The 72,089-nt window shown below is 40.8% G+C and overlaps 3 protein-coding genes across 3 annotated transcripts in view; all 3 read left to right on the forward strand.

The window, feature by feature from the left end:
• The window catches only part of LOC138979066 (uncharacterized), a 3,078-nt gene extending 2,289 nt beyond the window's left edge, over window positions 1-789 (forward strand). Inside the window, exon 1 of the mRNA XM_070351878.1 lies at window positions 1-789. This exon is cut by the window's left edge and continues 2,289 nt beyond it. Within this exon, the coding sequence (XP_070207979.1) occupies window positions 1-789 (789 nt within the window).
• LOC138977837 (uncharacterized) overlaps window positions 1-2,871 on the forward strand; it is a 7,121-nt gene extending 4,250 nt beyond the window's left edge. Inside the window, exon 7 of the mRNA XM_070350446.1 lies at window positions 2,473-2,871. Within this exon, the coding sequence (XP_070206547.1) occupies window positions 2,473-2,574 (102 nt within the window). The 3' untranslated portion in view covers window positions 2,575-2,871. The remainder of the gene's footprint in view (window positions 1-2,472) is intronic.
• A 25,833-nt stretch (window positions 2,872-28,704) lies between these two features.
• Window positions 28,705-59,801, forward strand: LOC138978582 (uncharacterized). Its single transcript, XM_070351325.1, has 6 exons — window positions 28,705-28,830; window positions 37,785-37,878; window positions 38,639-38,764; window positions 50,170-50,340; window positions 55,874-56,157; window positions 59,479-59,801. Exons 1-6 carry the CDS (start codon window positions 28,828-28,830, stop codon window positions 59,677-59,679), a joined length of 879 nt encoding a protein of 292 aa, XP_070207426.1. The 5' UTR covers window positions 28,705-28,827; the 3' UTR covers window positions 59,680-59,801.
• Window positions 59,802-72,089: the final 12,288 nt, after the last annotated feature.

Below are 72,089 nucleotides of genomic sequence, written 5' to 3' on the forward strand. Positions count from 1 at the left end.
TTCTCTTTGAACAAAACGGCTTCCTGGATGGCCTCCCTGACTGAGCAACAGCTGAAAGAATACATGGACATCTCCAGGAAGGAAGGCAGAGCCATCAGGGAGCAGTATCAGAGACGGATAAAAGAAATAGAGCAGGCAAGGAGAGCGACGATCAGAAGGAAACGCGAAGAAAGAGCTTCAAAAGAACAGAAAGCTCTCACAGAACGCCTCTCTGTCGTGAACAACATGCTGTATTATGGCCTTTGGCAAAGACCTAGTGAAGTGGACAAGAGGCTTGCCACCATCCACACAGCAGGGGAAAAAAAGAAGGCTCTGAAGACCCAGCTTTCATTCCGAAAGCTCATTTTGGGACAAGCAGGGGACAAGAAACTGTTCCAATTCAGTGACCAAGGAAAAGAGCACACCTGGGAAAAACTGGCAGAAAATGTCAAGACACTAGTTGCAATGTCCCTCTCAGCTTTACCACCTGAACAACCCTCTCCGTTTGTTGGACGTAACATCATCCACTACCAGATACAGGATGGAGAAAGGACGCCATTCCCTGGAACGGTCATCTCTTCTGTACCTGGTTATCCACTATGGCATAACGTTGTTTATGCCGGGGACTCTGCGGTTTACGTGTACAAACTCCAAGAAGACATGGATGCTGGAGATTTGGAGTTCCAAGATGGTAGCAATCTACACCAGTTCAGTCATAACCCCAAATCATTGATTTGCATGTCTGATTCAACCAACACACTATCTGCGGAGGATCTGCTGATAGTACAAATCATTGATTTGCATGTCTGATTCAACCAACACTTTATCTGCGGAGGATCTGCTGATAGTACAAATCATTGATTTGCATGTCTGATTCAACCAACACTTTATCTGCGGAGGATCTGCTGATAGTACAAATCATTGATTTGCATGTCTGATTCAACCAACACTTTATCTGCGGAGGATCTGCTGATAGTACAAATCATTGATTTGCATGTCTGATTCAACCAACACTTTATCTGCGGAGGATCTGCTGATAGTACAAATCATTGATTTGCATGTCTGATTCAACCAACACTTTATCTGCGGAGGATCTGCTGATAGTACAAATCATTGATTTGCATGTCTGATTCAACCAACACTTTATCTGCGGAGGATCTGCTGATAGTACAAATCATTGATTTGCATGTCTGATTCAACCAACATAGGATCTGCTGATAGTACAAATCATTGATTTGCATGTCTGATTCAACCAACACTTTATCTGCGGAGGATCTGCTGATAGTACAAATCATTGATTTGCATGTCTGATTCAACCAACACTTTATCTGCGGAGGATCTGCTGATAGTACAAATCATTGATTTGCATGTCTGATTCAACCAACACTTTATCTGCGGAGGATCTGCTGATAGTACAAATCATTGATTTGCATGTCTGATTCAACCAACATAGGATCTGCTGATAGTACAAATCATTGATTTGCATGTCTGATTCAACCAACATACTATCTGTGGAGGATCTGCTGATAGTACAAATCATTGATTTGCATGTCTGATTCAACCAACATACTATCTGTGGAGGATCCATTGAGAGTATGAATTGCGTTTTATTTTATTTTTTGGTTCAGATCTGATTATATGGTTTTTTTTGTGTGTGTGTGTGTTTTTTTATTATTTACCCAATTTTTTTTTCGTTTTAAGAAATATAACGTGAGGAAAATACTCACCAAAACGTTGCTTCAGTTGAACAAAATGTTTACTTGATTTTACATATCATTTGGCATAGAATAATCTGGTATCAATTACATTTTTGCAAAAGTTCTAGAAGATTTAGAACTAAACAAAAATGTTAACCAGTCACAGCTATTATAGTTTTGATTTTGCAATTATTAATTATTTTGCAAGTCCGAAAAAGCATTAATCTTTATAAAAGCGACGTAGAGAGTTGATCTTGATTATTCTATGCTGAATAACAGTCACATATTTTTTTAACTTTTATAATTTTTTATTTATTTATAATTTTTTATCAATATCTGAATGCGATTCTTGTGAATTTTCATGATGTATTCTAAATACCTGTGTTTTTATTATAATTATCAATATAGAAGTAGTGCAAGCAGTTGTATTATGTGTAACATTTCAAATTCAATCTTCATCAGTTTGTATTATGAAAAAGCAATTTTTTTTTGAGGGGTTCCACTTAGGTACATGTGCTAACAGTGATATGTAGGGCCTAGTTATTACCTACCATTATTTGAAAGACAAGATGTTGTAACAATTAATGATTAAGCTACTTCTTATTCAAATACATGTAAAAAAAAAAATAATTAAAAATAAAAACCAACACACAAAATGTTTATCATTTTTTGTGTGAGGGAAGTGATGGTAGGGGCTCAAGGGACATAACTGCTTGCTGATGGTCTTTTTACCCAAATCAGATTATCCCCCTTCTTGAATCCTGGTAATTTACTTTGTTTTTTTGTTTCTTTGCAGATTCTGGAGAGCAGAGTGGTGCAAGTGAAACAGTGGAACCCCCCCAGAAGATTGCTAGAAGAAAATAAGGTAGAAATTATTTCTGGAGGAAGAGCTCAGTGAAACAGTGCAAAACGGATGAAGGACCACTCTGCCACCAAACATAAATTGCTGTTTATTTTAATTGTATCATTTGTAATGATGTTTATAGTAAAACCTTGAAAAGAAAACACTTAACTCAACATTGTTGTTTGGTTTTGAATTTGCTTGTCATGTCAGTGTGGTGGTGCCAGCGGAGGGACGCCCAAAATGGGAAAATTTCCAAAAATAGAATTTCTCACTTTTAGAAAAAATGCCCCTGCTGCTTTTCTCTTCAACAGAAATTGTTCAATGTTGTATATTATGATTTCTAACAGTGCACTGGATTTTTTGGTCAATTAAAATAATTTTTTTTTTAACATCTACAAAATCCTTGGGTGATGCTAACATCGTGTCTATTCGTCTTCCTCTTTCCCCCTTCGTCGATACTGCTCAACGCCTGCAGTAAAGGGGTAGAAGGAGGGGGAGATGTTTCATCGTCTGTTCGTCTGTCTAACTCCTTTCAACGTTACTGCTCAACACTTGCAGTAAGGGGGTAGGCAGGGGAGATCATCATCTTCGCACTCACTCCGTGTCATCAGCGCAAGCATCTAGTTGGCGTTCGTCACACTCGCCATTCGCATCTTGGCTGATTTAAAGGGAAGTAACTTTCACATGTCATTCTAGCTTGAACAAGCGCCAGTCATTGCTCGAGGGTTTATAACCCGAGTTCGGCGTAGATATGTTGGTGAAGAACACGTTTGCACTCACCTTTAAGGCCGTACGGGTGGCATTGTCGCACATTCAGCTACCTTAGTATTTCATTGACAAAAGTGACAGTTGTGTTGTTTATTCTTGCTTTCTCACATGTGTGCGTGGCCTTATGTATGTCGTTGCCATAACCACATGTATGTTGAGGTGCAATTGTGTTGACATGATGTTTTGCATTATCATCATTGCCGCCACCCTTCATTCCTGATCATCAATCATCATCATCATCACTAACTTTCTTTGTGCAGCAGTAGAGCAGAGCCCAGCAGTTCGTGTTCATTCCCCCATCATTTCATCAACATCCTTTCATTCTCATCCACTCATCCTTTATTTTCTAGAAGCAATAAAGTCTTCATTTTGTTGAACTTTACCACTTGAGTTCCTGACTCCTTCTGTGTGAGAAGTTAAGGTCCTACCTATTAGGTTGGTCGCGACACCGAGTAGCTGGCAACTTTGCTTCCGAAGTTCCCACTTTCAAAGTTAATTTCCAGGGTCTCTCACTTGACATCATTATACGACGATATCGCATCTTAAGGGTCCTTACCTATCTAAAAGAAACCTCCAACGCATACTACAATTGCAGGAAATTCCGGTTTTAAAGGTAGCTCATTGAGAAATGAGCTCAGACACAATATCGAAGACGTGAAATGCGTCAATCGAGCAACTGTTGTAACTTGGCTACAATGAGACGGTCGGCTACCTTGCACCATAGACACGAACTGTGACATTCTTGTTTAATTTAGGTGAAATGCTTGAAACAGTGGCTCAAAACCGACAGTTTAATCAGTTACTGACCGAAAAAAACGTGCTCGAGTCATTTGACGAAGGTGGCGAGCTTTCAAACTATCACGACTGAATAACTCATAACACATCTTTTCATCATGCTTTTTTTCAAATGAGTAGCATAGTGCAGTGGTTACGGATTCGGCATTTCGATCCGACGCTCTGGGTTCAAGTGCCGCTGGGAGCTATATATTTTTATATATATATTTTTTTATTAATCGTTTTCTTTATAGGCCTCAATTGCATTCAGGCTGCAACAACCGGTTTTTGCCTCTGTGTTCATTTTTATATTTAGTCAAGTTTTGACTAAATATTTTAACATCGAGGGGGAATCGAAACGAGGGTCGTGGTGTATGTGTGTCTGTCTGTGCGTGTGTGTGTGTGTGTGTGTGTGTGTGTGTGTGTAGAGCGATTCAGACTAAACTACTGGACCGATCTTTATGAAATTTGACATGAGAGTTCCTGGGTATGAAATCCCCGAACGTTTTTTTCATTTTTTTGATAAATGTCTTTGATGACGTCATATCCGGCTTTTCGTGAAAGTTGAGGCGGCACTGTCACGCCCTCATTTTTCAACCAAATTGGTTGAAATTTTGGTCAAGTAATCTTCGACGAAGCCCGGACTTCGGTATTGCATTTCAGCTTGGTGGCTTAAAAATTAATTAATGACTTTGGTCATTAAAAATCTGAAAATTGTAAAAAAAAATAAAAATTTATAAAACGATCCACATTTACGTTTATCTTATTCTCCATCATTTGCTGATTCCAAAAACATATACATATGTTATATTCGGATTAAAAACAAGCTCTGAAAATTAAATATATAAAAATTATTATCAAAATTAAATTGTCGAAATCAATTTAAAAACACTTTCATCTTATTCCTTGTCGGTTCCTGATTCCAAAAACATATAGATATGATATGTTTGGATTAAAAACACGCTCAGAAAGTTAAAACAAAGAGAGGTACAGAAACGCGTGCTATCCTTCTTAGCGCAACTACTACCCCGCTCTTCTTGTCAATTTCACTGCCTTTGCCATGAGCGGTGGACTGACGATGCTACGAGTATACGGTCTTGCTGAAAAATGGCATTGCGTTCAGTTTCATTCTGTGAGTTCGACAGCTACTTGACTAAATATTGTATTTTCGCCTTACGCGACTTGTTTTTAATTGCGTAAAGAAACTGTCCTATGCTTTCCAAAAAAAAATCCAATCTTGACTTTCAACTGTACATAACCATGCATCGCCATCGTCATAAAAAATTAACGAGGAAAAACTAATTAAAACACCAATGAACAGTATTGTCTTTTCTAAACTTCTTGACACACATTTTCCCAATAAATAATGAACAAGTCACTAAACTTAGTTATTTACGGTCTACTGCACCTTATATCTTCTTACCCCAACATAATGTTCTTCCTTTTGAACTTTACCAGTAACCCAAATTTTCCCTATAACCAATCTATGTTTGTCCAAAACAGTTTTATCGATATAAAATTATTAAACAAAAGTTCAACATACAGTAATTCAACCTCCAGTAATTGTTGTGAGAACGAAATTGATTATATTGAACTTTTTTTTTTCTCCCAAAAATTATGTTCATTTGGAAATGCGTTGAGGATAAAGTGAATTGTAAATATAATATGATTATCAAAATTACCTTAAAGGAAGTTTTTTGGGGCGTGTTTAAAAATTCACAAAGTTTCAAGGTAATAATAAGTTATGTGAATTATTTGATAGTGATAGCCAAGATGTGTGTCGGTATTTATAGATATGGTTCCCCTCTGGATATTGTATGCATTTTTGAGAGGGAATTGTCATATAGAAAAGTTGTTTAAAATACATTTAGAAATAGTATTGTAATAAGGTAGTAAGGTATCCCCACTTCCCACTGTTTTCCCAGCTAGTCAGCTGCCAGATGTATTCAGTGATTATTTTATCAAGAAGGTTTCAGATATTCGTTCTGAACTTGATCAGATGGGTGCACATTCTGCTTCCTCCAGTCATGTTGATGTTCCCACTGATTGTTCTTTTCCATCATTTCAGCCAATGAGTGAAAAAAGACCTTAGATCCATTATTCTGAAGTCCAAACCAACAACTTAACAACTTGTCCACTTGATGCCATACCCACACCACTGCTTTTTGAGAATCTTGATGTGTTGTTGCCAACTCTTACTCAAATTGTCAATGATAGCCTGTTATCTGGTGTTTTTTCATCATTGTTCAAAACTGCACTTGTCAAACCACTTCTCAAAAAACCTAGTCTTGATGTCAATATTTTGAAGAACTATCGTCCTGTATCTAATTTATCATTCTTGTCCAAAGTTTTTGAAAAGGTAGTTTTGAAGCAGCTGTTGTCATATTTAAACACCCATGATTTGATCTCGCACTCTCAGTACGCTTATCGCCCTTCTCACTGTACTGAAACAGCCCTACTTAAAGTAATCAGTGCCATTCTGTCTGCTCTGGATGGTGGTGATGTGTCAGTGCTTACCCTACTTGACCTTTCTGCAGCGTTCGACACGATTGACCATGTCACGCTTCTCCATAAACTTCAGACTCTGTACGGCATCTCCGGTCCACCACTAGCATGGCTTGAGTCCTATCTCATTGGCAGGACTCAGGCTGTTCTTGTCGATGGCCAGATGTCTGCTCCAGCCCCACTTTCTTTCGGCGTTCCTCAAGGTTCAGTACTCGGTCCCATCCTTTTCATCATGTACACTAAGCCCCTCTCCACACTGATTCAAAACCATTCTGTTTTAAATCAGTCTTTTGCTGCTGACACCCAGCTGTATAAACCCAGTCCCCCTGCAGAGACACATTCCGCCATCCAGACCATTCAGACATGCATCACTGATGTTAAATCTTGGATGGTCGATAACAAACTTAAGCTGAATGATGATAAGACTGAAGTCTTACTGTGCAAAAAGAAGAACACTACATTTCCCTCTCCCCAACCTGTTTCTGTTCAAATAGGCAACATCGACATTCTTTTCTCACCATCAGCTAGAAACCTTGGATTCACCCTTTCATCTGACATGACCCTTAACAAACATATATCTTTAGTCTGTAGAGCAGCTTATTTTGAGCTTCGTAAGATCAGCACCATTCGCCACACACTCTCCTCTCAAACAACTAACACTCTTGTCTGTGCCTTTGTTCTTTCTAAACTTGACTACTGCAACTCTCTTCTCTCTGGCTGTCCTCTGTACCTCCTGCATAAACTACAACAAGTCCAAAACTCGGCAGCACGCCTCATTCTGAAAGCACGAAAACGAGATCACGCAACACCACTTCTTCACACACTGCACTGGTTACCTATTCAAGCCCGCATTGACTACAAACTGTCCACCCTCTGCTTTAACTTCTTTTCTGGCTCGTCTCCTGCTTACTTCTCTGAACTCCTCACCGTCTATTCTCCAGCAAGACAACTCCGTGCCTCTTCTGACTGTCGCATCCTCACCATTCCACACACCAAAACCAAAACATACGGACAACGCACTTTTACTTTCTGCGCACCCACACAATGGAATTCTCTCCCCTTTCACATCCGCCACTCTCAGTCACCCCAAGCATTCAAACGAGCACTTAAAACGCACCTCTTCAACAAATACAACCCCTGATTTTGTTTTCTCAGTCCATCAGTAGGCTACATGTAGTGTATTTGTTGTTTTAGTGATAATGTGATAATGTATATAAACATCTAGGGCTGTTTTCAGTATTGTTGATAACATGTTCTGTTTGATTAAGGGTATTCAGCTGGTATTTCCTTGTTTTCACTACCTATTTTATTCATGTTTTTATTACTTAGTGGAAGAATCTTTTGTAATGTATGTTTGATGGTGTATGCTTTTAATTAAGCGTTGCTGACTATGAATGTAGATGTAAATGCTTGTATAACTGTGTTTTAATTTTAAATGTGTCAAGCGCAAAGAGCATAATTGTAAAGTTATGATGTTGCGCTATATAAATGCTCATTTATTATTATCATTATTATTATTTAAAGTAGAAACATTAATATAAAAAGCAGGAAAAAGGTTGAAGCTGCCTGCATGCAACTGAGGTCCCCCAAAAAAATTAATAAAAAATTTTTAAAAAGTTCAACATAATCATTTATTCTTCTACCTAACATTCAGGCCAACAAAGTCATTGTCATAGGCAGTCATTCGATTCCAAGACTGTCACGTTTCAATATATCACTTAAGGTGATTATGAAACGGTTAGTTACTACTAACTAACTAACCACACCACGATCCACTCTCGCAGTCATACAATTTAATAGAGACAACAAAAGTATAAGTTTCAGACGCCTGTTTATGTAAAAACTCGCCACCTCCCTCGAGACTTCACTCAAAATATGTTCTTTTACGTTCCACAAAACGTAAAAACCAATGGTCACTGACAAAATGCCAGTTAGAATATAGAAAATTATAGTAACACGCTGATCCCGTGTAAAGATAAAAAAATACGACTGTTCTGCTCCAAAAGTGCTAGTTCATGCAGGTGTCACACACCCCACGTCGTCACTACTCGAGTATAATCACAGATAGCAAAAATAACAACGGTGGTCAACGGGGTGCAAAGACATGGTGCACTTAGCTTTCTTTGGCCACTGGGTGGACGGCCTGTAATTAGTCTTTTTAGCCTCCACAACTGCTCCGTCGAATGAAGTGCTGGTTAGCGTGGTGACGAAGCAGGGAACTGTGGAGGCATCAGGCGCCGCACCCAGTCGCTGGTTAGCCGGTTCGCTGGTTAGCTGGTTAGCCGGTTCGCTGGTTAGCCGGTTTGCTGGTTAGCGTGGTCCCCCAAAAGGCAGCCGAACAGAAGTTAGGAAAAGCTGCAAACAGAAAGCATCGGTGCACTAAACATGTCAGCTACCCCTCACCCTCCACCTTTAAACATGTCATCTTTACATATCTCATCGAGCACGTGGGCCTGCACAAACGGACTTTCCACAACAACAAAACAGCCATTTTTCGTCCTTCTCTCCCTACCTTCAAAAACCATATACAGGTTAGTATTTTAGCGTCACAGAGAGCAAATTATGCGCTAACCTGGAAAGAACAACAGAGAGTATTTCATTCCACAAACACAGACTCGTCAACAGCGTTAAATAATGATTTATTACCTCAAACAGCCTATGAATGTAGCACTCTCATGGAAGCAAAACCCGCTTCCTCCCTGGAATGGCCTCTGTTCGTCAACAGTGACAACAACATCCAAAAAACCCCTTGCCGAATACTTATGCGAAGACCATCGCACGGCGAAGGAAAATTGACGACTCGTCCTCAGCGAACATGTGGCGGTGAGAAGGTGATATCTCGTTGAAGTTCCTCTAGAGTGCCCGAATATTCTATTCGGTGAAGACCCTCATACTCTAGAAACCGCTGTATCGATCCTTCTTCTTCTGCCGCTGAGTGTCAAGTGCCAAGTTACGGTGTCTCAGACAGACAACCTTGACAATAACACGTGACTGACCTTGTCACATATCAAGTTCAGCTATCCACAATTCTGCCTCGCAAAGCAGAATTTCCCCCGAAAAATCCGTGCGCCACAAAATCCGTGCTCTGCGCTGTCAGCAAAACTCTGCCGTATAGCCCCGACTCACGCACAGGCGCTTTCAGTCGCAATTGACCAAGAGAAGGCACCCCACTGAGTGACACTTTCTTGGTCTATGTCACCAGATCGTGACAAAGACAATCATCACAGGTTTGAACCGAGCCTTTCGTTTAACCATTCAAAAAACAACAGCAATAACGCTGTTAGTACTACAGCGCGCTCAACGTTCGCCTTTTTGAACTCGCGATGAGATTTGTTTCTTCTGGTCCCCAAGCTTACCGTTAACAAACGCATGCGTACTATAGTTGGGATTCCCACAATTGTCGCGACCTTGACCGAATACTCTCGAAGTCACCACTCCGGCGTTCATGCATAGTGAACAGTTGGATAGTTAACTTCGGGAGTTCCCACTTCCAAAAGAGCCCTCTACTTCCAGTGTTTCTGACTTCCTCCTCATGCATACTGACCCTGGAGTTTTCTTCTTCTGGCCACTGGCGCTTGTTCTCCCCACAAACGCTACTTGTGTCAGTTCGCGCGATGACGCCGAACTACAACACACCTGTCTCGGTTCAGTCGTCGTTGTCGGTCCCGTCTTCCCCGCAACGTCTATAATGTCAAGAGTCTTGAAACCAACTGTTAACAATGTAAAATATCGCCTTTTCCATTTGTCCAACAAATATAAAACATTTCTCTACGCCTTTATGGCATTAATAAGCATAGGAAAAGACACTTAATGTACCCACAAACACCAACCGAAAATGTGTGTTCTTGCTCGCACGTGTGCGTGTTTTTTATGATACATGCATTATGCCTGTTACGCCTCTGCCAATAGGTGAATCCCCTTCCCTCACTGTGATTGACATATAGCGTAGCACGCCTTTCACACTTGAGTTTTCTGGGGAATGTATGATTTGGTCCTCGCAGTGCGTCGTGCTGCCCATAAGTTGGTGTTTTGTAGGGCGTAACGCGAGCCAAACAGCGAATGATGTGTTTTTGCCGTATTGAGTGTATGGGGCTATGCGTTTTATGTACACTGTATTGATGCAAGATGTATTCCCTAATGTAAATGTGTGATGGGGTGAAGTAGAGAAGAACAAATAGGGGTGCTCAGGCAGGAAGCATTCACATAGAGACGCCAAGTCAGGGGTTGTAGTAACGTGACTTTTATTTTAATATATACCAGAAGGCAGTGTAGTTCTTTCCTCAATATACAGCCGCACACAACTCGTCGGAACTTGAAACACGACCCCGGTCGAAAGTTACTTCGCTGATGTAAAACCAACTCTAAAACGTTTCTCACACACACAAAGTCCCTTCAACAATCCTCGAATCAATCCTTCGCCAAAATACGGTTATAATGGCCCAAACTACACTCCTTGCCTTGATAATAACAGAAACACAAACATCGTTCAACTACAACTGGAACATCACAATCCAAGATACGCTCACTGACACGTCCAAGACCTAACACTTCGAAATCACACCGGGAACTCATCAAGCCCACGCTATCATTCTGCCTCTCGCGCGCGCGCACTCATTCAAACAGTCAACCAATCAAAAACCAGCCTGCATACACACCCACAATACTCCTAGCGGGAGACACAACTTGGGCCAGGGGAAGATAATTAAACAGGGACAGATAGAGGGACAAAGAAATGACAGGGAGTAACTTTAAAATAACTTTGGTGACAGAGTACACATTGTCACACATGTATGAGTGATCGAGTGGTTAACCATTATATTTTTTTTTTCTTTTTCATCTATTTTCATGTGGAAAGGAATCCAACGCTGTACATAATTATGTGTAAATACGCAGATAAATGCGTCAGATAATGTAGTCTCTGCCGTCTAAGTTCATGAATAGATTATATTTAGGCCTTCTGTTAACCGAGTTTTACATATATATATATATATATATATATATATATATATATATATATGTCAGCAAAACAAAACAAAACAAAACAAAAAATTAGTCTTACCTTCAGATAGTAATGTTCAATGTCCCGTTATAATTATGTTGCGAAACAAAGCCGTCTCATTGACCAGGCAAAGTTTCGCAGTAATAACCAAGTCTTTTTTTTCTCCAAATTGTGCTCTTTACATCTTTTAGAACTTTTAGAATGTATTTATTTTTTATTGCTAAGTTGTCTGTTGTGTTGTTTATTCTCTCTTTTTCTTCTGTCCCTTTTCTGTTACTATGCGTCTGCATACGTATTCTACAAATATAGATTAAGCTGAAAATCCTTAGAAAATCATTCATATTGCCAAATTTTAATTATGCAGACGTTGTTTGGGATAATTGCACCACCGGATTGGAAGATGAATTAGGTCTTCACTTAGAGGCAATACGAATTATTCTGGGAACAGTTTGAGGAACAAGTCACCGAAAATTATATCAAGAATCGGGTTTTACTACACTCTCTGAACGACGCAAACACCATAAATTAATATTATTTCATAACATTGTTCATAACCAAGTTCCACCATACTTTAGTGCTGAACTTCCACCTCTCGTATCTGCAGAAAGCCCGTATCACAGGAGACGCCCATTAGAACGCAAGATTCCATCGTATAAAACAAAATTGTATAAATCACCGTTTTTTCCATCAACAACACATCTATGGAATGCCTTGCCTGATGAAATCAAGCTTAGCGAATTCATAAGCCAGTTTAAAAGATATTTAATTATTAACTATCCAGTTCTTCCACCGTATTTTTCTTTTGGAGAACGACAGGTACAAGTGATTAATAGTATATTAAGGTTAGGCATGACTGATTTAAACCAGCCAGTCGACAGGCATTTGAGTAATTTTTCAGCGTGTGCCTGTAGTCACGCATCGGAAGACGTAAAACACTTTCTTTTAGATTGCCCTCAGTACGATAGAGAACGAACCAGAACAATAAGTATCCTCCCCACTGATCGTATTACGGTATCAACACTCTTATTTGGTGATGCAAGTTTATCAAAAGAATTAATGAACTTGTTTTTGATCAAGTCCAGGAATATATTAATTCAACTGGTGGACTTGGGGCAAAACTAAATTGAGTGCAATATGCCCCGTTCATTATAGAAAATTTAAGTCTAAATTTATGATTGTTAAGGGATGATGTCTTTGAGCCCCTGTCTCATTGGGCCCCCGTCTCTTTGGGCCCCTGTCTCTTTGGGCCCCCGTCTCATTGGGCCCCCAAGTCTAGATATTATGACCTTTCAGGGTCAATGTCATTTAAAAGTCAAAGGGGGATTTTAGGCATTGCCGGCCTTCTTGTGAGTATTTACCGTCCGTCGAAAGCTGACGAATTGAAATAATCTAAAGTAATGAGCTGCGTCTACATCCCATTACTGGATTGTGTAAATGTGTGTAGATGGCTGTTTGTCTTTCAGGTACCATGTAGAAACGTTTCTCAAGCTAAGAAACGTTTGTGAATTTGGCACATACACAACTGAAAACAATTCCACTGTACATGTGAAAAAAGAACACGTGCCAAAGTCCCAAGTAAATATATTCTTAGAGCGGCACAGGCTAGATCCCCGATCGGGCACGAGTACCGGCGCCCAGACTGCCTTCTTCAAACTGTCTAACCAGATCTAACTAACATCCTGTCACGTTAAATTAACGTGGAGGGGTTGTACCTTTGATTTGCATTGCTAAAATACAGAATATACCGTTCAGGCTTGTTTATCATGCTGGGGACCCAAAGAGACGGGGACCAAATGACACGTTTTGTTATTTGCGACAACAAAGTGTGGGGGCCCAATGAGATGGGGGCCCAATCAGACGGGGGCCCAAAGAGCAATCCCCCTTGTTAATAGTATATGAAATTGTGTTGTATACTTATATGCTCTCCTTCTTGTGTCGATATTGCTATCATGTGATCGTCACATGATACATATTAATAGACTGTGAACTACGTCACTATTATGTGTGTGAATGTACGCGCGAGACATGCGCAGTGTTGTACGATGTTACCGCCAAGATGGCCTAGAAGCCAAACAATAAAGTGAAGCCATTATCTCTTCAACTGTTACTGCAGTGTCCGTTTCTGTACATGGAACCCGGAGCGAATGCGTCCATAAACATTCAACTAACCCAGACACAAAACGATACATGGTGTCAGAATCATCATGGCAGAAGACGGAGTAGCAGCGCAGCCGAGGTCGGTAACCGTCAAAGTTCCGTTACCTCAGAGACTTGAGCTTTCAGCACAAGGTTTGGAGGCGACTTGGCGCAAGTTCAAGCGGTCGTGGGAGACATACGAACTAGCATCGCGTCTTGATTCTCAGGATGAGAAGTATCGAGCCGCAGTATTCAAGACTTGTCTCAGTGATGGTGCAAGGGACGTGTTCGAAGGTTTGCCTTTCGAGGCTGCAGACGACAAGGACAAAATTACGAAGATAATTCCCTTGTTCGAAGCCTACTGTGTGGGGGAGACATCAGAAGTCTACGAGACTTACAAGTTTCACCAGCGAAAGCAAGAGAAGGGGGAAACGATCGACACGTACATCGGAGCACTCCGACAACTAGCTAGCTCTTGTAACTTCAAGACATTCGAAGAAAGGATGCTACGCGATCAAGTCGTTATTGGACTGTCAGATGACACGGTTCGGGAAAAACTCTTGCAAGAGTCAGGTCTAACTTTGAAAAAGTGCATTGAGATCTGCAGAGTGAGTGAGGCAGCAGCCCAGCAGGCCAAGAGTATGGCTGGTGATGAAGCCCTACATCGTGTCGGTGTGCATGTGAGAAAAAAGACAAACAGTCAGAAGGACAAGGGTGCTACCCCGAAGTCGAAGCATGATCGTCATGATGGTAGAGGTATGGGCGAAAGAGACAGTGGTGTGAAAGCGTGTGTGTATTGTGGCAAATCGCACAAGAAAGGCAAGGAACACTGTTTCGCATATGGTAAGACTTGCAATCGTTGCAAAAAGAAAAACCATTTTGCTCGTCAGTGCAAACAAAGCTCAGATAGGCAAGTGCATGAAATGTCTGATGAAGAGAGTGATGATGATGATGGTCATTTTGTTCTGACGATGAGTGAAAATGATGATGAACATGTTTTGTCTGTTGATGATGTTGATAAATCTGTGCATGCAAAAATGCTTGTTGGACATGACAGAGTGACGACATCGTTGCAACTTGACAGTGGAGCCACTATCAACAGTTTGTCCGTAGAGACGTACAAGACTGTGACGGGAGACGTAGCGTTGACAAAGCTGACCAAAAGCAACAAACGCTTGTTGATGTATGACAAAAGACCAGTAACTCCTCTAGGTGAGCGTATTCTGCCTGTGGTCAATCCAAAGAACGGCAAAAGCTACAAAGTGCGCTTTGTGGTAGTGAACGCCAAAGTGAAGGATATCTTGGGCTGTAGAGCAAGCCAACACATGCAGTTGATCACGGTCAATGTCGAGAACATTTCAGCCATAGGCACAGGGGATAAGCATGTTCTCACAGGGTTTGATGACGTATTCAAAGGGGAGGTTGGGGCTCTGGACGGAAAGCTAACGTTTGAAACAGACCCATCGGTTCCTCCAGTGAAGCTTCCATGTCGTCAGTGGCCCATAGCTGTCAAAGAGAAGGTCAAAGCAGAAATTGATCGTCTGCTTGAGTTAGGGGTCCTCGTTCCGGTGAACACACCAACTGATTGGATTAGCAGCGTAGTTGTGACGTTGAAGCCCAATGGTCAGGCTAGGTTGTGCATAGATCCAAAACCCTTGAACAAGGCATTGAAAAGAAATGATTACCCCATGAAGAGCATTGATGACGCGTTAGAGTCGATGGTAGGCGCAAAGATTTTCTCGCATTTCGACATGCGCAATGGCTTCTGGCACGTTGTCCTGGACGACGAAAGCAGTCTCTTGACAACGTTTGAAACCCCTTTCGGAAAATTTCGCTGGACTAGAATGCCGTTCGGTGCGTCGGTATGTCCAGAGGAATTTCAGCGCCGTGTCGATGATGCGCTGAACGGACTGCCGGGCGTGTTCGCAGTCCATGATGATGTCATTGTGTGGGGGTCGGGAGACACAGAGAAAGAAGCAGCAAAAGACCATGACCAGAACGTTCGGTTGTTCTTGCAGAGATGTCGCGAGAAGAACATCAAACTGAACAAAGAGAAGGTCGAGTACAGGAAAACTGAGGTCTCGTATCTGGGTCACGTGATCTCAAAGGACGGGTTGAAGTGTGACATGAAGAAAGTCGATGCAATCAAGTCGTTTCCGCAGCCAGAAGACAAAGCGGCGGTTCAGAGACTTCTGGGGATGGTAGGGTATCTCCAGAAGTTTGCACCACGTCTGTCGGAGGTCGCAGCGCCTCTGCGTGAGCTGGTGAAAAAAGACATGCATTTCCGCTGGGATGAGAACCTGCACGGGAAAGCGTTTGATGAGATCAAGCGCATGTTGACTGAACCACCGGTTTTGCGATTTTTTGACCCTGGTGCGAAAACTACTCTTCAGTGTGATGCGTCTGAGTTCGGTCTGGGGGCGTGTTTGTTGTCAGATGGACAACCGGTACAGTTCGCGTCGCGAGCGCTGACCCAAACTGAACGCAACTATGCGCAAATAGAGAAGGAAATGCTTGCGATTCTCTTCGGGCTGGAACGTTTCGAGCGCTATGTGTATGGTAGACATGTTGAGGTGGAGTCTGATCACAAGCCGTTGATTCCCATTCACAACAAAACCTTGTTGGCAGCGCCAAAACGTCTGCAACGCATGTTGCTGAGAACGCAAAAGTTTGACTACACTGTGGTGTACAAGAAAGGTACAGAGATGTATCTCGCTGACACGCTCAGCAGAGCTGTGGTCAGGTCACACAAAGCAGGGAAAATGAAGAGCGAACAGATTTTCCAGACAGAAATAGAGCAGGAAATCGAGAGCATTGACATGGCCGCGCATGTGTCCGTGTCTGAAGGGCGACTCGAAGAGTTGAAAGAGGCAACAAAACGTGATAAAGATTTGTGTCGGCTGATGCAAATAACACAAGAAGGTTGGCCTGAGTCGAGACAAAGCTTACCGCTAGGTATTCAACCTTACTTTCCATTCAGAGAGGAAGTATCGACTCAGAACGGTCTTTGTTTCAAGGCAGAAAGGATCATTGTACCAACAGAAATGAGGGAGAAAGTCCTACACTTGCTCCATCAGGCTCATACTGGGATTCAGGGTTGCATGAGAAGGGCAAGAGAACTGGTCTATTGGCCAGGAATGAACGCAGACATAGAAAAGTTGGTGAGCAAATGTGCAACTTGTCAGACACACCAAAGCAACCAACAGAAAGAGCCCATGATTTCCCACCCAATACCTGAAAGGCCCTGGGAAACGCTAGGGTGTGATCTCTTTGACTTTCAAGAGAAGTCGTACCTGGTAGTGGTAGACTACTACTCTGATTTCTTTGAAGTCGATCGCCTTGAGAACAAAACAGCAGAAGAAGTCATCTACAAGACAAAAGCCCATTTAGCCAGACATGGAATCCCTGATAAGATCATCTCTGATAACGGTCCGCCGTATAGCTCAGACAAATACAGAGATTTCGCTGAGGCTTGGGGATTCGAACACATAACCAGTTCGCCATATTATCCGCAATCCAACGGAAAGGCAGAAAATGCGGTCAAACAAGCAAAAACTCTGATCATGAAAGCTGTAGAAAGCAAAACAGATCCGTACTTGGCTCTACTAGAGTTAAGGAACATACCATCGGAGGTGATGAAAACCTCTCCAGTGCAAAGACTGTTCAGCAGAAGAACCAAAACCAGAATTCCTACAGCCAAAACTCTGCTAAAACCGCAGACGTGCACAAACGTGACTGGCAATCTGATCAAAAGAAAAGAAAAACAGGCAAAGTGCTATAACAAAGGTACAGCAGAACTAGAAACCCTACAGCCAGGTCAAACCGTGAGGGTGAAGTTAGGCAAAACTTGGACAAAAGCAAAAGTAGAGCAACAGGTAGATGTCAGGTCTTACAAACTGCACACAGAAAATGGTAAAGCATACAGACGCAACAGGCGTCAAATCAGAACAACTGGAGAAACACTGACCAACACTGGTCCAAGGGAGACAATCACTCGAAAAACAGACCTTGATAGGCAGAGACAGCTAAATGACCAAGCAGTGAAAAACTACAGAGCAGTAGCTGATAGTCAGACTCAGGTGACCAAAGTCAGTACTCCTGTGAGTGCGACAAACACACCTGAAACTAAAACACCTGTGAAGATTCAGCCAAATGAAAAGAAAACTGAACGCATCAAAGTCAAGTTCATGAAGTCACAAACCGCAGGTAAAACAGACACAGGTCAAAGTCAAACCACTTCTCGTGGACGTCAGGTTAAACCACCAGCTTACCTGAATGACTATGTCAAAACCTAAAGACTGAAGACTGTAGGAGACAGTTCAGTAGTTGTTGTTTGTGTGTTTTGTTTGAAGAGAAAAGATAGACAGTGAAGAAAGTAAACATTTGGTGGTATTGTTTATGTCCCGCGTTGTGAGTGAATGTGATAAATTTAATTCAAGGCGTTGAATTATTGTCCAGTAAAGTTTCATTGTCCAGAGAGAGAATGTGTTGTTATTATTGGAGTTGTGAAATGATGCTCTAGTCAAGATGTCCAGTCAGTGTGAATGTGTGAAATTAATCTAGGCGTAAAAATAATCTCAGCCTATTGGACTATGGTGAGAATGAGAATTTTATGTGCAGAGAATTCATTTTCCCGTGAAGTTTGGACAGTAAAAGTCTTTGGACTTGTTTATGTAAAGAAAAGGGGATGTGTCGATATTGCTATCATGTGATCGTCACATGATACATATTAATAGACTGTGAACTACGTCACTATTATGTGTGTGAATGTACGCGCGAGACATGCGCAGTGTTGTACGATGTTACCGCCAAGATGGCCTAGAAGCCAAACAATAAAGTGAAGCCATTATCTCTTCAACTGTTACTGCAGTGTCCGTTTCTGTACATGGAACCCGGAGCGAATGCGTCCATAAACATTCAACTAACCCAGACACAAAACGATACACTTCTCTCTCACTATCTCTCTCTCTCTCACTCTCTCTCTCTCTCTCTCTCTCTCTCTCTCTCTCCTTCTCTCTCTCTTTCCTTCTCTCTCTCTCTCTCTCTTTCCTTCTCTCTCACTATCTCTCTCTCTCTCTCTCTCCTTCTCTCTCTCTCTCTCTCTCTCTCTCTCTCTCTCTCTCTCTCTCTCTCTCTCTCTCTCTCTCTCTCTCTCTCTCTCTCACACACATGTTGAAACAACTTTAAATACTCTTGGTATCAGTGGTTTTTGGCATGACCAGTTTAATTTCCGATGTTACGAAAATTGGTTTAAATTGAAAACGTTGCAATGCCTAAAAGATCACACACGCCTTTTATCGCTGTGAGTGACGTGCCAGTTAAAGTCTTCTCCGCTGGACTGGGTTTTGATGTTGGAAAACCTGGTGTTTTTTGTAATTGCTGTTTCGCGTTCACATTTCTATACCACTCAAGCGCGTTGTTGCTTTTGTACCAAAATTGATCCCCAATTGTAATATTCATTTGTGTTAAAGTGTGCAAAATGCTGAATTTTTGCAACCATACTTGTAAAAAGTTATTACAATTTAATCAAACTTTTCAGAAAATTCCAGTACGTCCAAAATACTCATTAAAACGCCATGATATTTTACACACTGTTTAGCAATTGTGTTATCAATACTCATGTCAAATTTAAAAGCAATACAATCAGACATTCTAAAACAACAGGGTTTTTACCCACAAGAAATGACGCCAAAACAGGCCTTTTACGGTTTCTAAAGTGTGTAAAACACGCGGGGACGATCTCTTGACAACCAGAAATGGTTTCAAGGCATAAAGGATCGGCAGACATCTCCGGTTCTGAGCCCTAATATCTCAGAAGAAGAGTGATTCCCACCAAATAAAGAAAAAAAATCAATAAAAAGATTTTAAAACAAATAATTGTTTTTTAAATCCAAAAAAATCAAGGATAGTCAGAATGTTATTATATAATCCAAAACTTCTCGTATGTAGACTTTAGCACCTGCAAGTTTCGAATCAATCCTTTAAAGGCATTACTAAAATAAAGCGCTTTTTGTCATGGTACCCCTCAAAATAGACGTAAAATCCTCTCGTTTTCTACTGCTCATGCGTTCTATACTAGTCATTATAAAAAAACTATACAGATGCGTTTGAGAGCAGATCTTTCTGATGAGGACGGTTATTGTAAAACCAATTATATGACTGGAAAGGCCGTTTATTCCCCTAACTTATTCAGAAAACAGATTGAGTTTACATGACGTAGTGTCGATACAACACAGAAACCCCCCAAAATCAAATTCGCGGGTAATGAGACAAACAAATGATACATTTGAGTAACTCGCTAACGCATTGCCTTCAAACTTTCGGAGATTTGTGCTAACACATGTTGTAAAGTACATACGGAATTTCAAAACATTTGAGACATTAGGTCTGCTGTTGTTTGTCATGTCAGAAAAAGTTCTTAAATTGACGGTAGGTTTTTGCTGACTCATTCAAAAAATTTCATTTGTTGAAATCTTCAAGAACAATGACAGATGCGCCACATACTCAAATTTCATGTACATATTTTATCAGACATGGGTGGTATGAGGATTTCAACGCGAAAGTAGTTTTTAAGAAGTTGACTCATTCAGAGCGCAAATGTCGGCCTAGGCCTAGCAAAGCTCACTGCCGACACGCTTAACTGACCATGCAATGGCTCTTGAAAAAGCATTTTCCAAAAATGTGTGTGTGCGTTTAAACAAGTGCGCTGTGAACAACCATTGTTGAAACTGTATTAAGGGTACATTGAAGCTTTCATTTTTCTAAATGCATTCTAATGTTTTTCTTTTTCTGTTCAATCGGACAGGGTACATCTTTATTTTTAAAACTCTTTCTGGTATGTCGCATAACAGCTGAACTAATAAAACAGCCTCAAAAACTGCCTTTTATGCCGGCAGAGAGGATTGACACCTACACCGCTTAGCACGCCATAGCGTCCATATTGTGTCGATTTTTTAATTGGTACCTGACGTTCTTGTCAGGTCGAATTGGGGGGGGGGGGGGGGGTAACCTTATGTAACCAGGTCGATTACTGATCAGTCATTTGTGACCGGGGCCCGTATTCTTGAAAGAGCTGCAACTTATATACTGGCCTGTAGAACCACTTCTGCTCGATAAGTCCGCTAAGTGTTATTTATGAAACCCCGATAAGGCCTTACCGGGGTGTCACCGAGCTGTAAAGTTAGAACCCCTCCTCTAAAGTCGCTACCTGTCAGGTAACTTTACCAAAACTGTCCATGTCACTCTAATCATACTGTTATTCTCCAATACATTATCAAACGTTCTTATATATTTTTTAATTGCTCCCACACATCCTAAATAACTAAAAAAAATCGTTCTGAATTGATACTTTTCACAAAACTCGTTAAAGGTATAGAAACGTCCATCGTCATTGACCAATGAAATAAATGTTATTATCAAACCAATTCTGAAAAAAACAAGTCTTTTTCCCAATCCTTATAATATTATTAAAAAAAAGTGGTTCTGCTAATATTTCTTTGGAGGTTTCTAAATCTATTTTATATCATAAACATTAAACACGTCCTTCCAAAAACTATTTCAATGTTGTTTACCGCTATAAAGACAAGGACCACACACATCAATGTTGTCCACATCAGGATATAAAACAGTTGTTATAACTTTCCATTTGTGGACCGTAAACCTCAACTTTTTTTTTATCCAAGTCAATTTAAGGGCTGACATAAAAGTCTTAACGTGAGGAACATCAAGGCCACCATCCTTAACACTTTTAACTACAACATTTCTACTTATCCGATCACGTTTTCGATTCCACACAAAGTCGAAAATCCTAGGCTGTAAATCATTTACAAACTTGTCTGGAGGGTTTGGCAACAACATCCACAAATATACAAGCTTGGACAATATTAAGGATTTCAAAACTACCTAAAGGGGTTATCAATCTCTTAGACCAAATCAAAAATAATCGTTTTACTGCTTGAAACTATATCAAAATTCATTTGTACACAATTCTTTAAATCACTCGAAAACCAAATACTCAATACTTTAAACTTTTGGGGGTTCCATTCAAAATCAAGGTGTGGCATATATATACCTTACATCACTATTTAAATTACAACCTGACCAAACTATGTCAATATTCATTATTAACCCTGATTTATTTCCAAAATCGTTTAATATGTTCATTGTTTTCTCAAACGTCTCCATAATCTCCTCTTTGAAATAATTCAGTATCGTCGGCGAATTGTGACAACTTAAATTCTGTTACACCGATAACAATTCCCTTAATTTTTTTTTTTTTTTTTAATCATAAGTGAAAATACTTCAGCACACAAATTAAACAAATAAGGAGATCCTGTCTACATCCTCTTCCTACACTAAACCAGGGGTTAGGCTGACCGTTTACTAATACAGTCGACTTAATATTTAAATAAAACGTCTTTATCCACCTCAAAATATCATTTTTAAATCCAAAGGCCTCAAGCGTTTTAATCATAAAACGCCAGTCCAGCGAATCAAACGCCTTATCAAAATCAATGCACATCAGCAATCCTCCTATCTTATGCTCATTACAATATTCAATCAGATCATCAATTTAAACGCACATTATTTACAATATATCTATTGGCCATAAAACCAGACTGATCTTTGCTAATTCGTTTTGGCAGGACAGTTTTCATCCTTTCTGCAATACAGGATGTTGCAATTTTATATACAACGTTTAATAGGGAGATAGGCCTCCAATTTTTCAAATATTCCCTTGGTTTATCCCCTTTGGGAATACATATTATGACACCTTTCTCTTTGAGTGGAGGACATTTCTCTTTTTCAAAACCATCGTTTATTGCTCGAACAACTAAACAACCTATGCGCTGTTTCCAAAAAAACTAAAAATCCACAGTAAATCCATCAGAACCGGGAATTTTTTCGTTTTTCATCTTTTTACATTTAGTCAAGTTTTGACTAAATGTTTTAACATAGAGGGGGAATCGAGACGAGGGTCGTGGTGTATGTGTGTGTGTGTGTGTGTGTGTGTGTGTGTGTGTGTGTGTGTGTGTGTGTGTGTGTCTGTGTGTGTGTGTAGAGCGATTCAGACTAAACTTACTAGACCGATAGTTTTGACTAAATGTTTTAACATAGAGGGGGAATCGAGACGAGGGTCGTGGTGTATGTGTGTCTGTGTGTGTGTGTGTGTGTGTGTGTGTGTGTGTCTGTGTGTGTCTGTGTGTGTCTGTGTGTGTGTGTCTGTGTCTGTGTGTGTGTGTGTGTGTGTGTAGAGCGATTCAGACTAAACTACTAGACCGATGTTTATGAAATTTGACATGAGAGTTCCTGGGAATGATATCCCCGGGCGTTTTTTTGGTTTTTTTCGATAAATACCTTTGATGACGTCATATCCGGCTTTTTGTAAAAGTTGAGGCGGCACTGTCACTCCCTCATTTTTTAATCAAATTGATTGCAATTTTGGCCAAGCAATCTTCGACGAAGGCCGGACTTTGGTATTGCATTTCAGCTTGGTGGCTTAAAAAATAATTAATGAATTTGGTCATTAAAAATCGGAAACTTGTCATTAAATGGTTTTTTTAAAAAACAATTTCAGCTTATTCTTCGTCATTTTCGGATTCCAAAAACATATACATATGTTATATTTGGATTACAAACAAGCTCTAAAAATTAAAAATATGAAAATTATTATTAAAATCCGAAATCTTATTCCTTGTCAGTCCCTGATTCCAAAAACATATAGATATGATATGTTTGGATTAAAAACAAACTCAGTACGCTAAAAAGAATAGAGATACAGAAAAGCGTGTTATCCTGCTCAGCGCGACCATTACCGCACTATTCTGGCTTGTCGATTTCACTGCCTTTTCCACGAGCGGTGGACTGACGAAACTACGAGTATGCGGTCTTGGTGAAAAAATGCAGTGCGTTCAGTTTCATTCTGTGAGTTCGACAGCTTGACTTAATGTTGTTATTTCGCCTCACGCGACTTGTTTAATGCTGCTGTAGCTTCTTCGATATTTTGCCTTCTAAGCTGACAGCTTCTTCTCTGGTTAACTTTGGACAATCAGCTACCATATCTGTTATATTACAGTCCTCATTTTTTCTTTCTGTATACAGTGTTTGTTTCTTTGATTATATCTTCAGTCTTTGTCAGGGAAAGGCCACTGTTTGTATTAATGTGTACCATTTCTTTACTTACAAAGATTCTTTTTTCTAAACCGCAAAAATATTTAGTTATCTTTTCACCCTCTCTAACCCAGCGAGCTCTAGATCTCAATAGAACTCCTTCCATTTTCTTTTGTCGTAGTTCGATCAATTGTTCATTTTTTCATTTAAACATTTCAAATCGTGTTAATTTTTTTCTAACTTTTTTTCAATCAATAATATTTCTTTCTCAATTTGACTTTCTTGCTCCTTTAATCTTTTATTTTTCATAATTCCATAAGCTACTGTTTTACTGCGAATTTCCATCAATAATACATCAAGTAAGAGCTGGTCTGATATGGTAAACTGAATGTCCTCTGTCTTCAGTTTACTTAAATTGTCTCTGTTATAGGAAAATAGTACTGCATACGGTTCAATTACTCTTTCAATCAAATCATTTATTTCTGTCACAAATTCCCGATCTTGCAAATGTGAAAAATTAAACTTTCAAAAAGAACGCTTCTTTACATGCTCTCCAAAACTTACACTGGTGACAGTTTACCCTGTCACACTTACTTCGGAGGCGGTCACGTGATACTTAAAACATAAATCTTTGATCCAAAAAGTGTGCAAGGTCGCCAAGTAAAGAGCCTTCAATTGCATATAATGTTTGAATACAATGACACGGGAATAAATGTTTTAGTTGGGGTACGAAAATGGGTGCAATTATTATTTTGCTCAGTTTAGAACAGACTAAAAATCATAACACCGACTCCACGTATTGACCTTTTCAAATCAAGCCTTCTCTATTCGGGTGCGGTCCTATGAAACTCACTGCCAATTTATCTTAAACATAAACAAACACATACAGCTTCAAAAATCATTATATGTCACACATAAGTGCTGAATGGTTCATCAATTCATTTAGAATGTATGTAGTACGTACATGTTAAACAAAATGTAATGCAATGCAGATTTAAATTATTTATCAGTTATGTTAAAATTTATACTTTTTATCATTGACAATTGTACTTAAAACCGTCGCGATATAACCTTGAATGGTTGAAAACGACGTTAAACACCAAATAAAGAAAGAAAGAATGTACTTAAAATGCAGTACGACAATTATTTTTAAATGTGTATCTGTATGTACAGTTATAATGTGTTAAGTTTGCTTTGATAGTTCTTTGATTTCATTACCGCAACACGGTGGCCTAGTGGTAAGGCGTCCGCCCAGTGAACGGGAGGTCGTGGGTTCGAACCCCGGCCGGGTCATACCTAAGACTTTAAAATTGGCAATCTAGTGGCTGCTCCGCCTTGCGTCTGGCATTATGGGGTTAGTGCTAGGACTGGTTGGTCCGGTGTCAGAATAATGTGACTGGGTGAGAAGCCTGTGCTGCGACTTCTGTCTTGGGTGTGGCGCACGTTAAATGTCAAAGCAGCACCGCCCTGATATCATCCCTTCGTGGTGGACTGGGCGTTAAGCAAACAAACAAACAAAAAAATCTTTGATTTTATTGTTTTCTGTTCCTGTTGACCCAAATCTTAGGGCGAGGCCTGCATGTAAAAAATCATATATTCTTGCTTATCTATTACCCTCGATAATAAAGATTTTGTCTTGTCTCTGTCTCTGTCTCTCTCTATCTCTCTCTCTCTCTCTCTCTCTCTCTCTCTCTCTCTCTCTCTCTCTCTCTTCAAGTGGAAAGTCTGTTCCAGTAATAGAGTCCTCCCTTCAAACAGCTCTAAACGATGTAAATAACTGGTGTAGTGCTAATGCTATGCTTGTCCATCCAATAAAAACTAAAAGTATGGTAATAGCAACCAGACAAAAACATCAGATTTCTCCACTCAAACTAAATCTTACTATTGGTACGCAATCAATTGAACAAGTTCAACAGCATCGCGTGTTAGGGGTAATTCTTGATTCTGAATTCAAGTGGCAGGCACAATTACAGCATATTTGCAAAAAAGTAGCCAAGAATGTTTTCCTCCTATCCAAGTTAAAGCAATATACCGACAGAAGGACTCTGGAAATGTTCCACCATGCTCATGTAATGCCTCACATTAATTATGTTTCGACGCTCTGGGATGGCAGCAGTGATGTCCACTTGAAAAAGTTAGACTCTCTCTATCGTCGCTCGGCCAAACTCATCGTAAAGGATAATGCCTCAACAGATATGAAATTAAAAATGCTTAACTTTCTTCCACTGGAAAAGCATCTCAAGTTAAACAAAGCCATTTTCATGCATAAATTGTATTACGGTAAAGTGCCGATTTACATTACATCATTATTCAACAAAGCTACCCACAGATATGGGTCGGTCAACTTGATCCCACCAATTCCACGAATTGACCTGTATAAGACCAGTCTCGCTTTTTCGGGTACTTCAGTTTGGAATTCACTTCCATCGTCCTTTAAGCACTTAAAGTCATTAAAAAGTTTTAAAAAATGTGTTAAAAACAACTTAATGTCTGAGTAGTTTAACGTCTTTTGACTTACCACACTTAGTATTACGTCAAGATATGCTGTGCATTGTATATTCTGAACATATTTTTGTTACACTAATGCTACATATTCGATTGCTACCAGCTTGTATTTATAATTATCTGCATAGTATGCATTTGATTTTATGAATAACCACATATGTATGCTCTTCATGCCTCATCTTCATCATCATCATCATCATTATCATCATCATCATCGTCATCATCATCATCATCATCATCGTCATCTTTATTATCACGTTTTCCGACCTCCTTTTGTTGGTTAACTTTTTAACTGTTTAATTCTTATTTTTTTTAACTATATAATTGTGTGTCTATGCGTCCCAAGGACAGATTGTAAGAAAAGGCGTAGCCTTAAATCTTTATCCTTGTTAAATAAAGTTCAATTCAATTCAATTCTCTCTGAGCCTCTGTTACTTTTCTGAAAGGGGTGTGTGTTTGTGTGTGTGTGTAGGGGAGACCGGGGCTAGTCCGCCCCCGGGGCACATCCGTCTTTGTCTGTTTATTCTTACGTTTGCCACCTTCTTAGTCATTCACACCATGTGAGAGTGGTGTCCCTTCTTCCCGCCATATCCTGCAGAAGTTCAGAGGTTGCGCGCCCATATATCGTGAGTACAGATCACAAAAAGTGTTTTTCTTCATTTTTGTAACATGAATGCATAGGAGTTGACTTAGGTTTTGATGCATTACCTCTGAGAACAAATACTTAGTCTTGGTGTCGAGTGAAAGTGCGTTAATTAAGGTCGAGTTCTGACGAAAGTTTTGCTTCTTCCTTCCCATGTTGTGCTCGCTATCTGGCACTAAAGTTGCCTGCCCGTGCGGGGGCAAGTCCGCCTATTTGTCATGGGGCATGTTCGCCGTGAGCAGTATGTACAACAATGTTCATGCGCACATAAAAACTGTCTGCACATTGATATCAGCTACACATTTGTCTTGATGTAAAATAAAAAATCAGTCATCTAGTTCATCAAACTCGCCAGTTATGCGACCAAAAAGTAGGCAGACTAGCCCCGGTCTCCTCGCCAGTTATGCTACCAAAAGCATAAAAGTAGGCGGACTAGCCCCGGTCTCCCCGAACGTAATTTTGTGTTACATTCTTTCGTATTTTGTCATTGGCATTTTTGAACCTAAATATTGAAGGGAATTAATAAAGCTTTCCCACTAAAGCTTGCCCACTACTAGTCTTGTACCTACTAAGGGATGAGAGCGGCGGACTTGCCCCACCCTGTAGGTGGACTTACCCCGACTTGGGGCAAGTTCGCCTACGTTAGGGTAGGTCTACTTAAAGCAGTATGTACAACAAATGTTCATGCGCACATAAAAACTGTCTGCACATTGATATCAGCTACACATTTGTCTTGATGTAAAATAAAAAATCAGTCTTCTAGTTCATCAAACTCGCCAGTTATGCTACCAAAAGCATAAAAGTAGGCGGACTAGCCCCGGTCTCCCCTACGTGTGTATGTGGGGGGGTGTATGTGTGTGTGTTTATGTGCGTGTTTGTGTGTGTGTGTGAGAGTGCGCGCGTGTGAGAAAGAGAGAGAGAGAGTGAATTGAATTGAACTTTATTTAACAAGGATTAAGATTTAAGGCTACGCCTTTTCTTACAATCTGTCCTTGGGACACATAGACACACAATGATAACAAAAATAAAAAATAAAAAATATATAAAAAGTTAACAATAAAAGGAGGTCGTAAAACCTAAACTCTTGATGATAAAGATGACGATGATGATGATAATGATGATGATGATGATGATGATGATGATGATGATGATGATGATGATGATGATGAAGATAAGGCATGAAGAGCATACACATGTGGTTATTCATAAAATCAAATGCATACTATGCAGTTAATTATGCATACAAGCTGGTAGCAATGGAGCATGTAGCAATAGTACAACAATACTAGAGAGAGAAAGAGAGGAGATTTGTACTTCGCTGGGGGTATGCAGTGCCTTGGCATTGCACTTCTACTTAATTGATTACCTTGACGAACTAGAAATGGAAGTGGATAACGACCTTTGGTTCCTGTTTGTCCTGTCAACAGGCTGACATTGATCTTGGACCAAGAATGATATCATTGCCGTGTATATGCTTTGTGTCAGCTGCATACCTCGTCTATTTGCACGATAGGACCGTCAAAAACAGCTTTTCACATTGTAGTGCACAACGGCATGAAGAGGTCCGTCACTCCCACACCAGTTCCCCTATCCCTCCTTCTATTTCTCTCTCCCCTTTCTACACACACACACACACACACACACACACACACACACACACACACACACACACACACATACACACACACACTTTTCTTCTACCCAAACCAGTTTTGCGTGCCTGTTGTTCTTATCTTGGGTTGGGCTTTTGAATTCAGTTTGAAACCGGTGAATTGGGGCCGTGCGGCCTGTTTATAAAGACCTCTAGCTGCTGTCGGGCCATATTGTGTTCCATAGTGAAGGGCAGTGTTTGCCACCTAACCACAGCATGGTAAGTCACCAATACGTTTTGCAGGTTTTAAAGCTGTGGTCTATTTATGACTTTCCGGGGCTACGAGGTTGAAAAATAGGGAAACAATCATGTACAGAATTCTGTACAGCAAACGCTACCCGAAACCTTGAGAGCTTCAGTCAACGCTTGAATTTTGCAGGGATAACATCCGGTTTGCTCTCTCAAGACTGATCATATTTTATCTTCAAGAGAGATCAAAGGAAAAAATAAACGCCCCGGCGAAGATTCGAACTCCCGACCTCGAGACGTCGTGTCTCATGTCCTAGCTAACCACTAGGCTACTACGCCAATCGAGAAAAAGAAGGAAAAACATTGATATGAACTCATGTTATGTTATTCTTAAAGCAGCATGATTTATATCTCTATCCGCCCATTGTTCAGAAGTGAATACATGTATAACTATTTCTTAGATGTCTGTTTTTAACTGCACAGAGCTTTGGAGAGATTCAATTACTGCCGGTTCTTGTCATTTTTCTTGCATGTTGTAAATAGAGATATCGCAGCTATTTGCATGGCGCGAATGTCGTGTATCATGACGGTGTAAACATGTACTGCGATTCCGTGAAACATGTTTGCAAATAAAGGCAAATTTTAATAGCAATTTTTACGTTTTTGCAACGCATGAATGGTAATTCAAGCGTAGAATGATATACAATTATCAATTTTTTGATCTTTCAAAACACTGGTGAAGTGGCCTAGCGGTTAAGACATCGGCCCCGACATTTCGAGGCCCCGAGGCCTTAAGTTCGAATCCCTGCCAAGTCGTTTATTTTTTCTGCTCGATCCTTCTCGACAAATATGCTCAGCTCTGAGAGAGCAAACCGGGTGTTACCACTGCAAAATTCAAGCGTTGACTGAAGCTCTCAAGGTCATACACGCCGTATAGGTGGGGTTTCGGGTAGCGTTTGCTGTACAGAATTCTGTACATGATTTTATCCCTATTTTTCAACCTCGTTGCCCCGGAAAGTCATAAATAGACCACAGCTTTAAGGCTTTTTGTTGGATATTCAGTTAGTAAAGCTACTTAACGAAACTTACTCCGCCAGCAACTCAGTTGGTAGAGCACTAGACTTGTGATCCTAAGGTCGCAGGTTAGAATTCGGGCCGGGACAGATACAGGTCAATTGTATGTGCAGACCCAGGGACGGAAGCCATGTCCCGTGTCACCACAATTACCTGATTTTCATGGAGAGGGCAGCATAATTCGTTACGAATGTGTGGAAGAAAGAAGAAGAAAAAAACACTCAAAAAAACGACAACAGCAAAACAAAAACAAGTCGCGTCAGGCGAAAATACAATATTTAGTCAAGTAGCTGTCGAACTCGCAGAATGAAACTGAACGCAATGCCATTTTTCAGCAAGACCGTATACTCGTAGCATCGTCAGTCCAGCGCTCATGGCAAAGGCAGTGAAATTGACAAGAAGAGCGGGGTAGTAGTTGCGCTAAGAAGGATAGCACGCTTTTCTGTACCTCTCTTTGTTTTAACTTTCTGAGCGTGTTTTTAATCCAAACATATCATATCTATATGTTTTTGGAATCAGGAACCGACAAGGAATAAGATGAAAGTGTTTTTAAATTGATTTGGACAATTTAATTTTGATAATAATTTTTATATATTTAATTTTCAGAGCTTATTTTTAATCCAAATATAACATATTTATATGTTTTTGGAATCAGCAAATGCTGGAAAATAAGATACACGTAAATTTGGATCGTTTTATAAATTTTTATTTTTTTTTACAATTTTCAGATTTTTAATGACCAAAGTCATTAATTAATTTTTAAGCCACCAAGCTGAAATGCAATACCGAAGTCCGGGCTTCGTCGAAGATTACTTGACCAAAATTTTAACCAATTTGGTTGAAAAATGAGGGCGTGACAGTGCCGCCTCAACTTTCACGAAAAGCCGGATATGACGTCATCAAAGACATTTATCAAAAAAATGAAAAAAACGTATGGGGATTTTATACCCAGGAACTCTCATGTCAAATTTCATAAAGATCGGTCCAGTGGTTTAGTCTGAATCGCTCTACACACACACACAGACACACACACACACGCACATACACCACGACCCTCGTTTCGATTCCCCCTCGATGTTAAAATATTTAGTCAAAACTTGACTAAATATAACAAAAACCCAAAGATAATTATTACTTATGTTATATGTAATTGCTGCAACAACACTGTGAGGCGGGTTTACGTTCTCCTGCACACAAACATACACAATACCAGTACGTGGGCTAATCCTTCAAGTTAGTCATTGTCAAATTAAAAAGCAATACAATAAGCCATTCCAAAACAACAGGGTTTTTACCCACATAGCCCACAAGAAATGACGCCAAAACAGGCCTTTTGCGGCTTCTGACAAGGCTGACACCTGTCTTCTTAAAAATGGCAAAACAACACTGCTAAGCACAACAGCTGAACCAAATCAATTTGTGTGGGTAGAAAATGAGTTGTTCTTCAATTTGCGATCAAAGTTGGGGTCACTTTTGCTTATTTTGATTTTTTTGTGTATTTTAGTGTCTGCAAATTTACTTTTGCGAATTTGATTTTGGGGGGTGTCCTAGGTCTCCGGTACACAGCATAAAAACTAGTTAATGAAAAATGAAACTCTTTGTTTCGAACGGTAGGGGGATGAATTACCTTTCTAGCAATATACTTGGTTTTACTATAACTGGCCGCATCACAAAGTTCTACAGCTAAATGTATGTGTTTAGTTTTTTTTATGGCGATTAGTGTATAACCCACCAAAATCTGACATGGATTACAGGATCTTTTCCGTGCGCACGTGGTCTTGTGCTTGCGTGTACACACGAAGGGGGTAAGTCACTAGCAGGTCTGCACATAAGTAGATATGAAAAAATCTCCACTCTTAACCCACCAGGGCTCGTATGCATATGGAGGAAGTGATAAACCCTGGAAGTAGAGGCCTCTTTTGGAAGTGGGAACTCCCGAAGTTAACTTCCAGCTGTTCAGTATGCATTAACGCCGGAGTGGTGACTTCGAGAGTATTTGGTCAAGGTCGCGAAAATTGGGGGAATCTCTAAAAAAACAAAAAGATTAATAAAAATTAAAAAAATTAAAAAATATTGTTCTCAGCGATACTTGAACCCGGAGCGTCGGAACGAAAGTCCGAATCCGTAACCACTGCACTATGGTACTCATGTGCAAAAAGGACGATAATACGATGTCTTATATTCAATCGTGATAGTTCAAATGCTTGCCAGCTTCGCCGAATGACCCGAGCACGTTATATCGGTCAGTAACTGATCGAACTGTCGATGTTTCAAGCATTTCACCTTAATTAAACAAGAATGTCACACTTCGTCTCTATGGTGCCAGGTAGGCGACCATCTCAGTCAGTGTAGCCAAGTTCAGAGTTACGACAGTTGCTCGATTGACGCATTTCACGTCTTCGATATTGTGTCTGAGCTTATTTTCCAATGAGCTGCCTTTAAAACCGGAATGTCCTGCAATTGTTGTATGCGTTGGGGGTTTCCTTTGGATGGGTAAGGACCCTTAAGATGCGACTGATGATATCGTCGTATATGTCAAGTGAGAAACCCTGGAAGTTAACCTTGAAAGTGGGAACTTCGGAAGCAAAGTTGTCCGCCGAAGTAGTGGCTTCGAGAGTCCTGAGGTCGAGGAAATTGGGGGAATCCCACTTAGTGCGCATGCGTTTGTAAACGGTAAGCTTACCGATCAGACTAAACAAATGTCATCGCGAGTCCCCGAGTTCGTAAATGCAAACGTTGAGCGCGCTGTAGCTTTTACTAGTTGTTGTTTTTGACTGGTTGAACGAAAGGGTCGGTTCAAAGCTATGATTATTGTCTTGGAATTAAATGACTGTCTATGACAATGATTGTGTTGACCAGCATGTTGGGGATTATATGTTAAAGCTCTTTTTCTTAATGATTGTGTATCGGTATTTGTGTATTTGTTTTGGACAAAAATAGTTTGCTTGGAGCAAAAGTTTGGGTTACTTGTAAAGTTGAAAAGGCAGAACATTATTTTTTGGGTATCAAGATATAAGGTGTAGTGACTCGAACAGAGAAGATAAGTTCAGCGACTTTCTTAATATTAATTGATAAAATGTGTGTCAGAAATTTTAGAAAAGACAAATTGTTGTACATAGGTGTTGTAATTTGTGTTTGTCCTTGTTCAGTAATTGTGTAGAGGATGTCAGAATAATGTGACTGGGTGAGACATGAAGCCTGTGCTGCGACTTCTGTCTTGTGTGTGGCGCACGTTAAATGTCAAAGCAGCACCGCCCTGATATCATCCCTTCGTGGTGGACTGGGCGTTAAGCAAACAAACAAACAAAAAAATCTTTGATTTTATTGTTTTCTGTTGCTGTTGACCCAAATTTTTGGGCGAGGCCTGCATGTAAAAAAGCATATATTCTTGCTTATCTATTACCCTCAATAATAAAGATTTTGTCTGCTCTCTCTCTCTCTCTCTCTCTCTCTCTCTCTCTCTCTCTCTCTCTCTCTCTGTCTCTCTCTCTGTCTCTCTCTCACTCTCTCTATCTGAGCCTCTGTTACTTTTCTGAAAGGGGTGTACGTGTGTATGTGGGGGGGTGTATGTGTGTGTGTTTATGTGCGTGCCGTGTGCGTGTTTGTGTGTGTGAGAGTGTGAGAGTGCGCGCGTGTGTGAGAGAGAGAGAGAGAGAGAGAGAGAGAGAGAGAGAGAGAGAGAGAGAGTGAATTGAATTGAACTTTATTTAACAAGGATTAAGATTTAAGGCTACGCCTTTTCTTACAATCTGTCCTTGGGACACATAGACACACAATGATAACAAAAATAAAACATAAAAAATAAAAAATATATAAAAAGTTAACAACAAAAGGAGGTCGTAAAACCTAAACTCTTGATTACAAAGATGACGATGTTGATGATAATGATGATGATGATGATGATGATGATGATGATGATGATGATGATGATGATGATAAGGCATGAAGAGCATACACATGTGGTTATTCATAAAATCAAATGCATGCTATGCAGTTGATTATGCATACAAGCTGGTAGCAATGGAGCATGTAGCAATAGTACAACAATACTAGAGAGAGAAAGAGAGGAGATTTGTACTTCGCTGCCCAGGGTATGCAGTGCCTTGGCATTGCACTTCTACTTAATTGATTACCTTGACGAACTAGAAATGTAAGTGGATAACGACCTTTGCCCAGGTGGTGGGTTCAAGTGCTAGTCTTTCGGATGAGACGAAAAACCGAGGTCCCTTCGTGTACACTACATTGGGGTGTGCACGTTAAAGATCCCACGATTGACAAAAGGGTCTTTCCTGGCAGAAATGTATAGGCATAGATAAAAAAAAAATCCACCTAATACCCGTGTGACTTGGAATAATAGGCCGTGAAAAGTAAATATTCGCCGTAATGGCTTGAGATTTACTGGCCGATGTGAATGCGTGATATATTGTGTAAAAAATTCCATCTCACACGGCAGAAATTAATATGTAAAGCGCTTAGAGAACGTCAAGCACTATATAAATCTCCCATATAAATAAATAAATAAATATTGCATGTCAGTTTGGAGGCCTAAAAATTAATTAATGAGTTTGCTCATTAAAGTTGACATTAAAATCGATTTTATGCAAGCAGGTTTAAAATTAATTGCATCGTATTCTTAATCAAATTCTGAATCTTAAAATACAAACATATGTCATGTTTACTCTAAAAATGTGATCACAATTAACGAAAATAGGTTAATTAAGTCCTACGATTACAATTTAGGAAATCGATCCATAAATGATTTCACCTTGTTCTTTATCATTTCCTGAAGTTATACTAAGTGTGTCGTATAACGTAACTTTTCCGAAAGAACTAAACAAATATTCATATTAATTCAGGGTTTTAGGCACAAAAATCGTGACTTTGCATGCTAAGCAAAACATGGTTGAGACAATAAGGTGCCAAAGTTTCAGGCAGATTTACATTTGTTGGAGATGGGAACGCGCAAGAAAAATTATCGATCACCGTCATTGGTACTGTGTACAGTAGCCGTGGAAATTTACAGTCCTTGGCCTGTGCTTACTTGGCTGTGGTTAGTTTTATCCGGAGCACTACATAACACAGTTTATGAAAAGTTTTAAAAAAAGAAAACGATTAATTAATATGCACTACTCGCGTACAGCCAGTAAAATATCCTCCGCGAATCTGTCATCCTTCCTTATGTACCTTATCTGGTTCATATTTTACGACAATTGGAAATTGACGAAAATTCACTTGCAACAGAGGACGCGAATGAGTTGCGTTTCTTTCGCCGGGTACTGTACATCCAAACATTAAAAAAAAAAAAAGCTGTCACTCTTAATATCCCGCACAATTGTTCACAAATAATACTCAAGGGAGGCAATTCATTTGATAAAAAGAAGAAAACTATTCAAATTCAACAATTGGGTGGCCGAGTGGTAACGCACTTGCGCTCAGAAGCGAGAGGTTGCGAGTTCGACCCTGGGTCAGGGCGTTAGCAATTTTCTCCCCCCTTTCCTAACCTAGGTGGTGGGTTCAAGTGCTAGTCTTTCGGATGAGACGAAAAACCGAGGTCCCTTCGTGTACACTACATTGGGGTGTGCACGTTAAAGATCCCACGATTGACAAAAGCAAAATTGTATAGGCATAGATAAAAATGTCCACCAAAATACCCGTGTGACTTGGAATAATAGGCCGTGAAAAGTAGGATATGCGCCGAAATGGCTGCGATCTGCTGGCCGATGTGAATGCGTGATGTATTGTGTAAAATAAATCCATCTCACACAGCATAAATAAATCCCTGCGCCTTGAATATGTGCGCGATATAAATTGCATAAAATAAAAATAAAAAAAATAAATCCCTGCGCTTAGAACTGTACCCACGGAATACGCGCGATATAAGTCTCATATTGATTGATTGATATATTTAAAACAAATCTTTTTTTTAATTAAAATCGAAAGTTAACATAGTGAAAGCTCATCACAACCATAGCATTAAACGCCTTGCATCCTAGTTCTTTAGTTCACTATTGTGGCTTGTAGGGTTGGTCTGTGTCAAGCATAACCACGAAAGAACACGATAAAACACACACTTGATATTCTGAAAAATCCAAAGCAAACCGACAAGTCATTGCTTAAAGTGCAGCGTTTTTTGTCAAGATACATGTACCCCTAAAATCATGACACAAAAAGTCCCGTTTTTGACCGCTCTTGCGATCGACACATGCAGCAGTAGGAATAGCATAGCACACGAATTAGGCAAGGTAACGGGGAAAAAATTGTGGTTGAGACGGACGTGTTATCAATTAACCCAAAACATTGAAGATATCGATACGCTTTAAGCCAAAATTCTGCTTCCAATGAATCGTACAAGGCGCTGTTACGGTATGAACAGAAGGTATTTTAATGAAATTAATCTTATTTATTTTCCAGATGCTCATCAATGAAATACTAATTATTTTTTCATAAAGAGAATGAAATATTCAAGAAGAACCTCTCTCTCTCTCTCTCTCTCTCTCTCTCTCTCTCTCTCTCTCTCTCTCTCTCTCTCTCTCTCTCTCTCTCTCTCTCCCCACCCCCCCTCTCTCTCTCTCTCTCCCTCTGTCTTATTATAACAAGCATTATTGATGATGGCATTAACGTTAACGTTCATATCATATGCCTCTTCAAAATCGTTGTTATGTTCTTTCTAAAGGGTATAGCTTTTATCAACATCTTGGTTCAGGTTTTCTTTGCTTGCTGATTGCTTTTATTTTTCTTGTTCTTGTGTATGTTTGTTTGTTTGCTTGTTTGTTAGTTATATGTTTGTTTGTTTGTTTTTTTGTTTTTTTGTTTGTTTTGTTTTTTGCTTGTTTGTTAGTTTGTTGTACCTGTTGATAATTGTGTAGACTGTTGTACATGTATTAGATGTAAGAAAAGGCGTGGCCTTAAAAGCTCTATCCTTGAAAAATAATGTTTTATCTTCATAATCATCTCTCTCTCTCTCTCTCTCTCTCTCTCTCTCTCTCTCTCTCTCTCTCTCTCTCTCTCTCTCTCTCTCTCTCTCTCTCTCACACACACACACCCATACCCACACTCACACACACCCATGCACTGAAACACACACACACACACACACACATACACACACATACACACTCACACACATATCCCCACACATACACACATACACACACACACACACACACATACACACACATCGTTGACAGATCTACATTTAAGACTTTGGATCAGTTACCGTCGAATTGAATCACAGCACTATCGTTTACATCAAACTAGAGTTTCACTCCTCAGCAAGTGTAAGTTACGCTGTTGATTTAATGTTTAAGGCCATACTACACTGCACTGGAATGAAACAATGTCATTCTGGCGACAGTTTAAAAGATGGTCTCAGCTAGCTCCTTTTACTCTCTGCTAAAAAAAATATTTATCTTCGCCAAAAATAACTCCTCTCGATAAACTTTTTGTTTTAAATAGCTGTTGAAATACCAACAGCTTTGCCGCAAATTCACATCTATGAAGAATGCACAATACGATGCTACAATTAAGCGTTTATCATATATTGTACTACGGTGCAAGACCCTGGAGCAATTTTTTTATTAGTGCTTTTGTGAACAAGAAACAATAACAAGTGGCTCTATCCCATCTCCCCCCTTTCCCCGTCGCGATATAACCTTGAACGGTTGAAAACGACGTTAAACACCAAATAAAGAAAGAAAGCGTTTATCGCCGCATGGAAGCATTAATAAACGAAGCAAAACTGAATCCAAGCCTCTTTGGTTGCTGAACAATTGCTTAAAAGACTATATTTATCATTTTAATCCAAGCCCTTTCTGATTCTGAACGGCTACCAAAATGCCTATAAAAACTTTGTTTTACTTACTATTTGTGGAAAATACTATTTTCTTGTATTTTTTCTCTCTGAATTTTAGATGTTGTCCTTTGTCGTGATTTTCTTGCTGATCGCCGTGAGGGCAGACTCGCTTAGCCTGCCCAACGACACCTTGCACCTTCCCAACAAGCGAGGCAAGTTGGCGGCTCACTTTGGTTTAATGTGTGTGTGTGTGTGTGTGTGTGTGTGTGTGTGTGTGTGTGTGTGTATCTGTGTGTATCTGTGTGCGTGTTTCTCTGCCGCTATTTTTGTTTCTAACCAATTTGACTTCTTTCTGAATAGTACCCTGAGAAATATTGTTGGACCTTCTCTCTCTCTCTCTCTCTCTCTCTCTCTCTCTCTCTCTCTCTCTCTCTCTCTCTCTCTCTCTCTCTCTCTCTCTCTCTCTCTCTCTCTCTCTCTCTCTCTCTGCATTATGTAGTCGTATAGGTAATGTTGTAATTAGTAATACTGTATGATTGCGATTGACAATTGTCCTTTTATTGTCTTTATTTTTATGTCTTAGTTTAGCAGGGACAGATTGTAAGACTAGGCGTGAGCCTAAAATCTCCATCCTTGAGTAATAAAGTTCGTTCGTTTGTTCGTTCTCTCTCTCTCTCTCTCTCTCTCTCTCTCTCTCTCTCTCTCTCTCTCTCTCTCTCTCTCTCTCTCTCTCTCTCTCTCTCTCTCTCAAACCAAAATCATTTGAAGACAAGATGCCAGTATCTTTATCTTAAGACTGTAATGTATGAAGTTGTTATTGTTACGGAAACGTATTTTCGGAGTTTGCTCTTAAACATCAAAATATTGAATGTAAGCAATGTTTACAAAGATCTTGTTACTCACCATGTGCTGTCTCCAGTCCTTTTGATATTTGTTGCTGTTATTCTCTTTGGTTGTGTACTGTGGTTGCAGCTGGCTCGGAGCTGTGGCGGCATACAACGTTCCATTCTGGCAGTCAAATGCTGTCTGACTTCAAGCCTCAAGCCCTATGGGGGGAAAACTCATTGTCTGTCGCGTCGGACCCGGCTGGTGGCTCAGGTGCTAAACACACACACAGACACAAAGATACACTCACACACACACACACACACACACACATACACACACACACACACACACACACATACACACTGACATCTACGCTCGTATTAGGTCAATAACCCTGTTATGTGATTGTGTGTGTGTGTGTGTGTGTGTGTGTGTGTGTGTGTGTGTGTGTGTGTGTGTGTGTGTGTGTGTGTGTGTGTGTGTGTGTGTGTGTGTGTGTGTGTGTGTGTGTACGTAGGCTGTTCCATAATTATTTAGAATCTCAGAAACGGAAACACATATCAACAATCTAACCAGGCCATATTCTACATCAATCCTTCTCCAGCCGACACCCAACTGGCCATCCTCTCAAATGTTCTCATTCAGGCCTGGGACCACTTGACATCAGCTATACCTGGTATGGCCCTCGTGAAGGCTCGGACAGAGTCTTCAGGAGTCTCTAACCGTGTTTCCGCGGCTATTTCTTGAAATCCGAGAACAGGCTGAACTAGCATGGGGAGATGTCAAGAAAATAGGGTGGATGCAACCAGCAGCAGTGCTCCCTTTGGTGCCAAAAAATCTGTTGTCGCAAAGGCAGTATAGACAGGTGCGTTTTCATGTTAAAGCATAAGCCCTCGAACAGGGCCGGACTACCGGGGGGGTTATGGGGGTTGCGCACCCCCCCCCCAGCCTAAACATGTACTTCACTTATTTAAAACATTTTTTTTATTATTGTTTATTTTATGCCGTTTCATGCAAGGAGCGACCATTTTCCTATCTCAGAATATGACCTACCCATCAGCTTCAGGGGGCTTCGCCCCCTGACCCCCACTGGCACCCCCCCCCTCCTCTTAGCCTAGTCCGGCCCTGTCGAATACCCGTGTTTGGACGGTGTTTGTGTCAAGTCTCGAATATTTTCGACCATTACTGGTGGACACAGCAGTCAGACGTGACTGTATGCCTGTCCTCAAGAGTCACAGTGTTTAAATACCTTGATCTAGCGACGAAAGATGCACAACATTGTTTAGGGCGTCTTGTTATTTGAACTTGGCAGGGGTTGGGTCACCTGGTTAAACACCCGAACAGACGACAGTTGTTTAGTTTCAGATTGGAACTAATTAACCCAGGTTTCGTCACCACTGACGATATTCCATGTTGATTTGGACAAGCCATTGTTGATTTTTTCAAGTATTGTCAGGCAACACTCTGCCCTACCCCTCTTTTTCCCGTCACTAGGTTCATGTGGTACCCAACCGGCAAATCGCTTTGGGGCTATTAAATATTTGTGTAAGATCTTTTCAAATGCAGAGCTTTTAATGCCATGGGCATATTGCATCTTCCTGAATATAACTAAGTGATCTTCTCTTATTATCTGTTCAACAGCGACAATGTTTTCGAGGATAACGGATGAAATGAGCAGACCAGGGGGGATCAGCTCGTTACTCCCCCTTAGGGTTAGGGTTAGGGTTAGGGTTAGTAACAAGCCGGGGGAGTAACGAGCCGGGGGAGTAGCGATACGGGGGAGTAACGAGATGCTCCCGACCAGGGTGGGTATCATTTTCGAGGCTCCGTCTACCCGGTTTGAAATTGCTGTTCCAGTTTTACACCACGGCTCTACAAAGAGCGTTCATCCTAAAACATTTCATCACACGTTCAAGCAAATCGGCCTCTTTTAACCCTTAGTTTGTAGTTATTGTAAGTTATTGGTCCAAAATGGCGAATTTGAGCTTCATGACGCAATTTCATACATTGCGCGGTGAGTAACTTCCCGAGTCGACCATATGAAAACGACATAACTCTGGAACTTCATTGTTTGTGTCAAGCCTCACAATAGTCTATTTTATTAGACAGCATGATTTTGTATTTAACGCCATATTGCCAGGAGCCTGGATTCTAAATAATAATAGAACAGCCCTCGTATGTGTGCGTGTGTGTGTGTGTGTGTGTGTGTGTGTGTGTGTGTGTGTGTGTGTGTGTGTGTGCGTGCGTGCGTGTGTGTGTGTGTGTGTGTGTGTGTGTGTGTGTGTGTGTGTGTGTGTGTGTGTGTGTGTGTGTGTGAATAGGAGTATTCAGAGAAAACTACTGCGCCGATCTTCATGAAACTTCACATGAGAGTTCCTGCAATTGGTATTCCAAGAAGTTTTCTTCGTCTCTTTTTCGATACATTTCTTTGAAGACGTCATATCCGGCATTTTGTGAAAGTTGAGAGGGGATTGTCACACCCTCATTTTTCGATCAATTTGATTGAAATTTCAGTCAAAGCAATCTACGACGAAGCCCGGACTATGGTATTCTATTTCAGCTTAGAAAATGATTTATGAGTCTGGTCATAAAAGATATGAACATTGTAATTAAAATTAAAATCTGATAAATCGATCCAAAAATAATAGCTTTTTTTTTATCATTTCCTGATTCCAGAAACATATAGATATGTTATTGTTTGGAATAAAAACAAGCTCAGGAAGATATAAAGAATAAACAAAAGTACGCTTTCCTGTTAAGCGCAAGCGCTACTGGGCTTTCTCCACAATGTTTGTGGTGAAAGAGCTTCTTGAAAATTCGGCATCATTAAACCTTTCATATTCATCGAATTTGAGGAGATCATTTTGATATTAACTGAGCAAAAACATGTTTGCACCCATTGTTCTAACCCAAACTAATACATTGATTCCCGTGTCATTTCATTCAAACTTTATATCCCATTAAAGACCTTTTCATTTGGCAATCTGGCACACTTTTCGGATCAAAGATTTCTGTTATTGGTATTAATACGTGACCGCCGCCGAAGTAAAGGTACCCCCAAAATCGACCTGACATAAACGTCAGGTACCAATTAAAATATCGACAAAAATTCAGAATAGGCGCAGCTTGGCAACTTTTACATACGAGAATAAAGGACAATCATTTTTCTATCCAGAACAAGTTGTTTTGTTTTGCTATCTTGCGTATCTCTTGTGTTATGTCATTTCTACTGATGCAGGTGTGTAGCGTTTGTGCGTCCATTTTGAGGTGTACCATTACAAAAAGCGGTGTATTTCAGCAATGCCTGAATGGATTGCTTTGAAAGTTTCAGGATCTCAAGTCGACATACGAGACGTACGTCCGGTAACATTTCGCATCGTTGCATAATATTATATTTGTTGAGATGATAAGCAATCTTCCGGAAAATGTTTTAAAACGTGTCATAGGTTTTAAGGCTTACATAAAAAAAATCATGACTTTGCATGCATACAGACAAATGAGCGTTACAAATACTGCCCAAGTTTAATTTAAGTACAATCACTAGTTTACGTTTGCTAGTCCTGTAAACACGATCAATTTTTTTAGAGGATTGCAGAGCGACAGCGATGTCCAGTCATCCGTGACCGCAGCATGTTTTGATAGGCACTCAGCATTAACCGCCCTCAATAGCAAACAGCCTGAAGGTTCCATTTTTTCTCATGTGTTTACATGGCTAGCAAATGTCCGTCAGTAGTCATACTCAAATGAAACTTTGGCAGTTCTTCTACCAACCATTTGTCTGTATGCGTGCAAAGTCATGCATTTTTGGTATGTAAATTCACAAACCTGTGAGGGGTTTAAAAACATGTTCCAAACATCTGAGTACAAACTTAAAATAATCCCAAATTTTACCCAGGGTAATTGTCGTATGTAGACTTGAGATCGTGAAAGTTTCAAAGCAATCCATTTAGGCATTACTGAAATACAGCGCTTTTTGTCATGATACCCCTCAAAATGGATGCAAAAACCTCTTGTTTTCTACTGCTCATGCGCTCCACTCCTGCATCAGTAGAAATGACATTACACAAGAGATACGCAAGATAGCAAAACAAAACAACCTGTTCTTGATAGATAATTATTTTGGATTTTTCATCGTATGTAAAGGTTGCCAAGGTGGGCCTATTCTAAAATTGTGTCGATTTTTTAATTGATACCAGACGTTTATGTCAGGTCGATTTTGGGGGTAGCCTTACTTCGGCGGTGGTCACGTGATACCTATAACAGATATCTTTGATTCGAAAAGTGTGCCAGATTGCCAAGTGAAAAGGTCTTTAATGGCATATAATGTTTGAATGAAATGACACGGGAATGAATGTTTTAGTTGGGGTACAAAAATGGGTGCAATAATGTTTTTGCTCAGTTTATATTCTTTTAAGAACATATCAGAAGTTGTAAAAGAAACAATTTGAAGTCAGCAGAGACGTTCTTCTGAGATTTGTTAAAATCTCTTAGCAGAGCAAAATAAAAATAAAAATGTCCCTTCACAAATAAGCTTAAGCTTCGCCCTATTGGTGAAATCAGACCCTCTTCGGACGGGATTGGTTTTCGAAGAGAAGCTACCACCCGAACGGTAGAGCGTATTAACAGACAAATCTAGTCCAGAGGAGGAACATTGTTTTACTACCAAGACTTAGACACGTGATTCGACCCTTATTTATCTCATGATAATGATAAAATCGTTTATTTAGCGTCACTCTGTAAAAACATTGGCGACATTTGTCTTAGATTAAGAACACACACAGGCACGCACACAAACTTTCCCTTTATGTACAGTGGTTCACCACCCTCCCGCCCCCCGCACACTCTCGCTCATCTAATTAAAAATGGTGTTAAGAGATACTTGGATATAAAATGGTATTTTTAAAAGTTCTGATAAAAATATATAGTAGCTGTATGAGAAGCAATGGCGTCAGCCGCAGCAATGTCTCTTCATATCCAGGGACCAAGTGGGTGCGTGTGCATAAGTCCAGCGATAAGTTTGGGACCTTGCCACCCAAGGTCTTTATTAAAACTTAAAAGATAGCTTAATTTTTCCTTTGAGGTATTTGGCAGAATATTTCTATTTGAGTTTATAAACTGAGTCAGGGGTTGAAAGTGGTATGAGTTCAAATCACACTCCAAAGTCAAATGAGCAATGGTGAGGTCGGATTGACAGGTGCATTTAAGCTCTAGAAATTGGTAATTCCCAGCTTCTGCCCTTAGGCGGTTAATCCTTTTTATTACACGTGGGCATGCATTATAGGTGTTCATCTGTTTTGATGGGGCTTCCCGAATGAGCCAGCCAGAGCTTATAGCCTTGTGCATATATTTGTTCCTCCATTCTCTCCAGAGAAGAGAGTCTGTAAGGCTACTGATCTCAGAAGCAGACAATGGCAGGTCTACCTCGGAGGCGCCCATGCCTTGGGCAGCTTCTTTAGCGGCTTTGTCCGCTTTCTCGTTGCCAGGCACGTTCACGTGTGCTGGACACCAGACCAGGTTAATCTCGCTTCCTTTTTTTATAATTTTATTTGCCAGCTCCTTTATGGCAATGACAAGATCATGTCTTTTTGATCTTTTGTTAGATCTCAATGCTTCAATGGCTGCTTTGGAGTCAGAGAATATAGCTATCTTTTGAGGAGGAGTGTTCTTGAGATTGAGATGAACAAGCGACATGCAGATGGCAAGGAGCTCAGCTGAGAAGATCGAGTTTCTGTTGCACAGTTTAAATTTCCCAGTCATGTCATCGCTGGGGATTACAAAAGCTGCGCCAGCCTTCTTGTCATCCAACACTGACCTCTCTGTGTAAACATGAACATGGCCTTTGTATACAGTATCAATGTGCTCAAGGGCTTGTATCCTGAGTAATAACTGATCATCCTTTGTAGCTGTGCAATATTCTGTGTCAAAATTCATTTCTTTCATTGTCCATGAGGGATCACGAGATATGGGGTTTTGGGCCACATGATTTGGGTCGACACTGATTTCACTAAAGAGTGAAGCATTGAATTGAGCCAGTGAGGAGAAAGTAGTGCCAAAGTGGGCCTTTTTGTTTTGGACATGATTGTAATGCGGTTGTAGCTCCTCTTTTGTTGAGTTTTGCACTGTGTTGGCTCGAACATTGTAATCTGCGCAGCACTTACGCCGCCACATGTCAAGAGGGAGGAATCCTGCTTGGTGGTATACAATGGCCTGCTTTGAATGCCTTGGGTGTCCGAGGGCAAGCCGAAGGGCACGACATTCCGCTGACTGTAGCTTATCAAGCCATTTTCGAGCCGACGAGAAGTAGGCCTCCTGTCCATATGATAGTCTTGATCTTATAAGAGCTCTGGTGATGTTTGTTAGAATAACTGGGCACTTTGCCCATGGTTGGGCAGCCAGTATTTTAAGAAGGTTGATGGTCTTATTTGCTTTGCTTAAAAGATACTTTAAGTGAGCAGTCCATAGTCCATTTGAGGTGAAAAGTACGCCCAGATATTTCACCTGCTGACTGGGTGAGACAACAGATTTATCTAGTGAGAACTGTATCTTTTCTCGATCTTCCAGTTTTCGGTTTGTAAAGACAACGAATACAGTTTTCTCGGCAGAGAGAGTGAAGCCATTCTCCCGCATATAGTTCGCAATGTTATCTATAGCTGTTTGCCACTCTTTAGAGAATTTGTGTTCTGTTTTATAGGTTTTGTTTTGATACTCTTTGCATAGAGCAATATCATCCGCATAAAGCGTCAGTTCGGCTCCATGTGTTTTAATTGTCGATATGTCATGCAGCATAATGCTAAAAAGCAGTGGTGCTATTACTGAGCCCTGTGGCACTCCCATGTCAACTTTGCGAGTGGATGATTTGGCACCTTTATAATCAGTTTGAAAGGATCTGTTCAGTAGAAAGCTTTTTATGTATTGAAACATATTACCACTGATGCCTAATTGCTTCAATTTGAACAACAATCGTTGGTGCCATACTGTATCGTAGGCTTTTTTGATGTCAAAAAAGACAGCAAAGAGAGACTTCTTGCGTGAGAGAGCTTTCTTAATTTTAGAGGACAGTTTTACAATGTGATCCGAGACACCCCTGCCTCGACGGAAACCGGCTTGGCACAGGGGTATTACCTTTTTTCTTTCCATTTCATCTTCTAGTCTGGATTTTAGTATTCTTTCATAGATTTTGCTCAGATGGGAGGTCAGAGATAGAGGGCGCCAGTTGGAAGGGTTAGCTCTTGGTTTTCCAGGCTTTAAAATGGGGATCACAACAGCCTCTTTCCAAGCTGTGGGAATCAGGCCAGACTTCCAGCATGTTGAATAAAAATCCAGTAAAAGATTTAATCCTTGGTTTGGTAAATGTTGTATGACCTGATAGTTTATTGGATCAGAACCGCAGGCGGATCGGACTTTTGTCACCGATGCTATAGCCGTTTTCAGTTCTTGAATGGATAAGGGAGCATTTATTTTTAAGGAAGGGTTGAGTTCTGGGTCGTTTAAGTCCTGTTTATCCTCCCACTTCTTACGGAAGAGTTCCTGCTCACATAACAGTTTATCTGTTTGGCTTGCTGCTGCAAAAATATCTGCAAACAGTTCTGCTTTTTCAGGAAGGCTTTCATATTTTTTTCCTTCGTGCATAAGAGGACGTTCAGCCTGCTTGTGTCTGCATTTGAATTTCCTTATTTTGGTCCACATTTTTCCAGCATCTCTGTAATCGCTCACTTTGCTGGACATGTTTTCAAAATATTCTTTTTTTGCTTTGTCTATAATTTTGTCACATTGTTCTTCAGTTGATTTCATATTGTTGTGGTTTTGTGCAGACCTGAAGCGATCATACTTCTCTTTTGCAGTTCTTTTTAACCTGATGGCTGTTCTGCATTCTTCTGTCCACCATGGGCTCTGATCAGTTCTACTGGGTCCGATAAAAGGTTTTGTTTTGGGGATTGACAATTCCATTGCATTCAGCAGGTTTGATCTTAGCTGTTTATATTTGTTGTCGATACTTTCTTGGGACTCTGGATTGCCATCCAAGAGGGTATATGCATCGGCAGACTTAGTGACAGCGTCCTTGAAAACTGCCCAGTCCGCCTTTTTATAATTGTATTTTAAGGCTTTTGGGCCTGGCTCTGTGTGTGGTGATTTCCCAATAATGGATATCATGATTGGTAAGTGGTCGCTTTTTAATTTATCTGACACAACGCACCAGTCCGTTGTTAATCCGAGAGTGGGACTAACCAAGGTTATGTCAATGGCGGAGGGGTGTTGGTTTGAGATATCGGGTATTCTGGTTGCTGATCCGTCATTTAGTAAGTACACATTTGATTGCGTTATATAGGTGGCAAGGCTCTTTCCCACGGCACATGTCTGATCGGGGAAGTTGGCATCCCACAGGGGGTTTCGGCCATTAACATCTCCTCCGATCACCCAGGTGCGTCTTCCGTCGAGCTCTGGGAGCCAGCTGAAAATCGGGCCTTTGGTAATGTTTCTGTTATATATGTTTAATAAGAAGATGGATGGGCCATCATTCAGCAGAAGTTCAACTAGGTTTGAATGTATTTTTGTGTCGGCCGGAACAGGGGTTGGGTGAACATTGTACTTCAGATTGTCTCTGACATAGGTTACTGTGTACTTGATAGTTTGTGCTCCGATCGTATCATCAACCTGATAATCTGTGACGGGTGGGTAAAAGAAACCAGATATGAAGGGGAGTTTTCCCGCATGACAGAGTGGGGACTGTATCAATAATACATTGAACATGTTGTTTTGGTTAAGATAATTAATAAGGTACGGTAGAGCAGTGTTAAGGGAACGACAGTTCCACTGCAGTATATTTATTCTTGAATCCATTTCAATCACAGAAGACCTAAAGTCTGTTGTGACCGTTTGATCTGCCCCTCAACTCTCTATGTCATTGTGTTGTCAAGGGGTTGAGACTCTGTTACAGATCTGCCTCCCTGAATGCCGAGAAGAGCGCATTGAGTGGAAAGTATCTTATTTAAGGCTGGTGGGGTTGGATTTTCCTTTGGCTTAAATATTTCAGTATATAGCCCTGTCAGAAGTGTCAGAACATTTTCGGGGCTTTCATTCGTTTTTGCTTCAATAAGTGCAGCTAGGATGCCAGTGACGAATTTGAACACCTCACCGCAGTTCTCGGCGCTCATCATCTTCATCTTTGCATAGCTTTCTTTTAAGATATGTTGTCTGAGGCAGTCTTCGGACTGTGGCTTTGGTGTGTTTTGTGTTTCATCTTCCTCAACAATCATCAACTTTGGTTCATCCATGAACAAGTCATCATAATCGTGTGTGGGGGAAGTTTGAGATTCTGCATCAGCAACCTTTTTCTCATTGTTTGTTGTTGGCTGTTTGTTTGTCTTTGTTTTGTCTGCTGCTTTTGTGGGGGCCTTTTTTACATTGTGTGTTGATTTTAGTTTCTGGGCAACAGTAGACTCATTATTAATAGGGTTTATGTCAGTTCTTTGTCCAGGTCTCTGGAGGGCGATATTTTGCTCTGAAATGGGGTTTTCACTACGAGGGTTGCTTGGTCCGCCTTGATTTCCTGTGCGTATGCGGCTTGTTGTTGGTTCTGGCCAGATAGTGCTATAATCCTGTTTTTCAATCTCAGCCACGAAAGCTGGGGAGGTAGCCAGGTTTCTCTTTGCTTTGCTGGCACCGCGAGGAGCACTTTTCCCCCCTGCCATTTTCAGCACCCAGCACTCATCGACTTCTGAATCAGAGTCATTAGATGTATCTGGGTCTTTCTTTTGTTTTTTCATTATTTCAAACTTTGCTCTTCTTATTGCTTCTGCATATGGGATGTATTTGGCTGCTCGGATTTTGTTTGCTGTTCTTCGGAGCACTAGCTCAGGACAGCCTAAGTAAGCTGCCGAGTGGGGACCGCCACAGTTTAGGCAGTGTTTGTCATTTGGACAGTTGTCAACTGGGTGGTCTTTCTTTTGACCGCATCTTGGGCATTTCTTTTGTCTGGCTTTACATTGTTTGGAGCCATGTCCCAATCTCTGGCACTTAGTACACCTTCTGACTGGGGCCACATAGGGTTCGACAGCAAAGAAGGTTTTCACTATCTTCACTGTATCTGGTAGCGTTTTCTTTAAAAAAGTGATTTTGACAGCTTGAGTAAGTTCCCCCTTCTGGTTTTTTAACCGCTGAAGAGATTTTACTTTCTCAAGAGATTGTTGAAGTTTATCAAGGTCTTCAGAGAGTGGGATGGGTCTGATGACACCTTCCGTTGTTGCCTCTGGTATAGTGCATCTTATTTGCACTTGAGCGAGACTGGTGAGATTGGCAAGTTTATGTTGTTGTTTTTCATTGCAGCAGGCAATCAAGAATTTGCCCGAGGGCAGAGGTCGTACACCTTCTATCTGACCGACCGCGTCAACCAAAACACGACACTGGAGTGATGGACCAAGTTTCGAGAACATAGCTGGACCTGTAGCCGCGTTGGTGAGAATGACTGGGTATTGTGCAAAGGTTGGAGGAAGACTTGGTGTCACCTTTTTTGACTTTGTGTGTCTAGGGGGCCCAGTTTTGACTGGTTGTGAGACTTTTGACTGTGGCTGAGGCAGAGCCTGTTCGGCATCACTGTTAGCAATGGGTGCTTTTTTCTTCCGCTGACGGCGGCGTTGAGTTTTAAAAATGTCATCGCCTTCTGTGCTTTGGGAAGGTGAAATGTTCCCGTCTTCTGAGGGCACTGCTGCGTTGTGGTTATTGACACTGGTGTCAGCGTCAGAGTGGTTGTTTGAGCCCTCTTTTGTCTTTTTTGAGCTTGTTGGAGAGAAGCTGTCGGAATCTCTTAACCTTTTTCGGGGTGTGCAACACAATGTGCTGTCCATAGATTCAGCAGGGGTAGAGGTAGCCAAAGGTGGTTTGTCGCTTATGACAAAGGTGGCAGTGGCCATTGTGAGGGCCTTTTGGTGTTCAAATGCAGTGAGTAGTACTCAGAGAGCAGTGTGTTTGTGTGTAGTTGTGAGCGACCTTGGTAGAGGACCCTCTAAAAGCGAAATGACTAGAAAATGAGCTTTGGTATGAGCAGGCGTCTCGCACTGTTAAAAGAAAAAAGAAGGGATGACAAAAGCGTCCCTTGACAAAGAGTGAGCTGAAGCTCACCCTCTAGTGACTTTCACTTCTCTCCCGAGAATCACGAGGACTCCTGCAGGGCGAGTGGAAAAGCCACCAAGGGCAGTTATCTCATGGGTGGTCATACCAATCCAACCAAGAAGCAAACCAATCTCTGAGTGGTGGCTTCTGTTTGCATGGGAGACTACCCACATCAGACAATCCCAAGGGAACCTCTGTGAACGGAAACAATTTGATTTTAAAGTCGAAGTGTGCAATCTAATTTTGTTAAGAAAGAATTGTGAAATTTAGACAAGTTTTAACCAAGAAATTAGGTTAAAACAAGGGAAATTTGAAAAAGCCTAAAGGGAGGTAATGCTCTGTCCCAGATAGATATTGAATGACACAACAGAGTTTATTTTTCTGTATGCATAATGTTTAAATCGTACTTCGCCTTCTCTAATATATTTTATTTGGAATTATGACCACACTGCGTCTGGAGATGTAATTTGTGCGTGTGTGTGTATGTGTGTGTGTGTGTGTGTGTGTGTGTGTGTGTGTGTGTGTGTGTGTGTGTGTGTGTGTGTGTGTGTGTGTGTGTGTGTTTTCAGGTGACGTACTGCGCGTGCACTACGATAAGGGGAGTTATTCCAAGACGCACGACAAGGCTCGAGGGGCAGCCTTTTATTCCCATGTGACGTCATCGCACACAACGATGATGCTGAGCTATGACGTATTCTTCAGCAGCAATTTTGACTTTGTGAAGGGCGGTAAACTGCCTGGTCAGTATCAGCTATCCTTTTGGTTTAATGAGTTCGGATACCGATTGACCAAACAATTAGAGTTCGCTAATATTTTGCCAGTAATATTTTGAGAGTGTGAAAAACTGACAAAAATCAATCGTACCGACTTTATGATAAAGAATATTTAATATGATGACATGCCAAGAATCACATAAACGAGGGTTGGGTAATTCAATGGGGTCCAATCAATTACAATCACAGTATCTATTTTGGAAGTGGTATTAATCCCTGGTTTACGTTCGTTGTGATGATGTGTTTGAATATTGTACGTGTCTTTTCGATATGGCTGTAAATAGCGTAATTTCTTGGCGTTTTCATAAACTTGGCCAAACAATTATTACAACAGATTTCAAACCCAAATTTAAGCATTAATTCCCGTGTTATTTCATTAAGACTTGATACGCCTGTTAAGGCCGTTCACTTAACCTTCAGGATCATCTTTTGGATTAAATATTTCTTTTACAGGGACCACGTGACCGCCGCTCAAATAAGGGTACCCTTTTGAGGGTACGATTTTGAGGGTACCCTTATTTGAGCGGCTGTCATGTGATCCCTGTAAAAGATTTTAATTCAAAAAGTGATCCTGATAGTTATGTAAACGGCCTTAACTGGCATGTAAAGTTTTAATAGAATGACACGAGAGTTGATGCTTTAATTTGGGTGCGAAATTTGTTGCAATTAATTGTTGGCCTTGTTTAGATATGAGTGTACCTTCAGGAAGTTACGAATTATTATATTCTAGTAATATCATTTGCATTAGGACGTAAACGTGCGTGCGTCAGTATGTGTGTTTGTGTATGTGTGGTTCCCCTTCTTTCTCTCGCTCACACATTTGATACGTCTCTATATGTTGTTATCATTAAATCAATTTTTCTATACATGTATAACAGTCCTTTCACGCGAATGTAAGTATACATGTGTTTTCGTCGACGCAAAAGTGAACGTCAAGGTCTGCATGACTTGAGAGAGAGAAAACGAGAGTAAACGATTGTAATTTTTTTTATTTTTTTTGACTTGCAGGAATTCACGTCCACTTGGATGTTGAAAATATGTGTCAGAGAGAAAGGGAAAGACAGAGAGAGACATCCACACATACACAAACACGCGCGCGCCGGGTTACGGGTTAAGTGAACTAGAGTATCATAATGTTAACATTTCTGAAGGTATACTTATATCAATTTTTAAACATACGTGTAGCAGCAAAAGTCTATTATCTACACTAATCGCCATAAAAAAAACTAAACACATACATTTGGCTGTAGAACTTTGTGATGCGGCCAGGTATAGTATGCTTAAAACCAAGTATATTGCCAGAAAGGTAATTTATTCCCCTACCGTTTGAAACAAAGAGTTTCATTTTTCATCAATTAGTTTTTATGCAGTGTACCGGAGACCTAGGACACCCCCCCAAAATCAAATTCGCAAAAATAATTTTGCAGACACTAAAATACACCCAAAAAAACAAATAAGCAAGAGTGAACCCGTTTTTGATCTCAGATTTGAAGAACAACTCATTTTATACCCACACAAATTGATTTGGTTCAGCTGTTGTGCTTAGCAGTGTTGTTTTGCCATTTTGAAGAAGACTGGTGTCATCCTCGTCAGAAGCAGTAAAAGGCTTGTTTTCGCGTCATTCTGTGTGTGCTATGTGGGTAAAAACCCCGTAGTTTAGTAATGGCTAGTTGTATTGTTTTTAAATTTAACACGAATATTGTTAATACAATTGCAAAAGAGTGTGTAAAATATCAGGGCGTTTTGATGAGTTTTTTGGACGAACTGGAACTTTTCAGATAAGTTTGATTAAACTGTAATAACTCTTTTCAGTATAGTTGCAAAAATTCAGCATTTTGCACACTTCAACACAAATTAATATTACAATTAGGGATTAATTTTGGTACAAAAGAAACAACGCGCTTGGGTGGTATGGAAATGTGAACGCGAAACAACAATTACGAAAATCAGGTCTTCCAACATCAAAACCCAGTCCAGCGCAGAAGACTGAACTGGCACGCTTTTTATCGCTATGGGTTGACGTGCCAGTTCAATCTGCTGCGCTGGATTGGGTTTTGATGAGAGCCAAAGAGAAACAGGAAGACAGACACAGAGAAAGAGAGACAGAGACAAAGAGGCAGAGACAGGGAAAGCGAAGGACAAAAACAGAAAATAGACGGAGGCTGGGCGGCACAGGGAGAGAGACTGCGACAAAGAGAGAGAAGCAGCTCCGAAAGAGAGTGAGAGATATAAGGACAGAAGAAGGGACAGAGAAAGAGACGGACAAATAGATAGATAGAGGCAGTCAGGGACAAAGCCAGAGACAGCGAGGGATATAAACAGACAGAGAGAGAGAGAGAGAGAGAGAGAGAGAGAGAGAGAGAGAGAGAGAGAGAGAGAGAGAGAGAGAGAGAAAGAGAGAGAGTGAGAGAGAAAGAGAGAGAGACAGAGCCAGGGAGAAAGACAGGGACAAGTAGAGAAAGAACCAGACAAAGTGAAAGAGAGTGAGACAGAGAGAGAGAGAGAAACAAACACAGTGAGAGATAAACAAAGACATAAAGGAACAGATAAAGAGAGAGACAGACAGAGGCACAGAGACAGATAGCGGCGACAGAGAGGTAGAGACATACGAAGAAAAACAGGAAGACATATATAAATAGAGAGAGCGAAAGACAGAGTTAGTTATAGGGATTTGGAAGAGACATAAAAGAGCGAAAGACAGAGACAGAGCGATACAGGAAAAGACAGAGACAGAGCGATACAGGAAAAGACGGAGACAGAGCGATACAGGAAAAGACAGAGACAGAGCGATACAGGAAAAGACAGAGACAGAGCGATACAGGAAAAGACGGAGACAGAGCGATACAGGAAAAGACAGAGACAGAGCGATACAGGAAAAGACAGAGACAGAGCGATACAGGAAAAGACAGAGACAGAGCGATACAGGAAAAGACGGAGACAGAGCGATACAGGAAAAGACAGAGACAGAGCGATACAGGAAAAGACAGAGACAGAGCGATACAGGAAAAGACGGAGACAGAGCGATACAGGAAAAGACGGAGACAGAGCAATACAGGAAAAGACGGAGACAGAGCGATACAGGAAAAGACGGAGACAGAGCAATACAGGAAAAGACGGAGACAGAGCGATACAGGAAAAGACAGAGACAGAAAAAGAGGAAGAGAGAGCTCGAGAGTGAGAGTGAGAGACAGAGACAGTCTAGAGACCGAAACAGGGACAGAGAGACAGACAAAGAGATAGACAGAGACAGAGGGGGTCAGGAAGAGAGAGAGAGAGAGAGAGAGAGAGAGAGAGAGAGAGAGAGAGAGAGAGAGAGAGAGAGAGAGATATAACAGTGTGCTGACTTAAATGCTGCCAAACTAAAGACATCAATCAATCAATCAATATGAGGCTTATATCGCGCGTATTCCGTGGGTACAGTTCTAAGCGCAGGGATTTTTTTTCATGCAATTTATATCGCGCACATATTCAAGGCGCAGGGATTTATTTATGCCGTGTGAGATGGAATTTATTTACACAATACATCACGCATTCACATCGGCCAGCAGATCGCAGCCATTTCGGCGCATATCCTACTTTTCACGGCCTATTATTCCAAGTCACACGGGTATTTTGGTGGACATTTTTTATCTATGCCCATACAATTTTGCCAGGAAAGACCCTTTTGTCAATCGTGGGATCTTTAACGTGCACACCCCAATGTAGTGTACACGAAGGGACCTCGAGTTTTCGTCTCATCCGAAAGACTAGCACTTGAACCCACCACCAAGGTTAGGAAAGGGGGGAGAAAATTGCTAACGCCCTGACCCAGGGTCGAACTCGCAACCTCTCGCTTCCGAGCGCAAGTGCGTTACCACTCGGCCACCCAGTCCATGGAGTTTATTCTATCAAATAAGCACTCGTTTGCCTTGAAATATGTTTTTAGTACATTTGCAAATTTCCTGGCCCTTCACCAAACTCGAATTTTTAGGAAATTTACAAAATCCCCGAGTGAAACAGGAAATTTACAAATTTACTGAAATGTTCAGGGATTTTGTAAATTTCCTGGTTTTGACAATTTACTGTAACATACACACCCCGATCGGACTCACTCCACTGCATGAAGACAGAGCGCGCTGGACTCTCCCGGCCAAAACGGCACACTTTCTTCGATTAAAAGCATTTTAGCATATCTGAACTCTTGGTGTTTGTGTTAATGACCTTTCAACATTACACAGTTACTGTTAATCAATCAATCAATCAATCAATGAGTCTTATATCGCGCATATTCCGTGGGTACAGTAATGTTCTAGGCGCTCTGCAGTGATGCCGTGTGAGATGAAATTTTATACGGCCAGTAGATTGCAGCCATTTCGGCGCATATTTACCTTTCACGGCCTATTATTCCAAGTCACACGGGTATAGGTAGACAATTATTAACTGTGCCTAAGCAATTTTGCCAGGAAAGACCCTTTTGTCAATCGTGGGATCTTTAACGTGCACACCCAATGTAGTGTACACGGGGGGAGGTTCGGACACCGAAGAGAGTCTGCACACTAAGTTGACTCTGTGAAATAAATTTCCGCCGAACCTGGGATCGAACTCACGCTGACAGCGGCCAACTGAATACAAATCCAGCGCGCTACCAACTGAGCTATATCCCCGCCCTGTTAGGTATAGATTACATAAGAAGTCACACTGTTAAAGGGATTGTGAGAACCACAAGCCAACAGCTGCCCTTTAAGCCTGTCCTAAATTGCGCGAAGTCGACTACGCGAAGGACCGCCTTTAACACTGCTAACACATCACAAATACATTACGTCTTAGCTATTATATATCGCAGTTTTTGTGTGATAACAGCTTTGACTGTGGACAGAAACTAGTCCATTTCAAGCTTCAAATTAGAGGGAACGCGACCAAAAGTGTAAAAAAGAGAAATAGCCTAACGGTTATGCGGTTTGTGTTTCTGCAACTGTTTTGACATTTGCAAGGTATCAAGAGAGGGTAAATACAGCGAATGAAATTGTTTTGAGCGCTCTAGCTCTGCAAAATGATAGCACATGTGATCAGAAAGAGCACGTCTAGATTTTTAACATAAATTTATGTTTTTTGAAAGTATGCCCGTACAGTAACGTAGATGACGTTTTTGGCAGTATTTACTGTTCTCAGGACTAGGAGATGCAAGTAATTCACATGTATTACAATGTGCCGCAATAAGCTCACGGCCAACCATAACAGAGGCGAGAAAAGTTTAACTTTATCGTCTTTTTGTATTAGCTGCAGGATACCCGGACAAATAAAACTTATTGGTCGCTTCTTAATGACATTGAGCGTAAGATTGCGCTCTAGCATTATCAATTACAAAATGTATTAAAAATAATCACTGCATACCGGAAGTGTACACACACAAGTTAGACTTATCGATACACCTGATTCCCTTGTTATCTGTGGTCCGGTGTGTGAAAGGAATGAGTCATTTCCGAACACTCGCCAGCTGTTTTGTGTGGTAAAATGATGTCAGGTCTGTGGGGCGGCACCACCACCGGCACCTGTACTGGGGGCCATCGCGCTGACACCTGCTTCACCACCAGGTTCATGTGGAGAGCAGACGGACAGGGCGAGGTGTACGCTTACATTCCCAAAACCCAGCGCTCCGACTTCTGCGACGACAGCCACGTGCAATGCAACGATCACTACGGCAACTCCTTGGGCCGTGGCACTTGGCATTTCAAGAAAAACCACTGGCAGAACATCGCCCAGTACGTCCACCTCAACACACCGGGCAAAACAGATGGTTACTTGCGGGTATGGTGTCAGGATTTTTACTCATATTAAATGCTTACCTCGCCAGGGGCATCCTTTAGGAAAGTTCCTCTCGTGAATTGGACCGTTAAGAAGTCAAGGGAACATTTGCTGTGTCGTAATTTTACGCACCTGATACGATGTAATTAATTAGTGTTCCAGTAATTCATAGTATGATTTAATGAAATGGATGTCCTGATTCCTCATTGTCCCATTTTTCTACTGCTTGTTGAGCAGGCATACGTGTAATAGACGAAACAATTTAGATTTAAGGAAATCTTATCCAACATCTAGGAAATGCCAACGAATTCAAACAACAACAAGTCGCGTAAGGCGAAAATACAACATTTAGTCAAGTAGCTGTCGAACTCACAGAATGAAACTGAACGCAATGCAATTTTTCAGCAAGACCGTATACTCGTAGCATCGTCAGTCCACCGCTCATGGCAAAGGCAGTGAAATTGACAAGAAGAGCGGGGTAGTAGTTGCGCTGAGAAGGATAGCACGCTTTTCTGTACCTCTCTTCGTTTTAACTTTCTGAGCGTGTTTTTAATCCAAACATAGCGTATCTATATGTTTTTGGAATCAGGAACCGACAAGGAATAAGATGAAAGTGTTTTTAAATTGATTTCGAAAATTTAATTTTGATCATAATTGTTATATATTTAATTTTCAGAGCTTGTTTTTAATCCAAATATAACATATTTATATGTTTTTGGAATCAGAAAATGATGGAGAATAAGATTAACGTAAATTTGGATCGTTTTTTAAACAATTAATTTTTTTATAATTTTCAGATTTTTAATGACCAAAGTCATTAATTAATTTTTAAGCCACCAAGCTGAAATGCAATACCGAAGTCTGGGCTTCGTCGAAGATTACTTGACCAAAATTTCAACCAATTTGGTTGAAAAATGAGAGCGTGACAGTGCCGCCTCAACTTTCACAAAAAGCCGGATATGACGTCATCAAAGACATTTATCGAAAAAAAGAAAAAACGTCTGGGGATATCATACCCAGGAACTCTCATGTAAAATTTCATAAAGATCGGTCCAGTAGTTTAGTCTGAATCGCTCTACACACACACACACACACACACACACACACACACACACACACACACACACACACACACACACACACAGACACACATACACCACGACCCTCGTCTCAATTCCCCCCTCTACGTTAAAACATTTAGTCAAAACTTGACTAAATGTAACACAAGTCGCGTAAGGCGAAAATACAATATTTAGTCAAGTAGCTGTCGAACTCACAGAATGAAACCGAACGCAATGCCATTTTTCAGCAAGACCGTATACTCGTAGCATCGTCAGTCCACCGCTCATGGCAAAGGCAGTGAAATTGACAAGAAGAGCGGGGTAGTAGTTGCGCTAAGAAGGATAGCACGCTTTTCTGTACCTCTCTTTGTTTTAACTTTCTGAGCGTGTTTTTAATCCAAACATATCATATCTATATGTTTTTGGAATCAGGAACCGACAAGGAATAAGATGAAAGTGTTTTTAAATTGATTTCGACAATTTAATTTTGATAATAATTTTTATATATTTAATTTTCAGAGCTTGTTTTTAATCCGAATATAACATATTTATATGTTTTTGGAATCAGCAAATGATGGAGAATAAGATAAACGTAAATTTGGATCGTTTTATAAATTTTTAATTTTTTTTACAATTTTCAGATTTTTAATGACCAAAGTCATTAATTAATTTTTAAGCCACCAAGCTGAAATGCAATACCGAACCCCGGGCTTCGTCGAAGATTACTTGACCAAAATTTCAACCAATTTGGTTGAAAAATGAGGGCGTGACAGTGCCGCCTCAACTTTCACGAAAAGCCGGATATGACGTCATCAAAGACATTTATCAAAAAAATGAAAAAACCGTTCGGGGATTTCATACCCAGGAACTCTCATGTCAAATTTCATAAAGATCGGTCCAGTAGTTTAGTCTGAATCGCTCTACACACACACACAGACACACACACACACACACACACACACACACACACACACGCACGCATATACACCACGACCCTCGTTTCGATTCCCCCTCTACGTTAAAACATTTAGTCAAAACTTGACTAAATATAAAAACAAGTCGCGTAAGGCGAAAATACAATATTTAGTCAAGTAGCTGTCGAACTCACAGAATGAAACTGAACGCAATGCCATTTTACTCGTAGCATCGTCAGGCCACCGCTCATGGCAAAGGCAGTGAAATTGACAAGAAGAGCGGGGTAGTAGTTGCGCTAAGAAGGATAGCACGCTTTTCTGTACCTCTCTTTGTTTTAACTTTCTGAGCGTGTTTTTAATCCAAACATATCATATCTATATGTTTTTGGAATCAGGAACCGACAAGAAATAAGATGAAAGTGTTTTTAAATTGATTTGGTCAATTTAATTTTGATAATAATTTTTATATATTTAATTTTCAGAGCTTGTTTGTAATCCAAATATAACATATGTATATGTTTTTGGAATCAGCAAATGATATAGAATAAGATAAACCTAAATTTGGAGCGTTTTATAAATTTTTATTTTTTTTTACAATTTTTCGATTTTTAATGACCAAAGTCATTAATTAATTTTTAAGCCACCAAGCTGAAATGCAATACCGAACCCCGGGCTTCGTCGAAGATTACTTGACCAAAATTTCAACCAATTTGGTTGAAAAATGAGGGCGTGACAGTGCCGCCTCAACTTTCACGAAAAGCCGGATATGACGTCATCAAAGACATTTATCAAAAAAATTAAAAAAACGTTCGGGGATTTCATACCCAGGAACTCTCATGTCAAATTTCATAAAGATCGGTCCAGTAGTTTAGTCTGAATCGCTCTACACACACACACAGACAGACAGACACACACACACACACACACACACACACACACACACACACACACACATACACCACGACCCTCGTCTCGATTCCCCCTCTACGTTAAAATATTTAGTCAAAACTTGACTAAATATAAAAAAAAAAAGGGAATACTGCAGACTACTGCACTTTACTTCGAGTAACAGAACTTCCCAATCACCAATGTTTGCACCGTCACAAGCGTGAGTCGGTGTTTGTCGTGCAAGATCAGGCTAAAATGTGTCGTACCCAAACATGTGTACGTGAGTACTGTTTGTCTACACAGCTCTGAAAAGTAAACATTGTTGTTTTACTGCTGGTTTTACTGTATATGAAGAGTCGATATTAGCCTGCATTTGAAGGAAGATGTGCTTTGAACGCTTCGACGTCAGACTATTTTTGTTTATAAAGTATGCAAATGCAATGAAGACCGTTGGCGGGCAGGTTTTCTTGGATGGGCACAAGGTGTACGAGATCAAGAACATCGCGGTGAGGGCAAAGGACTCGGTCAAGATTGACGGCATCATTTTCTCCACCTTCTTCGGCGGTAGCGACTCGGAATGGGCCGCCACGCAGAGCTGCTACACCTACTTCAGGAACTTCGTGCTCTCCATGGACCCCAGCCACCCCACCATCATTGGATGAGGGGCAGCCGCTGCTCTTCTGTCCCACTTCCTTGTCACTCGTGCTGTAATGTCGCATTGCTCATTTTGCTGTGTCACTACTTCTCGAGTTGAAAAGGAAATTAAAAGATAAGACAACAATAACTTGACGAAGCTGCTTTAATCTGCCGAATGAGTCTAAAAGATAGGTGTGTTCATAAGTGCTTATATATTCTGTTTGGGTGTGTGCGGGGGATGTGGAATATGGGTGAGAGTGTTTGTAGCACGGGCACTTGACACGAGGTGGGCGGGGCCTGTGGGTTGGAAGACGTGCTCTCAAGACGAATACTACATGTATACATAGTATGGAGCCGTATGCATAAACGTGAAGTGAGAAAACTCGAAAGTTAATGCCGACCTTAGAAGTGGGAACTACCAAAGTTCACTTCCCAGCTATTCGCTATTCGCTGATTTGAACGCCGGGGTAGTGCCTTCGAGAGTACTAAGGTCAAGGTCGCGAAAATTAGGGGGGGGGGGGGGGGGGGGGGCGGGGACCCAATAATGCGCATGCGTTTGTTAACGGTAAGCGTGGCGACCACACAACAACAATCTCGTCGCAAGTTCGAAAAGGCAAACGTTGAGCGTGCTGTAGCTTTATGGCTGCTTTGTTGACTGGCGTGGTTCTCCTGTGCACATACACACAGAGGCGCGCGCGTACCACATGTACAAGAGAGAGAGAGAGAGAGAGAGAGAGAGAGAGAGAAAGAGAGAGAGAGAAAATGATGGATGGATGGATGTATTGTATTAATCATTGTATTGATTTTTACAATATCCAGACATTGATATTGATGCATAAAATCAAAATATGGAGGGAGATAGCAAATAGTGCATGAAACATACAAATGCAGAGTAGTGAGGCAAAACAACGACACACAGACTCACACATATATAATTATACACACTCGTACACGTACGCACACACACACACGCTCACACACACAGACACAGGCAGTCACAAACAGACAGACACACATGTTGAGCGCGCTGTAGCTTTTACAAACAGCGTTATAGCTGTTTTGTTGATTGGCGTGGGACACACAGGCACAGGCATACACACACACAGGAACACACCCGCACACACACACACACACACATACAAACACACACACACACACACACACACACACACACACACACACACATATATATATATATATATATTTAAAGCGATCCAATTGCATAAGTCTTGCAGAAGATTTCTTCTCTACCAAAGCCCTGTGTTGAACCGCAGCGAAAAGTTGACCACTTTTTACTGTTTCACTTCTTAAAAATTAGATCTCCTTGTTCGTGTATCCTTTACTGAATCTTCAGGCTTGTACAGAGCATTACCTCCCTTTAGGCTTTTTCAAATTTCCCTCGTTTTAACCTAATTTCTTGGTTAAAACTTGTCTATATTTCAAATTTCTTTCTGGACAAATTTAAGTTTTCCCTCACAGATGTCCTCTTTGGATTGTCAGATGAGGGTAGTCTCCCATGCCAACAGAAGCTACCACTCAGAGAGTGAGGTAAGGGAGGTGCCTCATTTCCCCCAAACGTTTGATTTGGAGTTTTTCTTTGAGGGCTTTGCTAACACCCGGGCGAATCCGGGCTTGACTGCTAGTCTACTATCTATCTATTACATAATATAAAAATGGATGTGCATGTGTCTGTCTGTCTGTCTGTCTGTCTGTCTGTCTGTCTGTCTGTCTGTCTGTCTGTCTGTCTGTCTGTCTGTCTGTGGTCGCCATACATTAGTGCACCTGGGTTTTAGTTTCTCGATTCATTGTTTCCTTTCTCGGATAAGGAACCTCCCCATTGTTAAATACAACCTATATAGTGCAAGGGACGTAATTCGTGCTTTATTATTCATGGACGGGTAGTAACTCTTATCAACACAGGATACTGCATTTAAGGGTGTAACATGATCAGTTGAACCTGCTACTCAATTATCTGGAATTTTCTTAAGAAAGGGAGGTAACTCTTTCCATAAAAACCATGTAAGCAGGAATTGAATTAATGGTGACACTCTGGCAGCACATGCCTTCAAATGCTTTTAAGGCCACAAAGTATTGTAAATGTCCAAAAGTTTTCAATTTACAAAAGCAAGGGAGATAACTCATTTCCACCAAAAGTTTGACTTGGAGTTTTACTTTCACATTTTTCTTTGATTTATGGTTCTTTGATATAGAATTCAGACAACTCCTGTGTGATGGTTCTTGGAATACATTCCGCACTGCAAATACCCTGGGCGAAGCCGGGCCCTGAATGCTAGTCAACTAAATATATAAGAATGGATGTAAGTGTGTCTGTGTGTCTGTCTGTGGTCGCCATACCTCAGAGATGGCAAAAGGTAACCACAAGATATTGTGCATGCACACTGCCTTGGAGCCACAGATGTGCACCTGGGTTTTAAGTTTCTCGAGACATTGTTTCCTTCCTCGGATAATGATCCTCCCCATTAATGAATACAGCCTATAATAGTGCAAGGGAGGTAAGTCATGCTTTGTTACCCATTGAAGGGAGGTACCTCTTATCATACCAGCATTCCGTTTCATTCTCATTTTTCCCAAACGTTTGATTTGGAGTTTTTCTTTGAGGGCTTTGCTAACACCCGAGCGAAGCCGGTCCTGACTGCTAGTACCTATATATAAAAATGGATGTAAGTGTGTGTGTGTGTCTGTCTGTGGTCGCCATACCTCAGAGATGACAAGAGGCAGGAACAAGATAATGTGCATGCACACTGCCTAGGAGCCGCAGATGTGCACCTGAGTTTTAGTTTCTTGATTCGTAGTTTCCTTTCTCAAATAATGAACCTTCCCATGATTGAAAACAACCTATTACAAAAGTTTTAATCTGAAGTTGCGTTCTACTCATATTTGGATAAGCTCAGACAGATATAACGCGCGCAAACTAGAGTTGAATTTAGTAGTAAATGTGTTGAGAAATGAGGTACTGGGGCCCAAGATGGCGGCCCGGCTTGGAGACCGACTCAACAGTCTATGCTTCCTCCAGTATTTATAAATACTAGCAGTCAGGGCCCAGCTGATCTCTTTAACATGACTTTCATGGTTTGAGTTACCTCCCTTTCTTGAGGAAGTTTGAGATAATTAAGCAAATAGTTTAACTTCATCACTTTACACATTTTGAGAATGAAATGGTATGCTTGCATGGCTAGAGCTACCTCCCTTACATCAATAACAAAGAAAGAGTTACCTCCCTTTGATTCTAGAACCTTCCTCAAAATTGTAGCTAATGTTGGTAATTGCTAAATCCGTTATTACCACGAACATCATGTTACCGTTTATTCATTAAGAAAAAACTTTCACAGGAGTTATCTCCCTTCCTTGGGATCATTCTAGACACTTGAGCAGTGAGGACCCGGGTTGTGATTCTGATTTTCCCATCAGACATGCCTGCAAAATCAGAGGTACCTCCCTTTAATGTATAACCAAGTAAGAGTTATCTCCCTTGGCTTCTAGAAATTTCTGGAACTGTCTCGTCATTTTTCTTTCTTAATTTCTTCCCGTCATAGGAGCAAAAGAGAGTCTCTAATATCACAGGCATTATGTGCTTGCTACATGTGAACACCAGGCACTGAACTGGTCTTGCTGTATTCAATAAAGGGGAGGTCCATTATCTGAGAAAGGAAACAATGAATCAAGAAACAACCCAGGTGCACATCTGCGGCACCTAGGCAGTGTGCATGCATAATACCTTTTGCCATCTCTGACGTATGGCGACCACAAACAGACAGACAGACAGACAGACAGACACACACACACACACACACACACACACACATACATACACACACACACTTACATCCATTTTTATCAGTATATGTAATTTTCTCGGTCTGTCTGTCTTTCAAACACACACACACTCGAGCTCGCACGCACAGCCAGCTAGACAAACACACTTAGACCTACAACTCATCTCCCTTCGGTGAAAGAGCTCTCTCTCTCTCTCTCTCTCTCTCTCTCTCTCTCTCTCTCTCTCTCTCTCTCTCTCTCTCTCTCTCACGCACACACCTGCGCGCGCACACACACGCACGTACAGGTTCAACTAATAATTTCACAACCCTTCACGCATACGTCATACTTTATTGAATAGGGGAGAGAAGTCTGTAAATTCACGTGATCTCTCACTGAGGCGATCGTTTCGTAAAGTGTCTGGAAAATTCGAGCGACAGACTGTATTATGTGCGATGATTTATTCCGGTCATATTTAGTTTTAACCTTATTATAATACCTTTTTAATGTTTAATGTAATAATTTAACAGATTGTTATATGTTGTTTACACATATCAAGAATATAGAGTTATATAATGGGGGAAACAAGTACTAAAATTAAATCAAAGAAAAGAAAATTTACATTTTGAAAAATTGTGACCAACTTCGCCGACCATAGCGTATAGCCGACACAAGGCGATCTGACACATCTAGGTCAAGGTCACTGTACCACATTCCGCACTATGCTGGTGCGAAAGCGTCGTCTGCTGCTGGTTCATTTTTGCAAAAAACTGTCTGTTTAAACAACTAACTGAAGCAGAGTTACTGAATGTGTATACTTCTGAGATGGGTATTGATTGTTCATCTTAATGCTATACAAATGGATGATATTAAACTGTAATGTATCCTACATACGTGAGAGAGACACTCGTGAGATAATAATCGTTCAAATCACACGTGTGTATATCATGTAAATGAGGTCATGTCAAGCAAGTCTGGCAGGGACCTGTTTTTGAGTCACTTGAGAAAAAGTGACTCTATGTAATCGGTCAGTGTTAGTCTGTCCGGCCGGCCGTCCGGCCGGCCGTCCGGCCGGCCGGCCGGCCGTCCGTAGACACCACCTTAACGTTGGACTTTTCTCGGAAACTATCAAAGCGATCGGGCTCATATTTTGTTTAGTCGTGACCTCCAATGACCTCTACACTTTAACGATGGTTTCGTTGACCTTTGACCTTTTTCAAGGTCACAGGTCAGCGTCAAAGGAAAAATTAGACATTTTATATCTTTTCTCGGAAACTATCAAAGCGATCGGGCTCATATTTTGTTTAGTCGTGACCTCCAATGACCTCTACACTTTAACGATGGTTTCGTTGACCTTTGACCTTTTTCAAGGTCAAAGGTCAGCGTCAAAGGAAAAATTAGACATTTTATATCTTTGACAAAGTTCATCGGATGTGATTGAAACTTTGTAGGATTATTCTTTACATCAAAGTATTTACATCTGTAGCCTTTTACGAACGTTATCAGAAAAACAAGGGAGATAACTAGCCTTTTCTGTTCGGCAACACACAACTTAACGTTGGGCTTTTCTCGGAAACTATAAAAGTGACCGGGCTCAAATTTTATGTGAACGTGACTCATTGTGTTGTGAATAGCAATTTCTTCCTGTCCATCTGATGCCTCATATAATATTCAGAACTGCGAAAGTGACTCGATCGAGCGTTTGCTCTTCTTGTTCCACTGCGTATGATGCCAAAGTCACCGAGACAAACGTCATTATGGAGAAGAAAATAATTGCGCTCGGCGAATTACCCTCGATGAATTTTTAGAACTAACACGTCACGCTACACTTTCAGAGTGACGTTTTTTTACTTTGACGTAACTAGATTGCACGAGGCTTTAGAAGAGATCGAGGTTCCAAAACAAGCGTTTCAACTTAGCTGCCTCGACTGCAGGACATTTTCAGTAAAATACACATAAGTACAGTATGTAGGATAAACAGAATACTACATGGCTTGCTGTGTCGTACCAGATTTACACTCGTTGCTTTTTCAAATAGTGAACAGCTCGCTTTCGCTCGCAGTTCAATATTTAAAAAACCAACTCGTGTAAATCTGGTACGACACAGCAAGCCATATTCTTTTCTCTATTCAAGGCTTTTTTCATTATTCCGAAAACAACATTTGTATGGAAGCCGACCTATGGCAAAACAGTATTTCTTCTCATGCAGTTACTAGTTTTCAAAATAAGTAAAGTAATGTTGTATGAGATGGTTTAAACACTTCTTGAATATACTCCTTCACTTGAAATAAGTTCTGTTTAGATTGAGTACTTGGACAAAGCCAACATTGAGCAGGTCACAGTGCCTAATCTCTTGCAGCTCATTGAAAGCTGACTCGGTTTTGATAAAGACCAGGCATATGGTTCTAAATACACGAAGAAACAATTGGAAGACTACTATGGCGTTAACATTGTTTTTTCAGAGAAGAAAGGAACGCCGAATGTTTCTTTAAAAGAAACAGCCAGCGAAATTCTTCGCCAATTTTACAAACAACCTAAATCCGCAGATCCCGAGACCCAGAAAGTACAATGTAGGATGATTAAAGGCTGCGGCAAAGCTCATTCGCAATTACCGTAAACTACCTTGTATGCGCCCCCCCCCCCCCCCCCCCCCCCCCTATGCACCAATTTCGCCCAAAAGTTGAGGGTGGGCGTTTCCTAGGTACTATACCCTTTGCAGGAGCGGTTCCTTAGCTAGAATAACGATATTTTTGTCATTTGGCATAGCAGTGTTCAAAGGATGCGTTATTGCACAAAACTTTCCTCTCTCACACTCTCTCTCTCTCTCTCACACACAGACACACAGACACACACACACACACACACACACACACACACACACACACACACACACACACACACACACACACAGGGAATTCTGCAAGCAAACCACGAAGATAATCTTATTGCTTTAGTGTCTGTTTAACAAGTTCATGACTTCAAAATATCTTTGACGACGCGGCCCTCTATCCGTTCTTACTCAAGAAATCAAAGAACACGTAAATCAACCTCTTCAGACATCACTTTTCGCCCAAGATGAAGCTTTTGTTTCTTCTTTTCCCTCCCAGTGAAAAATGTATAGCGATTCTCTGGCCACTCTAGAACCCGTTTTCTGGGATGGTGTCAAAATGGGATGTCGCGCTATTGTTATGACACGGTAGTAAAATGACGCTTGGCTTGTGAAATGTCGCGACAAAGGGATGGGGGCAAAATGGAATGGCGGTGAAACGGCATGGCGGCCAAATGGGATATGGTGTCAAAATGGGATGTCGCGCTATTGTTATGACATGTTAGTAAAATGACGCTTGGCTTGTGAAATGTCTCGAAAATGGGATGGGGCAAAAAATGGGACGGCGGCAAAATGGGATTGCACCAACATGGGATGTGGATCTAAAACCACCCCCACCACTCAGCGTAGAGGCTCTAAACAACAAATATTAATCATAATAAAAGGCATGCATTACTTTGTGGAATGCGATATTTTTACATTTTTACATTTTTACAAATCGCGGTTTTAGGTTCGACGTGATTTGTAAAATGTTCAGAAACTGACCTCTGTGGCATCCTGGGCCCGTATTCTTGAACCAGCTGCAACTCATATACCGGCCTGTAAAACCACTTCCGCTCGATAAGTCCGCTAAGTGTTATTTATGAAACTCCGGTAAGGACTTACCCGGGTGTCTCCTAGCTGTAAAGTTGAAGGACCCATCCCCCAGGGCCGGATCTGGGGGGGGGGGGTCCTGGGTTCCGGACCCCCCCCCCCCCCCCCCCCTGGCCATCCGATGTACCTCTCAGAGAAAAGAAAAAAATATGAGGACTTGTTAAGCTCTTCCCCCAACTCCCTTAGTTTATTTGGTCTTCTAAAACTATTTCAAATTATGAACATCAAGTCGACAACGGCCTGCCCTCCCCGTTATAAGTCCATCATCTAGGGCCACAAGTCAAGTCACACGCTACACTATCACTAGTATTAATAGTATCAGAGAACCGATTGCAACAAGATATCATCTGCGCTATCGGGGAACCAATGTTTCGGAAAGGAACTGTACTGCACACTGTGAGATCATTGAGTGCTCGCCCCTATACCTTTCCCACTGAAGTATTTTGTTACTGTTGAAAATGTGTAATTTTGATTCCCAGTTGCAAGGAAAGACCAAAAAATGACCTCACAAATGCAAAATTTTCTCGGCTTTGTCCCTGCATCCCACCGGGGCCTCGGCGGCCCCTGGACCCCTGCCTTCAGTTGGAACCCCCAACCCCCACCCCCCCCCCCCCCCCTTCAAACTAACTTGGTCCGGCCCTGTCCCCCTCCTCTAAAACCGTCAATTTTGAATAAATCTTGTTCAAATATTGTTTGTAGATCTATGTCCCCAATGGACACACATTGGTGTCATTTAAGCACCAATGCATTGCGGACAAATACGAGATACCGCTCGCGAAAGATTTCAACCGATGCTCGATCATACTGGCTTGTGGTGAAAGCGTGCTAGTGTCTTCTTTAATGCATTACAGTGTCAACTTATTTTCAACTGGCTCCGTGGCCGAACGGTTCTCTCGTTCGCCTGATGCGTGATTGAGTCGAGTTTAAATCTCCATCTACCCGTAATTTTTTTTTTTACTCTTTGGCATTTGTTTATTTTTGTTTATTTTCTTCATGTGCAAAAGAGTACGTTATAATAGCAAAATTGATTTAAAAAAAATAATGTTAGGCGATATGGGTTATTAGTTGATATTAATGGTGGCAATATCGCAAGTAAGTAGTTTGGCACCTTACGGTGTACAATCTTGTGAAATAATATCAATTTTTGACGTTTACGCCTCTCTAAAAGTGAAATAAAGCCTGACTCGTCGTACAGTTGTTGATGGCTTGTACCGCGGACTGCTCCAACAATGGTCTTCATCTTCAAAGCTTCATCTTTGGCGAGAAGTGATGCCTGAAGAGGTTGATTCACGGGTGGGTGTGTGTGTGTGTGTGTGTGTGTGTGTGTGTGTGTGTGTGTGTGTGTGTGTGTGTGTGTGTGTGTTAGTGTGTGTGTGTGTGTGTGTGTGCGTGTGTGTGTGTATGTGTGTGTGAGAGAGAGAGAGAGAGAGAGAGGGGGGGGGAAGTTTTGTGCAATAACGCATCCTTTGAACACTTCTATGACAAATGACCAAAATATCGTTTCTCTAGCTAAGGAACCGCTCCTGCCATCGCCCACCCCCCACTTTTGGGCAAAATTGGTGCATAGGGTGGGTGGGCGTATTCAAGGTAAATAAGAGTAATATCATGTTAACAAAAAAAATTTAAAAACCTCATTCTCGCCTTAAATTAATTTTTAAAATCCATGTTGATATTACAACGTACTCTCTGGCACACGAAGAAAATAAGCAAAACAGAACCAAACAAATGACAAAAAGTATTAAAAAAATGTAAAGCCTGATGGTGATTTGAACTCAACTCAAAGAAAATAAACAAAAACAAACAAATGACAAAAAGTATTAAAAAAAAGTAAGGCCTGATGGTGATTTGCACTCGACTCAATCGCGCATCAGGCGAATTCGATAACCGTTTGGCTACGGAATCTGACAACTAATTCTCGCCACTGTAATCCATTTAACAAGACGCTGGCACGCTTTCGCAACACGCCGTTATGATCGAGCAGCGGTTAAAATCTTTCGCGAGCAGAATCTCGTATTTGACCGCAATGCATTGGTGCTTAAATGACACCAATGTGTGTCCATGAGGGACATAAATATACGAACAATATTTGAACAAGATTTATTCAAACTTGACGGTTTTAATGGACAGTGTTGGTGAAGTTGCTGACAGGTAGCGACTTTACAGGAGGGGGATGGGTCCTCTAACTTTACAACTCGGAGACAACCCTGTAAGGACTTACCGGTGTTTCATAAATAACACTTAGCAGTTGGCAGACTTATTGAGCGTAAGTGGTTTTACAGGCCAGTATATGAGTTGCAGCTTTTTCAAGAATAAATTTTGTTCAAATATTGTTTGTAGAGAGGAGCTAGCATGAGGAATCTCCTATTCTAAAAATAACCAATTTTGGTAGCTGCCGACCTTCCGCCAGACACACATTATTACCGGGGGAAAATAAATAATTACTGGGCAGTAAAAATAAATACTGGGCGGTAGTTAAACGACAGTTTGACTTTAAAGGACACAATATTGCAGCTTTTTCAAGAATACGGGCCCTGAACTCTTTCGCCTTCTTCTCGGATGATCAAGCTATGTTAGGTCATTGGGAATCTGATTCTATGATACGTTCAGTCCATTCGCGAAAGTATTGGACTGTGATGTCAAAGACTAGAAAAATGTCTCGGAATCATGGACAAGGGTTTTCTCGGTTTTTCATTTTAGTTCTTGACCCCCAACCCCCCTCCTCCTTTTCCTCGCCCCACTATTCCCTTTTAAATGGGCCGACGGCCTAAGCAAATAAACCATTCGTTCGTTCGTTTGTCTGTCCGTCCGCCCGTCCGTCCGTCCGTCCGTCCGTTCTCTCTCTGTATCTCTCTCTCTCTCTGTCTGTCTCTCTCTCTCTCTCTCTCTCTTTCTATCTCTCTCTCTCTTTCTCTCTTTCTATCTCTCTCTCTCTTTCTCTCTCCTTCTCGCCCTTTATGTTGTAGAGCTAAAGGTGAGCCCTTCTTCCTTTATCCATGCTATTGACTGTCACCATGTTGCCTGCATTTCAACGAAAAATCAATTTATCAAGTCACATTCAAGAGCAGAGAAAATTTACCAACCTCCGGAAAATGTGCTCCCTTAAAGGGAAAGTGTGATTTTTTTAAAGTACATGTACTGCTTATGTGTTCGCCCTGCTCGCTGATCCTATTCTGAGCGTTGTAACCGGAATAGTAATGGTGAAGAAATAAAAATAATCCAAAAGGTAACTGCGAAGGTAAATATTCTAAAAGACAACAAATAAAAAAATAAAAAATATAAAGTGCGAAGGGAAATAGTCTCAAAGGTAAGTGTGAAGGTAAATCACCTCCGAGGTAAGTGCGAAGGTAAATATTCTAACAGGTAAGTGCGAAGGTAAATATTCTAACAGGTAAGTGCGAAGGTAAATATTCTAACAGGTAAGTGCGAAGGGAAATATTCTAACAGGTAAGTGCGAAGGGAAATATTCTAACAGGTAAGTGCGAAGGTAAATATTCTTACAGGTAAGTGCGAAGGTAAATATTCTAACAGGTAAGTGCGAAGGAAAATATTCTGACAGGTAAGTGCGAAGGGAAATATTCTAACAGGTAAGTGCGAAGGGAAATATTCTAAAAGGGAAGCGTGAAGGGAAATAATCTAAAGGGAAAGTGCGAAGGGAAATAATATAAAATTGCAGAGGGAATAATTTGAGCGATTTGAGTAACAAGTACGAGGGCTGTGTGGAGAAGGGTGTCATTGTCTGTGGGTCCTGGATCTAGAATTGTGCCGTCCAATAGACGCGTAGGCTGTGTTCTGACTGCACTTTTTGTACATTTTGACTAAATGTTTTAACTAAGACCAAGACAACGGAAGTGATGTATGTGTGTGTGTATGTGTAATGAGCAATTCCTAGAAAACAACTCGACAGATCTTCATGAAACATACAAGATATTCCAGAGGAAATCCCCAGGCCATTTTTCCTATTCTTGATAAATGTTTTTAACGTCATATCCGGGATTTTAGTGAAAATTGACGTCGCACTGTCACAGATTCGCTTTTCAATCAAATTGATTACAAGTTAAGTCAAGCAATCTTTGGCCGTTCAGCTTGGGAGCTTGAACATTAATTACTGAGTATGTTCATTAATATTTTCAAAATCCTAATTAGAATTCTTAATATCTTTCAATAAACATGGATTGCATTGTATTCTTGATTATTCGTTCACTTAGAAAAATATACAGATATTTTGTGTTTTAACTCTAATTATGTTCTCGTAATGAACGAAAATTGGTAATTGCAAATTACGTCGTATGTTTTAATGTTGACGTAAATCAATTTTTCACTTTTCTTCGAAATTTACAAGCGATTGAGTGCACATTTTGGCATTTTAGCGGCGCTCTCATTCTAAATTTGTATTTCGTTGCTTCAACAACTAAGAGCAGCTGCTGATACTTCAAAATTCCTTTTCTTACTCTTCACAGACAGTAAAAAAGGAATCGAATGAAGATTCTCTTCCTTGCAGAGAGCCTACCGCAGAAATGTGGTTTTCTCTTTTGCGTAGGAGTTTGAGAATTCTTCTCCGTTTTATGCTAAGAGATTGCCTGGGCCCGTATGCTTATGGGGGAAGTTCGCGACAACTCCCGAAGTTTTGAGTGACATCGGAAGTACTTGCCTCACTTTCGTATGCATGGGCCGGAAAAAGGGTTTACTTCGAAGCAAAGCGAGGAAGTAACTCAGGGTAGTTTGCGACTACTTCTAATGTTTTGAGCGACATCGGAAGTACATCCTCACTTTCGCATGCATGGGACGAAAAAAGAGTTTACTTTGGAAGCTAACGAGGAAGTAAATGAGGGTAAATGTACTTCAGCCAGACCCAGTAGTAAACACGCTACTTCCACAGTTTCTCAGTGCAAAAAGGCAGGGCTTTTCTTCAGTTTTTCATATCAAACCGAGCTGACGCAAATGAAAGTCCCAAAGAGAGAAAAT

The sequence above is a fragment of the Littorina saxatilis genome, linkage group LG10, assembly GCF_037325665.1.
Source record: "Littorina saxatilis isolate snail1 linkage group LG10, US_GU_Lsax_2.0, whole genome shotgun sequence".
NCBI lineage: Eukaryota > Metazoa > Mollusca > Gastropoda > Littorinimorpha > Littorinidae > Littorina > Littorina saxatilis.

Excerpts from the sequence above, each read along its gene's own strand:
- LOC138978582 (XM_070351325.1), top strand. Across the intron at positions 50,341-55,873 it reads GAAGGGCGGTAAACTGCCTG|GTCTGTGGGGCGGCACCACC; the intron begins GTCAGTATCAGC and ends AAATGATGTCAG. Across the intron at positions 56,158-59,478 it reads AAACAGATGGTTACTTGCGG|GTTTTCTTGGATGGGCACAA; the intron begins GTATGGTGTCAG and ends GTTGGCGGGCAG.